General features: G+C 44.0%; 2 protein-coding genes across 3 annotated transcripts; both read left to right on the top strand.

The window, feature by feature from the left end:
* The first annotated feature begins 5,874 nt into the window (after positions 1-5,874).
* Positions 5,875-11,393, top strand: LOC132571945 (killer cell lectin-like receptor subfamily B member 1B allele C). Its single transcript, XM_060238737.1, has 3 exons — positions 5,875-5,993; positions 6,692-6,790; positions 11,215-11,393. Exons 1-3 carry the CDS (start codon positions 5,909-5,911, stop codon positions 11,391-11,393), a joined length of 363 nt encoding a protein of 120 aa, XP_060094720.1. The 5' UTR covers positions 5,875-5,908.
* Positions 11,394-28,029: 16,636 nt separating this feature from the next.
* LOC132571443 (C-type lectin domain family 2 member D-like) lies at positions 28,030-61,367 on the top strand. 2 transcript variants are annotated; one of them, XM_060238236.1, is made up of 7 exons: positions 28,060-28,125; positions 46,826-46,873; positions 52,231-52,311; positions 53,031-53,123; positions 54,272-54,456; positions 56,654-56,757; positions 60,335-61,367. In XM_060238236.1, exons 2-7 carry the CDS (start codon positions 46,855-46,857, stop codon positions 60,483-60,485), a joined length of 633 nt encoding a protein of 210 aa, XP_060094219.1. In that variant the 5' UTR covers positions 28,060-28,125; positions 46,826-46,854; the 3' UTR covers positions 60,486-61,367. The 2 variants fall into 2 exon arrangements, with proteins under 2 accessions (XP_060094220.1, XP_060094219.1); XM_060238237.1 differs by lacking the exon at positions 52,231-52,311 and having other exon boundaries at positions 28,030-28,125.
* The last annotated feature ends 10,501 nt before the right edge of the window (positions 61,368-71,868 follow it).

Below are 71,868 nucleotides of genomic sequence, written 5' to 3'. Positions count from 1 at the left end.
TGACATCAAGTTCCCATTATCACTGTCTGGCACCTTAGCCTTTCTTATGAGCTTGATTTCTGTGACCTTCTCGCTACTTTATGAAAAATAAGCACTGCATGAACAAGGTCTCAGTTTAAATATACCTTCACTGGCCCAACAAGTTATATTTCTGTAAGGGGGAAGCTTGTGCTAGAGTTGCCAGCCTCCAGGTAGGGCCTGGAGATCCCCTGGGATTTCAATTGATTTCCAGCCTACAGAGATCAGTTCTCCTGGAGAAAATTGTCACCTTAGTGCTATGAAATTATACCCTGCTGGGGGACATCCCCTCCCCAAACACTGCCCTCCTCCAAGCTTCAATCCTACATCTCCAGGAATTTTCCAACCCCGAAACAGCAACCATAGCTAGTGCAGTTCTTTAGTATGCAAAGACTGTTGCCCTACCAAATATATGAGTCATGCCTTAACTCGTCCCTTGAAATCAAGGTTGACTTAATCCTATAGTTGCCAACAGGCCTGGAGGAAAAAAATGCCTCGTTCTTTTTCACAAATTCCAAAACAGAATTATTCAAGGGTTTCTCTGCACAAGTCATAAGATTGTACTGTACAAAATGATTCACAGACTTACTTGGATAGATGATGTGTATAGCTTATTGTAAGCTGAATCCTATTATGTAATTGCTGTACTGCTTAATGGGTCATGTTAATACTCTGTGCTTCAGTCCTTTCTAGTGTTTCCAGACATCTAAAATCCTAATGCACAGGTTATTGAATGTCCCATTTTGTTAACTGTACTGACTCACTATGTGTAATCTGCCTTGAGTCCCTGTGAGAAAGGCTGGCAGTAAATACCATAAATGAATGAATGAACGAACGAACATTCAGAGGCTTTATTTAAGTAAATAAAATCACCCAGCAAATAATCTGTTACACATTTATACAGGACATTTTTTTCTCCAGGTATTTAGCAAACCTATGCAGATCTGCTTAACAACCTCTGTGAGAGCTATGGCTGACCCAAGGCCATTCCAGCAGGTGCAAGTGGAGGAGTGACACACCATGCTGAATGTATTTTATTTATTTGTTTGTTTAAGTAATTATACTCCTGCCTTTCATCTTAGCTCAAAGTAGAGTTGTCAATCTCCTGGTGATGGTAGGGAATCCCCCACCCCAGTAGAGGTGGGAGAAGAATAAACAAAATGGCAGGCCAGCCTATAGAGTAACTTCACTTCCAGGGTAAACCCAGAAATCACATCATGCCATTCTACAAATTGTTCTAAATGCTATGGTTAATGATAGAGTATCCACTAACTCCTAGAGAGGTGTGACATGACTTCTGGTTTCCCCTTGGAAATGATATCACACCATCACTGATGGCCACTGCCCCCCCCCCCCCCATGTCCCTGCCTGCCATTCTTCCATTAGTTGCCAGGCTGGGGCTTACCAGCCCAAGGTGGCTTACCAGTAATTATTACCATTGCAAAATAAAACCAAATAAAATAAGCAAACTCACATACCTCCACACACCCCGCCCCAAAAAAGAGATGCCTGCTATTCATGGTGATGGAAAATGCCATCAAGTTGCAGCTGACTTATGTTAACCCCATAGAGTTTTAAAGGCAAGAGACATTCAGAGGTGATTTATCATGACCTGCCTCTGTGTAATGACGCTAGGTTTCCTCAGTCGTCTTGTCGCCCATCCCAATAGCAGCCAGGGCTGACCTTGCTTTGCTTCTGAGATCTAATGAGATGTGGCTAGCCTGGACCATCAAGGTCAGGGCCATGCTGTTAACACCCCCTCAAAAGTCCTGGCAAACAAACAAGCCTTGCAGTGTCTCTCCAAAGAGGGGGCTCCCTTCCCCTCTTCAAGGAGGCCATTCTAAAGTGTGAGAGCCATGATGGAAAAGGTCTGGGTTCTGAGTGATGCCAAGTGGGCCACCCTTAGTGGAGGAACAGCTAACAGGTGGCATCTGAACACCTTAGTTGACACATGAGAAAATATCACCCAAGAAGGCCCTATCTTTGCTGACTGTGAAGAATTGCAACAATGGCCTCAGCTGCTGCTGCTGCTGCTCTCTCTCAGCCTTGCCTGACCTGCCTGGAGAAGAGAAGACATCTAAGGTAAGATAGTCTTGGGGTTCTTGTTTTTATTTTAGTTAGTAAAAGGAGTTTTTAAGACTCAGAGTCCCTTTACTTATCCAGATTTGGATGGGTGGGTACTGGGTAGCTTATTTGGGGTTAGGGGATTCTGTGGGGGTGGGGGCCTGGGGTGGGGTTTTTTTTTGCCAATTTGCCTATATTTTACTTTAGTGAGAGGACTTTTAAAAGTGCAGTGTCCTTTTACTTTTCCTGATTTGGGTGGCTTGGATTTCTTGGGGTTAGCGTGAAGGTTTTTGAGGGGGAGGGGTTGGTAAAGTTCTTGTATTGTTAAAAGTCCAGTTTTTTACTGTTTTAACAGGATTCTGTGTTTGATTTGTTGCTGCTGTGTTGTGCTGCTGTTGTTCCTTTTCTCTTCTGGTTCTGGTTCTTGGGGGGGCATGTTTGGTCTAATTTTCATTGTTAAAAAGGTCACTTTTTTAACAGTTGAGTTTGTTGGCCTTTTCTCAGTGATTTGGATCTGTTGTTGTTGGTTTTGCATTGTGTCCTGTTGTCCCTTTTCCTGGTTCTGTTTTTTTTTGGGGGGGGGGGTGTTTGGCTCTGATTGGTTTTTTCCCACCATTGGGAACAGTGTTCCTTTTGGGGTGCCCACAGATGGGTGCAGTTTTTTTGGGCCAGGGGGGTTGCATGTGGGGGAGTCCCCTGAAGCTGCCCTGCAGTTTTGGGGCCTCTCCCTCAAACCCCCCTGTGGTCAGAGCCACTTTCCCCACAGCAATTGGGGAATTGGGCTTTCCCCAGCATTGGTGGCAATGGGCCTTTTGGGGAGCCCAAAGACAGGGACTCCGGCCTAATCTTTTTGGGACTTGGGGGTTTTGTAGGGGAGAGTCCCCTGCGGGTTCTCTGCAGTTTTGGGGGCTCTCTCAACCCGCCCCCCCAGTAGCCTCTAATTATGCCCTACGTTGCCATTGATTTCAGTGGCCCATAGGGTATAATGTGGGATAGGGGCACCTTCTTTGGGTGCCCCTGGAACGGGACCCCCTGGCCCAATCTTTTTAGGACTTTGGGGGTTTGTAGGGGAGAGTCCCCTGCAGGTCCCCTGCAAATTTGGGGGCTCTCCCTCAAACCATCTGCACTCCAGGTGGCTTCCAATATACCCTACTTTGCCATTGATTTCAATGGCCATAGGGTATAATGGGGCCGTATATTTGGAAATAGCCATGAATCTACCGTATATATGGCTATTCTGAGTTCCGGTATTCGGAAATATACGGTATTCCGAATATTTTGGCCCTGTATATTTCCAAATCTGATTATTTCCGAATATTTTTTTTTTGCACTCCCCTACTCTGCTGCCACCTGATGATTTGCTGTTTCAGTTATTTTGCCAGTAGCACACCCAAGAAAGTGACCAGGGCACCTTCTTTCCTGAGCTTCAGAAAAGCTTCCAATGCAGTTCTGTTAAATATGATAATGGCATATCTTGGATTTATTAGGGCAGGTAAAAAATGTCTAAATGAATGAAAAAATAAATGGCTGTGAACTATTAAAATGTCCGTCTACAATAGAAGAATGTAACCTGGGCTTTTTTAAAAAGAGAAAGCCCAGTAGGCTCATTTGCATATTAGGCCACACCTCCTGGCATCACCATTGTTTCACACAGGGCTTATTAATAGAGAAAGCCCAGCAGGAACTCATTTGCATATTAGGCCACGCTCCCAATGCCAAGCCAGCTGGAACTGTGTTTTTTCCCTGCTCAAAAAAGCCTTGAATGTAACTCTCTTTAGGATTGCACTATAAATGCTCTCAGTCGCTACTTGATGCAGAGACACAGCAGACAACCTCCTCTGTAAGTGGGCTCACTGTGGCCTTGAATAATTTAATGGGTTCCTTTCTCACAGCTACACTAGCAGTTTCCTCATGGCATGTAGTACAGAAATTACAGCAGGAAAGAGCCTGGTGTATTGTCAATATCTGCTTCTCCCTCATGAGAATGAATGAGCATGTCACTTCCTTCTTTTGACTTCCCTCTTTCTGAATCACAACAACTTTCTAAATAAGCCATCTAAATGATTACCTACTTCTCCATGTGCCCTCTGACAGGATGGCCTGCACTCTAGGCTGGGAAACACACAGCCCTGGTGATTCATGATGTTGCCAAAGCAATCAGCTGCCAGAAAGGAGTTTTGAAAGAGCCAGCCAGTGATTCTAGGAAACTTGATGTGGGAGCCATAAAAACGCCCCCAACTTTCTGAATAACAAAACCTTAGTGCTTTTGAGATAGCAAGTAACACTACAGCAGCTTCTAATTATTTTTATTTTTAAATTTTATTGGAGGTTTTGCAGGTAAAACAAAAATAAACAAGCACAAAGAATGAATCCTTGAGACAGAGCTGCTCACAAAATCATGCATACAAACAGCAAGTGTATTAAAGTACCGCTAAAGAAATTAAATGTAAGCCTACATCATGCTCAGCATTTACTCTCCCCTCCCAGAAGCCTATGTCATGCTTGACCTTTACTCCTCTCCCCATCTCCACCCCGGCCCACCACAGCAACTGTCTGTACTGTCTTGAAAATGGAAACTTTTAAAAACATTGCTGAGTTTCGGAAGTGGCTTACCAGAGGGAACATAGGGCTACTGCTTTGTGTGGATTAGTTCAGAAAATGTATAACATAACGTGATCATTAAAGAGATTACAAAGCTTCCCCCCCCCCCCCAAAAAAAGCCCCTCAACTTCAGAAGCTGCTCTGCACATCTAGAGTCTGCTATTAAGGTCTCTGGGTTGAGGTCTGTAGTTTATAAAAAGAATATTTCATTTTCGTTGTGAACCTCAAAATCAATGTACTCTTGGAGAGCCTGCTAAACCCACCACAAACCCCACAAATTTATATGGTTGCCAACCTCCAGATGGTAACTGGAGATCCCCCACTTTGACAACTTATATCCAGTTGACAAAGATCAGTTCGTTTGGGGAAAATGGCTGATTTGGAAGGTGGACTCTATGGTATTATACTGCATTGAAGTATCTCTCCTCCCCCAAACCTCTACCTCCTCAGGCTCCTTCCCCAAAACCTCCAGGTACTTCCTAACCTGGAACTGGCAATCCTCACTGATTCACATAAGTCTATCAACCTTACTGGCCATGACCCACAAGTATATAAAATAAAAGAAGGGAGCCACCCAGGACTGGGAAGATGTTGGTCAAAATTTCTACTCTGCCATGAAATTCACCTTGGGCCAGTCACCCTCATACAAATTTACCAGGGTTGTTGGCAGGACAAACTAGGGTATGAGATAACCAGTGTTCCAGTTAACCAGTTAGCGTGATGAGCTAGTTCACAGTTTTGTAGCATCCATTTTTGTTTTAGCTCAGGAAGGATGGCCCCAGAGCAATCTAATTTATTCAGTAGCTCACTATTTTAATGCCAGTAGCTCACAAGGTAGAATTTTTTCTTACAAGACTCCACAGCTTAGAGGGAGCATTGGAGATAACCACACATCCCATCCTGAGCACTGTGCAAAAAGGTGGAATAAAGATGAAGGCAATATTAGGCCACACCTTTGTCTTCTCTTCTGGCCAAACCCAGCTCCCTGACCCAACTGTACTACAGTTTACATTACACCCACAAAGTCTTCGCTTCTTCCTGCTCTTTCTTTAAACAGATAAAGGCAACCACAACTGTATGCAGGGCAGGAGGAATGGGCTTTAGTTGCTGTGTGCATGAAGCTGAGGTGATAAATCACCAGGACACTGCAACAAGTGAGTCAGCTGTGGGTGTAGAGGGAGATTCTCACTTGCACAGAGTCGTGCTCCTTTAAGTAGCATTTGCCATGGATGAAGCAATAGTCTATGCAGACATCACCTTACCTGCAGAAGCATCCTCCACAAGAGACTTGCCTTCAGGGCAACATTCAGGTAAGTTACATTTATATCAGAGAGTTTTTTTTAATGTGTGGATAAAAGAGAGAGTAACTTTTCCAGCAACTTTCATTGATCCCAGCCATGCTGCATACATACTGAGGAAAAGGTGGGTACAAATCCACACTGATTTACTTAGTAAATTCTCCCCCTACCACACACACACACACACACCCCTCATTCTAGAAGTTCAGGGCAGTATACCAAGTTCTCCATCGTATCCTCACAACAATCCTCTGAGGTAGGACAGGCTGAGAGGAAATGGCTGGTCCAAGGTAACCCAGCAAATATCAGGGTAAGCCTGAATTCAAGCTAAATCGAGTCCTCAGTAACCATGCCAAATTTTAATCAAGGCGTGTGCTCACTGTTTCTCTTTGAAATGAAGCAGTAAATCCCTGTGTGAGTTCTGTTTTACACAGTTATTATGCTTGCTGTTATCTCATGCATCACATTCTGGGAACACAAAGATACTAAGCATCCTTACATGGTGGCTATTTCTGAATAAATGCCAGCTGGATTCTTCTGGAATATCTCCTACTCCAAGGAAGTGGGAGACAGCCAGGATGGGCTCATTGCTTTACAGAGGAGCTGCCTGTCCTGAAGAAGCAAATGGGAACTGGGAATCCCAGTGGCTCTTGGCTAATTGCTCTGTAGTTCCAAGTATCAAACTCAGTTTTTTCAATGATTTATTGTAGAACCCCGACCTTGCCCGCGCTGGCATTGGATTGTGCTGTGGGCTGGATTAGCTGGAAACATCATCCTGGTGGCTGCAGTGATAGCGATGGGAGTCTGGGGTGAGTAATTTAACAAGCTGAGGCAGGGTTGCATTAACAATTAGCCCAAGTAGGCACTGGCCTATGGGCCTCCAAGCCTTTAGGGGCCCGGGCCGGCTTTTCCCCCTGGTTCCCCCCCTCCATGCAGTCCTCCCATTCTGCACATCATGTGCAGCCAGCAATTGAGCAGCTTTTTGCCTGGTGTGGCTGCTGCTGGCATTGTTGCCAAGTTTGCCTCTCTCTGCCTCTCCCCTGCAGCTTTGTCAAAGGGACGAAAGGAATAACTTTCCATTGTCAATCAATAAAAGCAAATTACTTGAACATCATGAAACTCTTCCTAACAGTGAAATTAGATCCTCAGATCCAATTCAAGCTAGGGTTGCAAAAAGAGAGACTCTGTAGGATACATAAGCATTATTAAGAAAGCAGAAATGCAGGAATGCACTGACTGATCGCTCTCTAATTTTAAATTCTAGAGCAGTACAGTAAACCATTTAAAACCATTTAAACTAGATCATTCTAGATCAGCTTATCTGACCAACATTTCTAACCACATTTTGAGGGTGACTTTTACAGTTCTATCAGTATGAACTTTCACTTTGAGAGGGGCAGCTCCTGTTTTTCTTTAGCTAAATGCAGTTGGTGCATTTGATAGCAATCTAATAACTAAGACAGAAGACAAAAGAAGAAGGGGACGGCAAAAGATGAGATGGTTGGACAGCGTTACTGATGTAACAAACACAAATTTGAGCAGACTTCAGAGGATGGTGGAAGACAGGAGGGCCTGGCATGACTTTGTCTACAGGGTAGCAAAGAGTCGGACTCGACTGTGCGACTGAACAACAACAAAAATAACTGTTCTTAATACCTTGTATGACGAAGAACAGAACTCCAGATCTTAGAACAGTCATTGCAGGATTAATTTTGCATTTAACAGTTTCTGACTTGGCAGCATTTGCAAATTTCCACAGAGCTTTAGAATTTCATTTAGCTTGTATTTTTAAAGAATTTGGGTAAGGCTACCAGGCCCCAGAGCTGAAGGTTATGACTGGTTTTAATTTGTTCAGTGGGCTGATTGCTGATATACTATTTGTGAAAGTCTTTATAGCCAAAGTCTATGTTTAAGAAGTTATTGTGGCAGAACATCCACTTGAAGATGCCAACTTTGGAGCCACACTGACAAATAAGATAGCTCAGGGGTGGCCAAACTTGCTTAACATAAGAGTCACACATAAACGCCAGATTTTGGAGAGCCGCAAGACATGAATGCCAGATGTTTGAGAACCACAAGACAAGGAAGGGAGGAAGCAAGGAAGGAAGGAATTACTTTACTCTGCTCTGGAGTATTGTGTTCAGTTTTGGGCACCACATTTTAAGAAGGATATAGACAAGCTGGAACGAGGAGGGTGACAAAGATGGTGAGGGGTCTGGAGACCAAGTCCTATGAAGAAAGGTTGAAGGAGCTGAGGATGTTTAGCCTGGAGAGGAGGCGACTGAGAGGTGATATGATCACCATCTTCATGTACTTGAAGGGCTGTCATATAGAGGAGGGTGTGGAATTGTTTTCTGTGGCCCCGGAAGGTAGGACCAGAACTAATGGGTTGAAATTAAATCAAAAGAGTTTCCATCTCAACATTAGGAAGAACTTCCTGACTGTTAGAGAGGTTCCTCAGTGGAATAGGCCCCCTCAGGAGGTGGTGTAGGCTCTCCTTCCTTGGAGGTTTTTAAACAGAGGCTGGATGGCCATCTGACAGCAATGAAGATCCTGTGATCCGGCTGGCTTGGCTTGGAGAAGTGATTTAAAGAGACAAATGCCTTCTCCAAGCTGGCCAGTGGGGCAGTGGGGGCTTCGAGAGCCACACGATATGTGTGAAAGAGCCGCATGTGGCTACTGAGCTGCAGGTTGGCCACCCCTGAGATAGACAGACATTATCCATCAGTATAGGAATGCATGAATAGCTGTCTCTCACTGTTCAACACTGGAAAGTGAGGAGATAATTAAAATTTGTGCTGTATCAGTTAATGAAAGGCTGACAGGAAAAGATCTTATGTCTATCTGCAAACTTCTTTGCCATCACCAGACACCGAGATGCAGTTGAACAATCATATAATATTTAAACAATTAGAGTCTTGCTGACATAGTTCCTTTTGCGGGGTCAGGTGCTTAAGTGAGCAGTGACTGGACACTTTCCAAGCATAGGGATCATTTGAGACCCATTTTGATCAAGCATCAAGTCTGGTTTTGGAACTGAGTCTGCCCTAGTGGGCCAAGTAGATGACTTACTTCAGGAAAGAAACAGAAGGAGCATAGTCCACTGATTCTCCTGGAACTTTTTTTTTTGTATTTGTGTTTATGTGTGTATGTGTGCATCCCTGGAAGTTGTAGAAGCTGCTGGTGACCCCTACTGGGGTACAGAGGATGTTCAGAGATGTGGCTTGAAACAGCCTGCCTCTACCTCCTGTTCCTGGTGTTCCAAGGAGGTCTCCCATCCAAGTACTTGCTGCCAGGGTCAGCCCTGCATAGCTTCAGAGATCTGATTATCCAGGGCAGGGCTATTTTCCTAGAACTTTCATTGGTCTTTGATACATGCATGGTATCCTTCTGTATCTTATAGCAGGGATTCAGATCAGGGGAAGTACTCTGTGATGGTTAAGAACATAAGAGAAGCCATGTTAGATCAGGCCAATGGCCCATCCAGTCTAACATTCTGTGTCACACAGCGGCCAAATATATATATGGAGCTATTTGAGGTTGATGGAGCTATTTGAGGTTGATGGATACCAGAAGGTGGTGCTGGGGGCAGGGATAAACTGTAGTGTCTGTATTATGGAATCCTGCATGGTTCAATCTTATCTCCTATGCTTAACATCTAAATGAAGCCACACTGTGAGGTCATCCAGGGATCTTGTTTAAGCAACACACAGTCTATTTCTTTTTTCCATCTCAAATGAAGCATGGATGATCTTTGCTGTGACCTGGGAAGGTAGTGGGCTGTGTGAGAACTGATAAACTCAAGCACAGTCCATGTGAGATGGAAGCCCAAAGGTGTGTGTGTGGGGGGAAGCTAAAACAATTTGCTTATGACTTCCACAAAATAAGGATCTGCATGCCTCAGCTCCTGTATGTCCACCAGTATTCTTAGTATTTTCTTGACAGTTTTCTTTAAAAAGAGGAAATGATGTATTAGACTGTAAGATGACACCGAATCTCAACATGGTATAGTGATGTAATGGGACCCATCCCTAGCCATGATAAAGTAAGTATTATAGAAGCAGAAGATGACACACATAAGAAAGGGACGTGCCTAATTCTCAAGTCCTGATTAGTATTTTTGGGTTAAATTGCTGTAATGCTGATAGTTATAATGATGTTATATGTGTCAGATTGTAATGGCTGTGGGCCACAGACAATAAACTTTATTATATCATATTCCCCCACATTCCTGATCCAAATTAGCCACCCCCATGCCAATTGCCAAGACAAAAGCATCAAATAATTATTTATTATTTAAATGTATTATCATCATCATTATAATCATTATTATCACTATCAGTACTATTATTATTATTATTAATAATATTATAGCAGGATATTTTACACATATTAAAATATAAAAATTCTAACAATTAAACAATAAAAGTATCTGTAAAAAGATTTTAAAGATGCAGTCTAAACTTAGCAACAGATTGGCCTTGTCTTGTTTTTAATGGTTTCTTGTTCATTGACCTTTAAAAAAAAAGTTGCAAGCTGGTTTAAGCAGCCCTTGGAAAGGCAGCATATATATTTTTTCAAAATAAATAAGAAATAAGATCAAAACAAACTTAGAGCAGTTTATAAAAACTTCAACATTTTTGTGGCCAGGAAAAAACCCTCCAAAAGCAGACATTATAACATTTTGAAGCAAATGAATCTGATCAAATCACCACAGAAAAATAAAACACTGGCCATATCATCCAGACCTCAAGCCTACCTGATTAGACAAGGAAAGTGCTTGGTGGACAGTGATTAGACAGAGATCAATGATTGGTGCCAACACAGAAAAGGCCCTTTTCCTTGAAACACCTCACTTTCTCTGAGTGACAGGCAGGTGAAGCAAGGCCCTATGAAAGCCCCTTTCAAATAGAGCTGCCAGTTCTGGATTGGGAAAAACATTTAGGGGTTTTTTTGTGGGGGGGGGGAGCCTGGGGAGGGCAGAGTTTGGGGAGGGAAAGGACTGATCAGGGTATAATGCCATAGAGTCCATCCTGGAAAGCAACATTTTCTCCTAGGGAACTGCTCTTGATAATCTGAAGATCAATTGTAATGGTGAGAGATCTCCAGGTGCCACCTGGAAGCTGGCAACCCTATAAAGTCTCCCCCTTTTTTGTGAAATTTTGTTTGTTACAAAACATTTCTGAGTACTTTTTTTATGCAGCTTATGTTGTTCTTTCCTGCCAACTTGCAGCTAGAAATAAAAACAAACAGCTGGTTGGGGCATCCATATCATCCTCAGAGCATATCAAAGGATGTCAATATGGTCACAATGGAGGTGAAGAAAACAGAACACTGGAGGATTTCAAGTCTAGGTTGAAAGAGGAGTTGTGTGTGAATTCAGCATCAGCAGGTGAGAGCCAGCATGGTTAAAGTGTTGGACTAGGATTTGGGAGACCCCAATTCAACCCCCAACTTGTGCCATGGAAGCTTGCTGGGTGACCTTGGGCCAGTCACACATTCTCAGCCCAGCCTACCTCACAGGGTTGTTGTGAGGATAAAATGGAGAAGAGAACATTGTAGGCCACTTTGGATCCCTGTTGGGAAGAAAGGTGAGATACAAATAAATAATAAAAGACAAGTGAATTTGTACTCTCTGTACCAGGTTCCTTCATCTTATACTTATGGCCTTCACCTGCTTCTCATATAATTTCGGAATAGTTAATACAAGCAAAAATTCTCTTCCTGAACCTCTATTGACATCTAGTGGTCAGATCTAGAATTGGCAGGCCTAAAAGTAATTTTTATAGTCAAACTACTTTGTCTCTGCACACGAAAACTTATACCTTGAAGCCTGGCATTTAAGACAGGCTTACTGAAATTTGATTTCACATATCGCTTGCCCGGGGAATAAGAGACAGATTCACCGGCAGATGCATTTTTGGCCATTTATTTTATATCTCACCTTCAAAATGGATCATATATGGTTCATATTATCACTAAAAGATTCTGAATATTTTGAAGTTATAGTTCATGACCTGATATTTAGCTAAGGTTCCAGCTAAAGTTGACAGTACTGGAGATTCTGGAAGTAGAACCTGAGGAAGGCAGGGTCTGAGGGGAGGAACTTCAATGGGGTACACTGCTATAGAGTCCACCTTCCAAGGCAGCCATTTTATCCAGGGGAACTAATCTCTGCTTTGATATCAATTGTATTTCCAGGAGATCTCCAGTTACTACATGGAGGTTTGCAACCCTAGTTGCTGACTTCAGGCTGTGCCTGGAGATCTTCTGTAATTACAACTGATCTCCAGATGGTGGAGGTCAATTCCCCTGGAGAAAATGGCTGTTTTGAAGGGTAGACTGTATGGCGTGATATCCTGCTGAGGTTTCTCCCCTCCCCAAACCACCCCCTTCCTAAACTCCACCCCCTAATCTTGAGGAATCACATTGATACATATGTAAGTAAAATGAGAATCCAGAATACATCTATATCATTCCTTATCTATTTTAAGATAAAATTCAGTTTCAGCTATTCTCACTCATGTTATTTCAAAAACTCACACCTGAGAGATTCAGGGGTGTTTTGGGAGTGTAGCCATCTTAAGTTTAAGTTTATTAGATTTATATCCCACCCTCCCCACCGGAGCAGGCTCAGGGTGGCTCACAACCAGTAAAATTAGAACAGTTCACATACATTGCATTATAAGTTATATAGGCCCAGTTACGTGAAACTCACATGTCCATACCTCAGCCTTCCAGTTTTGCACTTCTGATAGAATGAGGTAAGTGCTTCTCTGAGCTAAGAAGGAAGTTTCCATAGAACTATATGTATCAAAACTAGTGTTGCCAACTCTGGGTTAGGAAATTCCTGGAGATTTGGTGGGTGGAGCCTAGGGAGAGCAGGGTTTGTGGGAGGGAATTTATAGAGTCAACCCTCCAAGGCACTGATTTTCTACAGGGGAACTGGTCTGGAGGTCAGTTATAATTCCAGAAGACCTCTAAGCCACACTTGGAGTTTGGCGACCCTCATCAGAACATTGTTTGCTCAATCAATACCATCCACAGACAAGGGTCTGTGACACTGCCCTCAACAAATTTTCCTCAGACTTCACTCTAGGAAGGGTTCTTGAACTTTCTAGATACTGAAGCAATTCTGAAAAGTAGCAAGGGATATAAATGCATTAAAAAAGAGTTGTTTTCCTTCTTAAGAGAGTGGAAGTTGCAGACTATGTCCCTTGATGTGGCAGAAGAATGGGGATAGGTGTTACTGGTTTTCTACCTCCACCCAGTCCTGGGAGAAGAGTAATGAAGACTGTACAGCAAAGAGATCTCAGCTATTAATGGACTCTGGTCAGGTAAAATATAACTATAGAGCTAGGATTTGCATTCTTGCTCTTTCTTTATCATTAATTTCTAGGAATATACAGAGATTGACTAATGAAGGCCATATGAACTTTTCTGCTAACATAGCATTTCCACAATGCCATCCTGCAGAGCTTTTCCAGGTTGTGAAAGCGCCAGAGGGTGTTGATCTCGTGTAATTCCTTTGCAATGCATTTTGCAGATAAAATCGCTCGCATTTGCCATGACTTAGACACCACAGTTGGACTGGTTCAATCTCAAGGTGTTACTGGAGTGCTGTCCAGTTTTAATTGTATGGATAATTTTCAGTTGGTGAAGTCTGATGAAGTAGACCAGGTGCTTTGAAGTGTGTGACCCACCATGTCCAGTCTTGCCTTTGCCTCTTATGGCTAAGAGTTTTATACCCAGAGCTGGGTTGGTAGACTGTGTCCAGGAAGTAATAAATGCCTCTCTGTGGGAGGGCATGGTTGCAACCAGTTTGAAAGAAATGGTTGTGAGACCTCTCCTGAAGAAGGTATCCCTGGAGCCATATGACCTAATAAACCACCACCATTTGCTAGTATTCCATTCTTGGGAAAGGTACTCATCAGGTGGTGGCTACGCAGCTTCAGATGGACTTGGAAGAGGCAGATTGACAGTGGTATCCTTCTGTAGAGGCTGGCAGGGCTGGGGGAGCCATGCTTTGGTGGTTCCACTCTTACTTGACCAGTTCCAGAAGGTGGTGCTGGCAGACTGCTACTTGGTCCCATGGCATTGATTCTGTATCAACAGAAGTATAGTGTCCAGATCACATGAAGTGATGGTATCACTTTGCTCTGGTAAGACCTCACCTGGAGTATTGTGTTCAGTTTTGGGCACCACATTTTAAGAAGGGTATAGATAAGCTGAAACGGGGCCAGAGGAGGGCAACAATGATGGTGAGGGGTCTGGAGACCAGATTTTATGAAGAAAGGTTGAAGGAGCTGGCCATGTTTAGCCTGGAGAGGAGGCAGCTGAGAGGTGATATGATCACCATCTTCAAGTATTTGAAGGGCTGTCATACAGAGGATGGTGTGGAATTGTTTTCTGTGACCTCAGACAGTAGGACCAGAATCAATGGGTTGAAATTAAATCAAAAGAGTTTCCAGCTCAACATTAGGAAGAACTTCCTGACCATTAGAGCAGTTTCTCAGTGGAACAGGCTTCCTCAGGAGGTGGTGAGCTCTCCTTCATTGGAGGTTTTTAAACAGGCTAGATTGCCATCTGACAGCAATGAAGATCCTGTGAATTTAGGGGGAGGTATTTGTGAGTTTCCTGCATTGTTCAGGGGGTTGGACTAGATGACCTTGGAGGTCCCTTCCAACTCTATGATTCTATGATGCAGTGGGGTCCCACAAGGTTCCATTTTGCCCCCCTTATTATTTAACATCTACATGAAACCACTGAGAGAGGTCATCCGGGAATTTGGAATAAGGGGCCACCAATATGCAGATGAGACTCAGCTTTGTTTTTCCTTAACAGTTAAGCTAGGTGAATCTGTAGAAGTCTTGAATTGCCTAGAGAAGATAATGGGATTGATGAGGACCAGTAAAGTGAAGCTCAGACCACACAAGAGTGAGGTACTGTTGGTCACTGGAGAAACTGGTTGGAGACTGATGAGCCAGTTTGTCCTGGAGGGGCTTACATTCCCTCCTGAAGGAGCAGGTTCATAGTTTATCCAATCTATTGGATTCTGGCCTACAGCTGGAAGGTCAAGTCTCCTTTGTTGCATATACTGCCTTTTATAAGCTCCAGCTGGCCTGCCAACTACAACCATTCTTTGAAAAGGACAATTTGGCGACAGTGATCCATGCCCTGATCACATCCAAGACAGATTACTGTAATTCACATTTTGTAGGGCTGCCTTTGAAGACAGTCCAGAAGCTTTAATTGGTCCAAAATTTGGAGGAGGGGGACTATTGTCAGGGGTTGGCTCCAGACAGGGACCATATCACCCCCTGTACTTTCTTTTAGGCTGCAAGGTAAAACACAATCTTTCAACCCAGGGTTTTGATTAGGGGTTTTACCTTATCAGCTTTTTAATGGTCTGCTTCTGTTTTATGGATTGTTTTTTTAAATGCTGCATATATCCACTGGCTTGTATTTTAACGACATGTTTTAATATTATGATTTTTAATTGTAAACCACCTTGAGTAGGACTCTGAAGAGGTGGCATAGAAATGTTATGAAACAATAAATCTGAGCCACTTTCCATTCAGAAATAGTGAGCATTTCTAATCCCACCTAAATAACTTTCAACATATGACGGCAGAAGCACTGGATGGTTATTTTGATACCCAGTGTATGTTTTCATTTTCTTGAGCACTGGCAAGGGCTGGGGCAAGGAGAGTAGAGAGTGACTGAGCATCAGCAGGTATCTGTGCAACAGTGATCTTGTCCAGTCAAAAGAGTTCCTACTGAAGCTTTACTTTGTATTATTGAAGCACTAGGAATAAGGTCCGTTGTGAAGAAAAATACAACAGGCTCTAGAAAGAGGCTCTGGGTGAGTGCCCCCCACCCTTGCTACCTTCCCATTCACCCAAGTAGCATTCACTCTCCCCACCCCCACCTCAACGGGAGCTGATCTCTGCCATCTGGAGAGCAGTTGTAATTCTGAGTGATTTCCAGCCCTCACCTGGAGATTGGCAACCATAGTTCATCAGGAGGAAATGGCTGATTTGGAAAGTGGAGTGTATGGCATTGTACCTGTCTGAGGTCCCACCAGTCCTCAAACCCTATCCTCTCCAGGCTCCACTCCTCAAATCTCCATGAATTTTCCGAACTTGGAGTTGGCAACTGTTAACTCACACTGGCTGTCATTGGGGGGCTGCTGCTGAACAGGAGCAAGCAGCCAGGCCTAGTTAAGTCATGCCAGTTAGAAGAATAATTGGGCACCCTTTACTGACAGAGGCAACCTTGATGGTCGAGCAACAGCCTCTGGCTAGCAGCTTCCCTAGTGGTCCAATCCTCATCTGTCTTGGGCGAGAGTGACAGGAAAGAGGTGGCAGCCATGGCCTCTGAGGAAATGCTCCCGGTGGGGCCAGGCCTTGCTACCTAGTCACATTATGTTGGCAGCTCCCTGGCTATTTCAGCAGCCTTTAGAGGCTGTGTGTGCTGGAAGGCCGTCTGTGTGGGTTGTTGATGAGGTGGCAGAGATGTGTTGCCAACAGTGGTCGTGACGCCTTTCATGAGGCCGCAGTAGAGAGGCAGCCCTTTGTGATGTTGTTTGACAGAGAGGATACAGAAAAGTATCAGGGATGTGTCTGTCTCTGAGGTAAGACTGTTTTGGCAGTTTGTTCAACATTCCTTGGCCTGCAATAGGCAGGGGCAGAGGATTCAGCCAATGAGAGCCAGAGGTACTGAGTGAGCTGTGATGGGCCAATTATTTGTCGAGCGCATGGAATGCACCTGCAAGCCAATGGGAGAGTTTCATTCGGTCACCACCATCGGGGAATTACATATATATAAATAGGGGACAGGATGGAACTTTGTGGGACCCCACAGGCCAGAGGCCAAGGAGCTGAGTAGCATTCCAGGGGTGCAAAAGCAGGGAGAAAGCCCCTGCCACCCGTGCCACTCAGGAGACTCTTGAGAGCCGAGGGGGGGGGGAGAGATCCTCCTGTGGGTGCAAAGGCAGCAAGAAAGCCCCTGCCACCTGCGCTTCTCGGAGAGGCTTGAGGGGGGGGGAATCCTCTCCTTGCTTTTGCATCCCAGGGGTGCAAAAGCAGGGAGAAAGCCCTTGGAGTCTCCAAGAAAGTCTTGGAGTCCTCCAAGAGGCATGGGGGAAGGGGAGGAAACTCAGAGGCAGCCGCTGGTCAGCTGCCTCACCGAGTCAGGTGGGGGGCACCCAATTCGGTGACCCCAGAAGGCTGCCGTCCTAGGCAGATGCCTAGTTTTCCTAGTGGCAGGGCTGGCCCTGGGTCTTATCTATGTCCTCAGGCTGAATATATTGAACAATTGGACAGGTCTAGAATTGCCAACCTCCAGGTGGTATAATCAACAAAAAGGGATCACAGTTAATAAGACAGGCAATGAGAGAAACAAATACTGTGATATACTGGCTAACAATACTTAATAAAACTATTAAAAACCTTTATAAATTATCTTTTTTTACTTCACTAGAAATACCCATTCACATAGCAATATTATCACAGAGGTCCATTCTCACATTACAACATTACAAGAAATGTCCAATGAGCACCCGGATGTAGGCTCGTTTCGTCAATGGATTTCCTCAAGAGTACTCCTTCCTATATTTCTTCCTGGGTTACCAGCCTCTTGGTAACCCTGAAAGAAATTGCCTTGGTAACCCAATGTAAATACTCTTCTGCAACATCTTCTGCCTCAGGTTCTCTCATCCACTCAATGACACAAGTGTATATATTTATATTAGGAGTTTAAGCCAGTTCAAACTTCTTCTTTTAATCAGATGCAAAAGCCTTCTGGCGTTTTCTGGCCAATCTCTCTCTGCAATATTTTTTATTAGAAGCAAGCTGTTCTTTTAGATGGCCAAATGCTCTTATACTCTCTATATTTATTTATTTATTTTTAACCTAGAGCAAATTCTTTTGACAGCAAATTAGCTCAAAGCCACTTGTGTATGATTTTAAGCAGGCCAGTCCTGTGCCTCTTCTATAACGGAATGCAAAAACCTCTTAGAGTCTACTAGCAATTGCTCTATGCCTAGAGCGTCACACTAGAAATGCTCTAGGATTCATGGTAAAACTCTATGATACCATAGAGTTTTTACAGCAAGTCCTAGAACATCCCTAGCACAGTGGCATCACTTCCAGGTGATGTCATCGTGCCAGGGACTGCACGCGCAAATGGGGCTCTTCGGGAGCAGGGATCCGCCTGGTGGCCTGCTCCCTGCCAATGGGTTGGGGTCCTCCAAGGCGAGGGATCCCCTGCCCCCGGTGGGAGCTTGGCAACCCTAAGGGTGAACACTATTGTACCACATACCTGCGGAGCTCCCTCCCCTCCCCCAGTTCAGCCCTCTCCAGGGCTCTACCTCCAAATATTCAGGGATTTCCCAACTGTTAATAACTCCACCCATGTAGGCCAATATGTATCTCTGGCTCTCCTTAGGATCTAGGAATACGATCATCCCAAAACACAACCATTCCTCCTTGGCTGGCAGGGTTGCCAGCATTTTGGTGGGCTTCTACTGCTGCCCAGGCTGATCTGCAGCATTAGTAGCAGAGGAAACCTTTTGTGACACGGAGATAAAATGTCTACAGCTCAAGCTGCAGAGTCTGGTCAAAATGTCCGCAGTCCTACACGATCAGTTTGGGCCTAGTTATTTCTTACTGTTTCCCTGGTTTGCTGTTATCATTTTTAATGTCTGTTATAGCTTCTTCTTTCTCAGCCAAATATATGAGCATATACGTTATTTTTTTCTTCGTGAGTGCCAGAAAATATAAACATCAAAATGGAAAGCTGAAATATGCCCAGAACTGACTGATTAGAAAAATAAACTGATTATATGACAATGGCAAAGCTAACATCTTACTTTCATAATATACCAGAGTCTGAATTTCAAGAAGAATGGAATGTATTTTTGCATATATTGATCAGAATTAGGCTGCAAAGCTTTAAAGACTATAATAAGAATAAAACTATGAAGTCCATAAGGATTAAGAGACAAAATTGTGTAATATGTGTTCAAAATGTTTATGCTTACAATGTCCTAACATCAGAAATGTTATGAATGTAAATGTATGTAGACCAAACCAAAACCAAAAATATATAAGTAATCTGCACTTGACAATGTAAGATCCAGGGCTTTTTTTGAGCAGGAACGCACAGGAATGTAGTTCTGGCTGGCTTGGCATCAGGGTGTGTGGCCTAATATGCAAATGAGTTCATGTTGGGCTTTTTCTAAAACACCGGTGTGAAACAATGGTGATGTCAGGGGGTGTGGCCTAATATGCAAATGAGTTCCTGCTGGGATTTTTTCCCTACAAAAAAAGCCCTGGTAAGATCTGTTTAACAATTTTATAGATAGAAAAATGTTATTAGTTACAATTTATTAGATAACATCGATGTCTTCTCTCATTAATTTTTATGCTCTTGTTGGCCAACGTATGATGGTTTATGTATAAAAAACCACTGTGATATTTCTATCTTATCTTACCTTTTTCTAATGTTTGTTTATATAAAATAAAAATATATATTAAAAATATTCTTGGACAATAAAAGAAGTCATAGTTCTATGCTAACTTGCATTTCACAGGAATTCATCCAAAAAAATTTAAAGGCGCCTGTGTGGATTGGACTTCATCTTGTACCAACAGAGAAGAAATGGGTCTGGGTGAATGGCTCCCCACTGAATCAGACGCAGTGAGTACTTTATGTAGCAGGGCCCCAGGTAGTTTGTCCCTTCAAACAAGATACAGTTTAGCTCCTTCAACAGCTTCTACACAGCATCTTATTTGGAGTGGGGGATCTCCTATGGCAACCCCATAAGGTTTTCAGAGCAAGAGACATTTCAGCGTGGTTTGCCATTGCCTGCCTCCGTGTAGTGACCCTGGTATTCCTTGGAGGTCTTCCATCCAAATACTAACCAGGGCTGACTTTGCTTAGCTTCCAAGATCTGACAAGATTCAGCTAGTCCCTTTAACAGAGGTTTAATGTGTGGAAATAGGCAGTTGATGCTTTCATGCCACAAAGGTATACACATCACCTAGTACATAATTTCCCATTCAGGCTTTGTTAAAGGAGCAAGTCCAGGTTGATGGCACCACTAGTTCATTAACACAGCTGAACAAACATTAACACAACTGATCAAAATTACAGTGTTGAATTCTCCATTGACAGATAGCCAGGGCTAATCATAAATAGTGACAATGGTTTATCCTTTACTCCAGGTATCCAGAACTTCCCCTTGAGGAGAACAACTGTGGTGCTTTAACAAAGAATAAGATTTATCATGAACAATGCAGACTACTTCTTCACTGGATCTGTCAAAAGAAAACTGTACTCATTTGAGCATCTCAATGCACATGTGCTATAAAATAACCATAAATATTAGCCAGGGCTTTCTTTCTGGAAAAACAGGTGCTGGAACTCTCAAGAGGGAAATGAAGGAGAAACAAACATGTGCCCCTCATGAACTTTTAAACATTTTTTGAGAATTTTTTTTCTATGGAGAGGTTCTAGAACTCTGTTCAGCTGCATTCCCCTAGAAAAAAAGCCCTGAATATTACTCAGATTTTGGACAACACAGCTGAGGGTGGCATAGCAATGTTTCCAAAGTCCGGAAAGTGGACAATGGGAGGAGGACAGTGTCCCAAAACAGCTGCTCCAGTCTGGGTGCAAAATATCCATACAGAAAGAACCTCGATTTCATCCTTGGCTCTCTAGTTGTTAAAACCCAGCCCATTTGAGTTATCAAAATTGATTGTGTATGCTAAACATAAGCAAATCTCTTCAAGTAATCTTTCTGAATGAATAAATCAGTATTCAGGTTTAGACCTAAATCATGCCATACAATCTATTTTATTTCTCAGCATCAATTTCCATCTCAGTCTTTCTCCCACTTGGCTTTTTCTAACACGATGTTACTTCTCAATCCCCCACCACAGGCTTTTAAAATCAGGACTGTCCAGCCCCACAACTGCTAATTTTCCAGGTTCTAAGCCACTCTAGTTAATGAACATATGTACAGTCTAACTGAGAAAAATCCCAGAATGCTGAATTCTCTGTGGAAAGATAGCCAGGACTTTGTGATGATGGTATCAAGCAATTCCCCTTGAAAAGAACCACTGTGGTACTTTGACAAAGAATAAGATTGATCATGAACAATACAGCCAATATTTGAATATCTTAATGTATGCCCATGGCTGTTAAAGTAATGAAAAATATTATTCAGATTTTGGATGATATAGCTGATGGTGACGTAGCTTGTGAGTCTCCTCCATGTTGTGAGTTAGAAGACAGTGTTCTGTTTTTTGAGCCTGGCTTTTCTCCTCCTCTCTACAAATGTATGAGGAGGGTTATGCTGAGAGAGAATGACTGACTGGCTCAGGATCACTGAATGATTTTCATGGCTGAGGGGGATCTGAACCTCAGTTTGCCACAGTTCAATTACAGCACATTGGCTCCAAAATAATGTGAATAATTTCTCCTGATGAATGTTGAGCTTGAGGACACATTGAAGGCCTGTAAGAATGGGTGGAAAGGGAATAAACAATCAGGAGAGTACATGTACACCGTGTAAATTGATGAGCTCCAAGTTTAGGCAAGCAATTCTCCATTCACCAAACGTGGATCCTCTAACAGCATAATCATAGAACATGGACACTCTTGAGATCTGGGGCCCAACGAATAGGAAGGTCATGCATGCCAAAACCTGAGCGGAATGGGGGTGGGGGGGTGGAGAGAGAGAACAGAATTCCACCAGCAGGACCATCAAGTTTGCTTTCAGAAGGAATGACATATGATTATTTGCCTCACCAGTTATAGAACAGGACTGCCATTTGGTGAATTTTATAGTCTTAGACATAGTCCAATTCAAGAAATATCTGAGGACTTTGGGGGTGGAGCCAGGAGACTTTGGGGGTGGGATCAGGAGACATTGGGGTAGAACCAGAAGCAAGGTTGTGACAAGCATAATTAAACTCAAAAGGGATTTCTGGCAATCACATTTAAAGGGACAGCACACCTTTTAAATGCCTTTCCTCCATTGGAAATAATGAAGGATAGGGGCACATTCTTTTAGGGCTCATAGAATTGGACCCCCTGGTCCAATTCTTTTGAAACTTGGTGGGTGTTTTGAGGAGATGCATCAAATACTATGCTGCAAATTTAGTGTCTCTACCTCAAAAAACTGCCTCCCCAGATACCCGCAGATCAATTCTCCATTATTCCTTATAGGAATTGGTCTCCATAAGGAATAATGGAGTGCTCAGCAGACACCCCACCCCAGCTTTCCAATGACCCTGAAGCGGGGGGAAGGCCTCCAAACCCCACCTGGGGATAGGCAACCCTACTAGGCAGAACTCTAAGGGTAACCTCAGCTTGTGGGTTCTGTGGGACAGAACTTGGAATGAATCTTGCAGTAATTCAAAGAGAATAAAACATTTTTACTTTTCACTTAATATCATACCTTGTAACAAAAACATAGAACAAAAACATAGAAGACAGCGGAACAGTTATCTTTTATAGTCCAAATAATTAACTTTCCCCTCCTTCACAGTCTCTTTCCCAGGACTGGCCCTAGGATGCATGGCACCCTAGACAGACTTGCGGCCCGCTGCCCCCCTCCACAGTGCCCTGCCAGTCCCCTCCACCATGCCTCCTCCTCCCTGTCTTCCCCACCAGGTCTATTTCAATGTCCGGGAAAGGCAGTCGAGCGCTGTGCTCCCGGGCTATTTAAAGGTGCTCCCCTGTCGATCAGCTGATCAGCAGGTAAAACCATGCCAGAGACTCCCAGCTCCTATGCTGGCCCTCTGGTGTGATCACTGTCATTGCTGGGTTGAGGGGGCAGGCCAGCACCAGCAGGAAAGACCAGCGAGCTGCTGAAAGAGTGGCCGCCACTACTGCCTCCTCCCTGGATCGTGTAGGAAGGAAAGGGGGAGGAGACAGCAGCAGCAGTGGCTCTTTCAGTGGCTCGTTCATCCTTCCCACTGCTTCTGGTCTGCCCCCTCAACCCAGCACTGGCAGTGAGCATACCGGAAGGCCAGCATAGGAGCCAGGAGCCTCTGGTGTGGTTTTACCTGCTGATCAGCTGATTGGTGTGTGGGGGTGCCTTTAAATAGCCCAGGAGCACAGAACTTGACTGCCCATTCCCGGATATTGAAATAGACCTGGTGGGGAAGGGAGGGAGGAGAAGGCTGGGGAGCAGGCAAACTAGGCATTTGCCTAGGAGGGAGAGGGGGAGGCCAAATTCGGTCCCCCGCCCTGCTGGCACCCTAGGCAAATGCCTAATTTGCCTAGTGGGTGAGCTGACCCTGCTCTTTCCTCTTGTTGGTGACCCAAGAAGTCTCCAGATAAACCCTCTGTGGCTTCCAGGATTAAGGTCCCAACTGAACTTCTTGCTAGATAACACAGCCCTGAGACAATACTTCTAAAATTTACAATTTAAGAACAAAAGTCTCCTTCCTTTAGCAGTTTCCATCCATAGATCACAGTTACCTTAAACAAGTTGTTAAGACCCTAAGATTAAGGTTCCGGCGCAGTGATAAAGCTGCAGTACTGCAGTCCAAGCTCTGCTGATGACCTGAGTTTGATCCCGGCAGAAGCTGGGTTCAAGTAGCCAGCTCATGGTTGACTCAGCCTTCCATCATCCTGAGGTCGGTAAAATGAGTACCTAGCTTGCTGGGGGTAAAATGTAAATGACTGGGGAAGGCAATGTCAAACCATCTCGTAAAAAGTCTACCATGAAAACGTTGTGAAAGCAATGTCACCCCAGAGTTGGAAACGACTGGTGTAAGGAAAGCCCCCTACTTTTCATACATATGGACATTGTGATCACCAGTATGGTTGCCAGGGTGCCTGGAGTTTTAACTCTCACACATCTGCTCTAAGAAGTGGACTTTGCTTACAGTTTCTAAGGCTTATGTGGATACTATCAGCCTCAGCTTTGCAGCAGCATTCTACAAATGAGCTGCCAGCTACTCCTTGTGTGCCCAGTCTTGGCCACTGCAGTGGCAGAAGCCACACCACCATGAACTGTACAGGCAAGCAGTTTCTAGCCTGTTTTCCATGAACCAAGGGCTAACACCACCAGAATCCATCTTGCTTTCCTGACTCCATATCCAACAGCTGCTTCAGCTTTTGCATAAGGCAATCAAGCATACCCTGCCAGACCACTCAAGCCTTTGTCTAACGAAACCCAGAACAAAGACTGGTGCCAGGAAGAAGATAGAAAAAGAGGAAGACCATCTCCTGTCAGAGTCAAGTCTTTTGTCTAACCCGGGTGATACCTAGGCCAGTATTTGATTCTCTATTGTCACCTTTTCAGATAAGTCCACCTAATCTTAAGTGTTCCCCACCTAGTAATCATTTCTATTCATTTTCCCAACTGTCACTTTGGAGCCACCCCATGGCCTGTTCTAATCAGGAAGATTCTTTCAGGTACCCAGGATCCAGGCAAGCTCATTGGTCAAGACAGGTACCCAATTAGGTGTCCCCAAGGAACTTTCTATTGGCTCTGCAATAGTCCAGCCCTCCTGGTCATTGCAGAGCCTCCCCTTTCTCCTCCCTCCCAGCCCCTGTAGGGTCTAAGGGAGCCTATTTAACCTCTGACCCAACTCCACTCATGTGTGCTTCTAGCAGTATCCCACCTTTCGCTACATAGATCCATCCCCAATTCCTGATCAGTTTCGGGTCCTTTACCCATTCCCTCACTTGTCGCCATTGGAGCCTTCCTCGAAGACTACAATAGGTAATATCACCCTGTATGTCTACCCTTATATGTTCCCCTATCGATCTATCTATATTTCCTAGGACTGTGTGAATGTGTGATTGTATATGTGTATTTTTATCTTGTATGGAAGACTATATTTTTCTCAATAAATTATAATTGGTTTTATTAAATTAGAGTCCGGTTATTGAGCATCACTCTCTGGCTGGTTAACCTTGTATACACAGGTAAAAAGATTCCTAGTGAGCCAGGTGCCCACCTAACTAATTCCCCAACCTCGTTTTGAGGGCATTTCGGCTTACACTGGTGCTTGATTAAAGATTTGGAATACTTTCCCTATGAAGAAAGGTTAAAATGCTTGGGGCTCTTTAGCTTGGAGAAACGTCGACTGTGGGGTGACATGATAGAGGTTTACAAGATTATGCATGGGATGAAGAAAGTAGAGAAAGAAGTACCTTTCTCCCTTTCTCACAATACAAGGTGCCTCTATCTCAAAAAACAGCTCCCCCAGAGCCCCCGAAACCTCCAGATCAACTCCCCATTATACCCTATGAGAATCTATCTCCACATAGGGAATAATGAAGTGCTCAGCAGACGTTTCCTCCCCTCCCCCCCACTCCCCGGTTTTTGGCGACTCTGAAGAGACGGATTGGCCTCTCTACTCACGAGTTGCTGCCAACTTCTTCGAAGTAGCACAGACACACCCTCCCAAGAGGAAGCCTTTCAATCGGAGACTGAAGCCTCCAAAGGCACATGGTCCTCTGGGGGCGGGGCTTCCCCCACCAGCCTGCTGACTTGGGGTGGGAAGCAGCCTGGGAAAGCTGAAGAACCCCCGCTGGGACCTGGGGAGTGGCAAATCTACATCCTACGCATATCTGGGTTGGAACCCCCCTCTCCAACTAGAATGATTAATTTCATAGTGCATCTGGCTGCATTGATGTGGTGGTAGTGGTGGAATGTGAAATCAAGTTGCAGCTGACCTATGGCATACTCGTCTGATTTTCAGAGCAGAAGACATTCAAATAATAGGTGAGAATAACACAATTTTCTTAAGATTTTGGCAGGTTGCTGCAAGCAGCTAGCACTCTGAGCGCCTCTGCCCAACTCCGTTAACTTTGATACTAAGAACATAAGAGAAGCCATGTTGGATCAGGCCAACGGCCCATCAAGTCCAACACTCTGTGTCACACAGTGGCAAAAAATGTTATATACACACATACACTGTGGCTAATAGCCACTGATGGACCTGTGCTCCATACACTGTGGCTAATAGCCACTGATGGACCTGTGCTCCATATTTTTATCTAAACCCCTCTTGAAGGTGGCTATACTTGTGGCCGCCACCACCTCCTGTGGCAGTGAATTCCACATGTTAATCACCCTTTGGGTGAAGAAGTACTTCCTTTTATCCGTCTTAACCTGTCTGCTCAGCAATTTCATCGAATGCCCACGAGTTCTTGTATTGTGAGAAAGGGAGAAAAGTACTTCTTTCTCTACTTTCTCCATTCCACGCATTATCTTGTAAACCTCTATCATGTCACCCCGCAGTCGACGTTTCTCCAAGCTAAAGAGTCCCAAGCGTTTCAACCTTTCTTCATAGGGAAAGTGCTCCAGCCCTTTAATCATTCTAGTTGCCCTTCTCTGCACCTTCTCTAAAGCTATAATATCCTTTTTGAGGTGCGGCGACCAGAACTGCACACAGTACTCCAAATGAGACCGCACCATCGATTTATACAGGGGCATTATGATACTGGCTGATTTGTTTTCAATTCCCTTCCTAATAATTCCCAGCATGGCATTGGCCTTTTTTATTGCAAACGCACACTGTCTTGACACTTTCAGTGAGTTATCTATCATGACCCCAAGATCTCTCTCTTGATCAGTCTCTGCCAGTTCACACCCCATCAACTTGTATTTGTAGCTGGGATTCTTAGCCCCAATGTGCATTACTTTGCACTTGGCCACATTGAACCGCATCTGCCACGTTGACGCCCACTCACCCAGCCTCAACAGATCCCTTTGGAGTTCCTCACAATCCTCTCTGGTTCTCACCACCCTGAACAATTTAGTGTCATCCGCAAACTTGGCCACTTCACTGCTCACTCCGAACTCTAAATCATTTATGAACAAGTTAAAAAGCATGGGACCCAGTACCGAGCCCTGCGGCACCCCACTGCTTACCGTCCTCCACTGCGAAGACTGCCCATTTATACTCACTCTCTGCTTCCTATTACTCAGCCAGTTTTTGATCCACAAGAGGACCTGTCCTTTTACTCCATGATTCTCAAGCTTTCTAAGGAGCCTTTGATGAGGAACTTTATCAAAAGCTTTCTGTTTTCTAGAATGTAAGAGACGCAAATGCTGAGCACAGCAGAACAGAGCGTGGGGAGTGAACAAACTGTCTTCTGTATATCTCAAATGAGAAAAGAAGTTTATCTGTTTGCTTGCTAACATGCAGACATTAGCCATGGGAACAGAACTAAATGCAGTTTGTGCTTGTGTAAAGAAAAGTTGCTTGGAAAAGGTATAAAAGCCCATTAGGGCTCCAGTCAAATGGGAACAGAAACTGGTGGATTTGTCTTTCTGTATCCCTCTTATTCCTGGAATAAAGTGTCCCCCCCTCAACAGAGTGCTTTGCCTGTGTTAATTGGAAGGGCATGGGCTCTGCATCCTGGACTTCCTTGGTGGTTCAAATCCAAATACTAACCAGAGCTGACCCTATGGATTTGAGCTAACCTGGGCTATTCAGGTCAGGGTGCGTTTATGTACAAACACCACCACTACCAAATCAGGTCACACGATTTTTAAACGAAGGAATATTAAAGCAAAGATAGCATTTAAAAAAAAAACCAGAATTTTTTAATCTTAGAAATATCTGATCCTAGACTTTTTATTACACTGTATGTATCTAGCAATTTCAAAGGTTTCTCTTTTAGCTATTGTGCACCACACAGTTCCTGGATACGGCCTACGTTTGAACAACAGCACAGTCAAGATGTCCCCCATTCATTTAATCCTCTCCGGGAGGCCTGCTGGAAGGGGGCTCAGAGGCGCTGTGGAAATTGTGAAAGCTCCAGGACGAACATGTTCGTAAAGGAATAAATAGTGCGTGCACCGGCACATTTGAAAGGCTCCCTCAAAAAGCAAGAAAACAAACAAAAAGAACACGGCCCAGCAAAGAAACAATGAGAAGACGGAGAGGCCTTGCGTACCGCTCAGCTGCAGCTCATGAAGTCTGACCTTCGAAAAACAAAGGGGCCTCAATAATTAAATTGCTGGAACCCAAAAAGCTTACCGTAGGAGGAGGAGCGAGCGGCCAATGGAAATGATGCGTATCTGGCTCCGGTCGCCTGCTTGCGCTTCAGAGACAAAAACGCTATCTGTTTCGCCAGCCCCCGGAGTGACTGAGACATGGTAAGGAGGTGGGTTGTGGTTTTGTTGTTGGGGTGGGGGGTGCTTTTCGAGAAGGCGTCGTTCCTAATCTAGGATTGCGTGACGAATTTCCCCAACCCCAGCAGCAGCGACGGGCTTTCCTAAACTGTGCTGAGAGATCCAAGTAGTCAGCCTTGTTGGTCTGAAGTAGTAGGACAAACTTGACTCCTATTTTGTGCTGAGAGGTTTGCTTCAGGAAAATCGTAGAGAGACCGTGGGGCAGGGCATATTTATCTTTTTTGTAAAAAAAATGCCAGTCTTGCTGCGCATTTAAGAACGGAGCCAATTGCCTGTAGATTTGGCAATCCAGCGGCGAGAATGAAGAGAGATGTGGAAGGAAAGGCGAAAGAAGGGCGGGGACGCGTCTGGGTGATCGCTGAGCTGCCGAAGAGAAAGAGAGCCGGGCCTGCTCCTTGGATTTTTTTTTTTTTTTTGCAGATATCCAGTAGGATCGAAAGTAGAATTACAGAGATTCCAGGCTTGTTTACTGTATTAGATTTGATACCCGCCGCTTTCAGGATGCTATATGCCAGTAGCAGTTCCTGACCGGCCACTGCTTGTGTTGGAAAGCGATGTGTGTTTGTGTGTGTCTTTTTCCTCGAGCAGACGTCTACAACTCTTGCCGCCATAGGGGTCCGACTCCAGGCCTCCGTCCCCCCACTGTTCAGTCAATTGTGGACTGCTCCTGTTCTTTCCCAGGAATGAAAAACGCGAAGGGGTTTTAGCACCAGAACCCATATTGCCAAAGTGATCAGAAAAGGATTTTTGAGGACGAGGTGCAGGGAGACTGTACATGTATAGTTGCATGTAAGTTTAGCAAAAAAAATTAACTATCTGAAAGTCAGCATATGCCCTTCTAAACAAACCAGTCTTTCCCTACGAGTGAAATGTTTCTCAGCAAAGCCGGGGCTTTTCTGTCTGTCTTCCAAAAGGGATAGGGGAGTCAAAGAAAATAATTTTGCTTTTGCCTATTTATTATAAACAGGGCATTTTAATAGATCAGGGCATCCTCTACCACGGGGGAAAATATGACATCTTGGACCATGCAATGATCATGTAGTGATCAAAATAACGGAAACTAGGACATACCCAGGAATGGCTGCCTTGAAAAGGTTGGGTGTGGTTTTAAGAATCCAGTGAACATGTACAATTAAATTAGGGGCTCTTCTTGGACAGTTTTTCAAATTTTAGTTGCTTTTAAATGGAGAAGGTTTTTTGTAGTGCTATGTTAAATTATTGTCTGTTTCAGAGAATATCCTGAATATTTTGTACCTCTCTTAATGTGCTTCTGGGTTGGAATCCCATTATTCTCTGTGTGAGGTGCTTTTTCCTCCACCTCTAGAAGATGAGGCAATCCTAAAAGAAATGAAGACTTAAATAAGATTTTAGGGTTTAAAAAAACCAGTTTCTTCATTGGAAGACACATTAAGGGAGCATTATGAAAGTGAGAATACTGCATGTCAAAGGCAAAACAGGCTTTGGCTTCTTTTTGCTGTGCAGGAGGGATTTGCTAGTATTTACTCAGCAACAGGAGCCAGTATATTGGGAATGTGAAGGGAGAGAGAAGAAATAGTTAATTTTGTATTATTTTAAATGTTGTAAGGATTGTTTGAGGATTTCAAAACATGGTATATAAATACACCCAGCCCTTGTTGCAACTTTCCATGCAATGCAATTGTGAGGATTCGTTTTCTTAATATTTAGGAATTGCTTTTCCGTGATGTTCTGTGTATACACTGAGCTTTCCCCTCCTATAGGGGGAAATAGTTAAATATGCTACACTTCCTCCTTACTCAGGTGTTCTGTCAAGGATTTCATGCTGCTGATGATAATGCAGATGATGCCACATCTGCACTCATTAAGGGTAGAGGGTTTTTGTAGAAAAATAAAATATAGAATTTGAAAGAGTAAGGCAGTATCAGAGGCAATATTGTTTCATTTTGTGGCCCTGAAGATCCCCCTGGTCATAAGGACAGTTTCCTAGTTTAGTAGAGGAGACAGCCAGGGAGCAGTGTTCCTCTAAGCTGAGTTAGTGTGAAATAGCTCACAGGTTTTTTTAGCTTCCGGCTCACACATTTTTGTCATAGCTCAGGAAAAATGGCTCTAGAATAAACTAAATGATGCAGTAGCTCACAACTTTAATGCCAGTAGTTCACGGAGTAGAATTTTTGCCCACAGGACACCACATTTTAGAGGGAGCATTGCCAGGGAATGCAGCTGAAGCATCCATTGGCTGTTGAAATCACAAGGTGCGGGGGAAGTCCCCCCCCCCCCCCCGCCTCAACAGCTGGTAAATTCTCTGCATATCTGGTGCATATCCGCCTTCTCCCATCCTGCCAGAAGGCGGGTGAGGCCTAAACATTTCTGTGTGGAGGAGTTTCACTTTACTGCAGATTTATTTTATCGCAGATACTAGGTTTTTATCTAGCCCACCAAGGCTTTCTTGTCACATACAGACTTGTGTCTCTGCTGTACAATGATAAGTCCGTGGGCAAGTTGTTTGCAGGATGGAACTGGCGTCTTGATACTCCAGCTGGGACTGCGTCTGTGGCATCACACATGGCGTCACCATATGTACCTCCATTTGCTCCACCAGCTGTTCCATGATAACCATGGCAGAGTTTGAGGGGATATATTTATGAGTTGTAACAGTAACTATTATGTTACAAAGACAAAGGGGGGGGGGGACAGAGAAGAGAGATCATTCGGATGCAGTTATCACAGTTAATATGACATCAGAACCAAGTTGTACCTATTAACAAACAGCTGTGTAAATACTTTTGTATTTCTGTTATGGAAATCCTTTTTAAATTTATTTGCTGTCTTGCCAGGCATAATGTGTTCATGAAGTCAACAAAATACTCTGCTAGCTGATTGGCTACGTAGTCTTTCTCATACCTGTAATCTGCCCAGCCTCTCTGGGTTATTTGGTTTTATTAGGAACCTCCACATTCATAGGCAACAGACCTCTGAATTTTGTGCTAGGAGGCAACGTCATGGCACGGAAGGTCTTGGCTTCTTTGCCCAGTTGTTGACCCTGCAGAGTGACTGTTTGGCTAATATGTAAAACAGGATACTGAACTCAATGGACCACTGGTCTGATCCATATTTATAATCTGCCTTAAGACCCAGTAAGAAAGACAGATTATAAAGGTAGCTAGGTAGGTGGATAGATGGATGATGGATGAAGGGCCACTACTGAAAAGACACCCAATCCAACATCCATCAACCGCACTTCCGAAACTAGGAATATCCCAAGATGCTCTGAGCTGAATGACTTCGGAATGTTGAAAGCTAACAAAATCAAATGTTCGGATTATTCTGAAGGGATATTGTAGAGGAAGTATTGAAGGGTTTAACAGGGGGGAGCCATATCTTGGAGTCATCCTAATTGGGTGGAAAGGCAGCACACGTGTGTTTTAAATAAATAAATGTTTGCATACAAAATGTCCCATGCAACTATTTAATTTATTTTATTTTATTCTATTTATATCCCGCCCTCCCCTGACAAGCTCAGGGCAGCTAACAGGAGTTAAAACAACATGAAATTAAATTGTTATAATCACATAAAATCATTAAAAGATCTCAAACATATACAGTTCTAATCCTCAGATGGCGTTATTATTAGTTCTTAATTAGCGCTGTTTCCCATTATGTTATTTAGCGCATTACATTCCTGGTTGGGTTGGGTTGGGTTAGGATATCAATGCTGTGGGGTGGTGAAGTACTGGTCACCTTCATTAGATGTTAAAAGCCTGTTTAAACAATTCCGTTTTACAGGCCCTGCGGAATTGTGGCATGTCCCACAGGGCCGTGGTGTTTTCAGGGAGAGTGTGTGACCAAGGCCACGTTGTATGTCTTCCCTTATAAGAGCATCCCTAGTGTATCACTGCCATACTGAGTGGTACTGTTTATTTGATGAATTTATACTCCACTTTCCAAACAATTGACCTACAAAGAGGTTCACAATTAAAATCAATTACATTTTAAAATTAAAGATGGTTGTGTGACACATGAATCCATTGGCGTTTTTTCCCCACATAAAATAAACAAATCTTCACTAAATACTGCAGGATCTGTCAGGAGCTCACTATATGTTCGTAGAGATGTGTGTGTGGGGGGGTGGAAATGTTAGTCCTGTGCTCAGTGGCAGACTGGCCAGGGTGTCTGCTTGCCCAATGGCAAGTGGACCCCTGATGAAGTGGGGCCCCCTTAAACATTAGACAATGTTAAAAATGTTAATGTTCTTTTAAGAGCTTGAAAATATAATTGAAAATATAATAGAAGTTCCAGTATTATTACTGTAATGCAATTAAAATTTACGTTGTATTTAGGGTTGCCAGCCTCCAGGTGGGGCCTGAGGATCTCCTGCTTTTATAACTGATCTCCAGCTGGCAGAGATCAACTCCCCTGGAGAAAATGCAGTAAGAACATAAGGGAAGCCATGTTGGATCAGGCCAAAGGGCCATCCAGTCCAACACTCTGTGTCACACAGTGGCCAAAATTTATATATATATATATATATATATATATATATATATATATATATATATATCGGCTTGACTTCGCGAACGAAGATTTAAGAAGGGTACAGTAGTCCACATCTGCTGCAGCCTCACTGGTGGCTGACAAGACCAATGCGGGACAGGCAGATCCGGCCACAGTGGCTGCAGGGAAAAGTCTGATTTGGGGTTGGTGCTGTAGCAGTGCGATTCTTCCTCAATCTCCTTTTGTCCTCAAGACCAGCTATGCGTGCGTTCTCAAAGGAAGAGACAGCCTGGTGGATGGTGTGCCTCCATGCTTTGCGATCTGAGGCTAGGTCAGACCGCTGGTGATGGTTGATGCGACAGGTGCCAAGGGATTTCTTCAAGGAGTCCTTGTACCTCTTCTTTGGTGCCCCTCTATTTCGATGGCCAGTGGAAAGTTCGCCATACAGAGCAATCTTGGGAAGGCGGTGGTTTTCCATCCTAGAAATATGCCCTGCCCAGCGTAGCTGCGTCTTCAACAGCAGTGCTTCGATGCTTGTAACCTCCGCCCTCTTGAGGACGTCAGTGTTGGTCACAAAGTCACTCCAGTGGATGTTGAGGATGGTGCGAAGGCAGCGCTGGTGAAAGCGCTCAAGGAGTCGCAGGTGATGACGGTATAAAACCCACGATTCGGAGCCGTAGATGAGGGTTGTCAACACAACCGCTTTGTAAACATTGATCTTTGTGCCTTTTTTCAGATGCTTGTTGCTCCATACTCTTTTGTGCAGTCGGCCAAATGCACGGTTTGCCTTTGCCAGCCTGTTGTCGATCTCCTTGTTGATCTTGGCATCTGAGGAGATGATGCACCCCAGGTAGCTGAACTGCTGGACTGTCTTCAGTACTGATACACCCACAGTGATGCAGGGAGGGTGATAATCTTCCTGGGGTGCAGGCTGGTGGAGAACTTCTGTCTTCTTCAGACTAACTTCTAGGCCAAATAGCTTGGCAGCCTCTGCAAAGCAGGTCGTCATATGCTGCAGAGCTGATACCGAGTGGGAGACGAGTGCAGCATCATCAGCAAATATATATATATATATATATATATATAAAATGTATATACACACAAATATACACACACGGTGCGACGGTCACCTCAAGACTGGACTACTGTAACGCTCTCTACATGGGGCTGCCTCTATACCGGACCCGGGAGCTACAGCTAGTGCAGAATGCGGCAGCCAGGCTACTACTTGGTCTTCCAAGATGGAGGCACATACGGCCTGGGCTGCGCGGACTGCACTGGCTGCCGATTGTATACCGGACCCGGTACAAAGTGCTGGTCATAACCTTTAAAGCCCTATATGGCCAAGGACCGACCTACCTGAGGGACCGTCTCTCCCCATATGAGCCCCAGAGAGCACTGAGGTCAGTAGGTAAAAACAAACTGAATATCCCTGGGCCAAAAGAAGTAAAACTGCAAAGCACCCGCACTCGGGCCTTTTCCGCCGCAGCCCCACAACTCTGGAACCAGCTCCCAGAGGAGGTGCGGGCCCTGCGGAACTTAGATCAGTTCCGCAGGGCCTGCAAGACCGCCCTCTTCAAACAGGCATTCGCTAATGATGGTACCAATGTTTACTGCTAAATTAATAATGCTTACCGCCACTGTTAGTCTAGGAATGTTTTAATCTCTGATTGGTTTTAATGTTTTATTATTGTATTGTTTATTTTAAATGTTGTAAGCCGCCCTGAGCCTGCTCCGGCAGGGGAGGGCGGGATATAAATAAAATTTTACATTACATTACATTACACTGCGGCTAATAGCCACTGATGGACCTCTGCTCCATATTTTTATCTAAACCCCTCTTGAAGCTGGCTATGCTTGTGGCCGCAACCATGCCCTGTGGCAGTGAATTCCACATGTTAATCACCCTTTGGGTGAAGAAGTACTTCCTCTTATCCGTTTTAACCTGTCTGCTCAGCAATTTCATTGAATGCCCACGAGTTCTTGTATTGTGAGAAAGGGAGAAAAGTACTTCTTTCTCTACTTTCTCCATCCCATGCATTATCTTGTAAACCTCTATCATGGCACCCCGCAGTCGACGTTTCTCCAAGCTAAAGAGTCCCAAGCGTTTCAACCTTTCTTCATAGGGAAAGTGTTCCAGCCCTTTAATCATTCTAGTTGCCCTTTTCTGGACTTTCTCCAATGCTATAATATTCTTTTTGAGGTGCGGCGACCAGAACTGCACACAGTACTCCAAATGAGACCGCAACATCGATTTATACAGGGCCATTATGATACTGGCTGATTTGTTTTCAATTCCCTTCCTAATAATTCCCAGCATGGCGTTGGCTTTTTTTATTGCAATCGCACACTGTCTTGACATTTTCAGTGAGTTATCTACCACGACCCCAAGATCTCTCTTGTTCAGTCTCTGCCAGTTCACACCCCATCAACTTATATTTGTAGCTGGGATTCTTGGCTCCAATGTGCATTACTTTGCACTTGGCCACATTGAACCGCATCTGCCACGTTGATGCCCACTCACCCAGCCTCAACAGATCCCTTTGGAGTGCCTCACAATTCTCTCTGGTTCTCACCACCCTGAACAATTTAGTGTTATCTGCAAACTTTGCCACTTCACTGCTCACTCCCAACTCTAAATCATTTATGAACAAGTTAAAGAGCATGGGACCCAGTACTGAGCCCTGCGGCACTCCACTGCTTACTGTCCTCCACTGCGAAGACTGCCCATTTATACTCACTCTCTGCTTCCTATTAATTAGCCAGTTTTTGATCCACAAGCGGACCTATCCTTTTACTCCATGGCTCTCGAGCTTACTAAGGAGCCTTTGATGAGGAACTTTATCAAAAGCTTTCTGGAAGTCAAGGTAAACAACATCTATCGGGTCTCCTTTGTCCAAATGTTTGTTCACCCCCTCAAAGAAATGTAACAGGTTAGTGAGGCAAGATTTTCCCTTGCAGAATCCATGCTGAGTCTTCCTCAATAACTCGTGTTCATCAATGTGCCTACTCATTCTGTCCTTGATAATGGTTTCTACCAGCTTTCCCGGTATTGAAGTCAAACTGACTGGCCTGTAATTTCCCGGATCTCCTCTGGAACCCTTTTTAAAGATGGGGGTGACATTTATTACCTTCCAGTCCTCAGGAACGGAGGCAGATTTCAATGAAAGATTACATATTTTTGTCAGAAGATCCACAAGTTCAACTTTGAGTTCTTTCAGAACTCTTGGATGTATGCCATCCGGACCTGGTGACATTAGTTTTTAATTCATCTATCAGTTGTAGGACCTCCTCTCTTGTCACCTCAATCTGACTCAGGTCCTTCAACACCCTTTCCTATATAAGTGGTTCTGGAGCAATCTGTATTTATATTTAATATCTACTGCATACTGCCAGTAAAATGTACAATATATGTACACTATAATTACATATATATAGATATAGAGAGAGATACACACACACACATTTATTTCGCAAATTGTACCTTTTTTCCACTTACGTATTTTTTGAAAATGTTATGTATTTCATATAAAAATTAAATGATGGCCTTATAGTTGTGGGTGGCCCCCTTTGTCTTCTGGCAACCAATATTTTTAGACCCATTCCACCATTGCCTGTGCTTTCACATTCCAGCTGCTGTTGCTTTTAATAATTCACTCTGTGGTGATCCTTCCTAATGGAAAAGTGGGGGTTTTTTCCTGGAAGTGCATCTCTTTAAAATTTACATGGGCAGGACAGATGTGACCCAGAAGCTAAAGACAAAGCTATAGGTTAAGAAAAACATGGAGTCACCCCTGATAATAGCAGTCCCCTGTCTCATGATTTCTTCATGTTATGGGATGTGAGGTGAGACCACACACAACAGGATGCCAGCAAGACATAGAAAGCCAGATGCAGCCTTTATTGCATTACCCAGGACAATGAGGGGAACTTGAGAAGGAGGTGTCATGGGAATGCAACCCTGTATGTCTCGGAATAGGCCATTCTGTCTTAACTGAGAAGCAATGACAGCATATGTCAGCAGTTGCCAGGCAACTAGCCAGTTTTTCCTACTTTCTTCCATGAAAGTCCCAGGCTTCATTTATCTGGATGGAATTAACCTCTTTGAGAGTGTATCTCCATGACTCCCATTCCATGCAAGTGTAAGCCATCTGCTATACAATGAATAATGTTAGCTGGGTTCTGTTTGAATATAGCATGTACTCCCAGTCCAAACCGTTACACTTTGTTTGTTCTATTGTACTTAAGCTTATACAAATATGTACCATGCTTTCATTGGAATAACCTTTCATACATTTAATGAACTGTTTTTGTAAATATATATAACAAGCTAAATGGGTGCTATAGGGCTCCATTTAAGGTACAAGTTTTCATCATTTTTCCCCAGTGACGTGAGTGGATGGAATCCTTAACAGAATTTAAAGGTGACGCAAAACTGGAAAAGATGACTAACACTCGAGAGGACAGAAATAAAGTTGAAAGTTACCTTGATAGACTGGAAACCTGGATCTAAGAGTAGCTGTTCGTCACAAGCTAAATATGAATTGGCAGCCCAATGCAGCTGCCCCCAAAGAGTAAATGCAGTTAATAGAAATGAAACACCTGTCAAGGGAACTTAGATCCACTGTGTTCTTGATATGGTGGTATAAAGTTCTGTCAAGTCGCAGCTGATTTATTGTGACTCCTGTGGGGTTTTCAAGGCAAGTGTCATTCAAAGGTGGTCTGTCATTGCCTGCCTCCCTGTCATGACCTTGGATTTCCTTAGTGATCTCCCATCCAAGTACTAATTAGAGTCAATTCTGCTTAACTTCTGAAATCTGACGAGATCAGCTAGTCTGGACCATCCAGCTCAGGGCATGTTCCTTGATAATCAAACAATCTGGAATACTGTGTCCAGTTTTGTGTTCTATTGTTTCAGAAGAATTAAGACCAGATGGAACACATTCAGAGAAGGGAAACAACTTTATCCTCCATGTTCAACCTCTATGTAAAGTCTTTTGGAGAAATCATTTGTAGCTTTGGAATTAGATTTCATCAATATATCAATGACACCCAGCCCTGTATCTCTGTATCCAAATCCCCTGGTGTTGCTGTAGAAGTCTTGAGCCATTCCCCAACTTCTGTGCTCAAAAGGTTGAAAGCAAATAAACTTAATGTGAACACAGCCAAGTTGGAAGTGGTGCTGGTTGGGAAGGTATGATCTTGAAGGACATTGTGCTTCCCACTTTCAAAGAGGTTCAGCTGACCCTTGCTGATTTTGTTAAGAGTTTTGGTTCTACAGGATCCAGTATTGCTGCTAGAGAAGCAAGTTAAAGCAGCTGCAAAAACAAAACAAAAACATTCCAGCTCACATTTGGAGGGAATTTAGCTCTTAAGGGGACTTTTTGCTTACGAGAGAAGGGTAACTAACATGATCTTCCACCAGAGTTTATGGGGATTTTTGCCTTAGAAAAACCATAAGGAATAAATCAGGCTGTAATTTAACCAAGAAAGGTTCTTGTTATTGAAAGAGGAAATAATAAGATAACACACAAACAGAAATAAATGCCCACAATAAAACATACAAGCTATTATAAATACAGAAAGGAGAAGGAATAAAAGGAGGCCTTTTAGGGAAGTTTAGTTATCAGTTCAGAAGAGGCAAAGTCTGGGGTGAAGGTGATGTAACGGCCAGTGCTCTGGGTATGAGGTACAATGCTGAACACACACCCACACCCCTGCAGTGGGGCTGCATTTTTCCAGTTATAGATCAAAATGCTACCTGAGGGCATGCTGATGTGACTGCTCTTGGGAAACAATGCTTGATGGAATTGGCTACATGTAAGCTAATGTGTTGGGGAAATACTGAATAGCGTTCCTGGGGATGAACAAAGACCTGGGGAAACCTGTACATGCGCGTAGCTAATGGAAAGAACCCTAGGTCCTAGCTGACCAAGGCTGCCCAAAAGCAAGTTTCAGAGGATGGTAGACAAGGGGATCAGTCTCCTCATGGGACAGACCACCCAGACAATCCAGATGATAGGGAGGAGGGAAAGTTCTCTACAGATGATGAGGACTCAGAGATCCTAGTCCCAGAGCCTGCAAAACGATTTTTTTAATATGGAGGATTATCAATATTTACTTTCAAAGACTTTAGCAGCCTTAGATCCCGATATTGAGGAAGATGCCAATGTAAAACATGTTAGCCCACAAAGATGGTAACAGGAAATTCTTTCCTATGCACAATGCCGCCGAAAAAGCCTTTCCATTTCCAGCTTATTTTGAGAGGAAAATGGGAGCTGAATGTAAGAAACTCTTCTCTAACAAGCAGTACCCAGGTTTCATCAAGAAGTTATACCCAGGTTACAATGGCTATCGCCCTTGTGGCAGCACTGCAAAGTTATATGTTGGTCTTTGAAGATGGTCAAGGAATGTTAAAGGATGCCTTAGATAGGAAAGCTGAATTCACTCTACGCAAGGCTCATGAAGAACATAAGAGAAGCCATGTTAGATCAGGCCAATGGCCCATCCAGTCCAACACTCTTTGTCACACAGTGGCAAAAAAATGTTTTATATATATATACACATACACACACCCTGTGGCTAATAGCCACTGATGGACCTCTGTTCCATATTTTTATCTAAACCCCTCTTGAAGGTGGCCGCAACCACCTCCTGTGGCAGTGAATTCTACATGTTAATCACCCTTTGGGTGAAGAAGGTTCAGCTGACCCTTGCTGTTTTATCCGTTTTAACCTGTCTGCTCAGCAATTTCATCGAATGCCCACGAGTTCTTGTATCGTGAGTATAGCAGCGCCCGCCTCACGGCCTCACTGGATCTCTATATTTCAGTCTCTTCGGGGTATTTTACTTGTTTTGTTTTGATGGGACCACAGCAGCTTTGTTTATTCTTCCCACAAAATATAGGCTCACGAGAACGTTAACTTAAACCATAGATTTATTGTAACAAAAAGTCTTAAACTGGGGATATGGGAGATATTTACATAGGCTAGTACGTTTGTTCTGTTGTTTCAGGCTTTACAATCACTTTTACTTTCTTGAGTCTTTCACAGTTACACGGTTCACAGTTTCCCTTCAACTCACTCTCCACCTCTAGCCAAGGTCTGGCCTCTTGGGATTGATGTGTCTAGTCTCACCCCTCGACTGAAGTCTCTCCTCTCAGCCCTTCTTGGTGTCTCAGACCCACATCCACTCCCTCAACCTCCTCACTAGATCTTCAGAGTGGTTTCCTGGTGTCTGTGACCATTCCGGTCTTAACTGACTCACACACACACAGCTCTCTTGGCTGGTTTTGTCCAGCTGGCAGTCTCTGGAAGACTTCCCCGTCTCCGTCTCCAGCTTCTTCACAGGATCAGCTGCCCTCTCAGCCCTTCTGGCCGGCACTAACTGACCCTCTCAGTCTCTGTCAGGTCCCCACTGACAGACTTCTCTGACAGGCCTCCACTCTGTCAGACATCAACTGACTGCACTCCTGCCTCAGCAGTTTCTCTCACTCAACTCCTTTTCCCTCCCTGAGAGCTCTCAGCACTTTGCCCCCACCCTCAGGTCACCTGACGCAGCCCTGTGCGTCTTCAGTTTATGGTTAACCCATTGCTTTCCGTCACAGTGAGAAAGGGAGAAAAGTACTTCTTTCTCTACTTTCTCCATCCCATGCATTATCTTGTAAACCTCTATCATGGCACCCCGCAGTCGAGGTTTCTCCAAGCTAAAGAGTCCCAAGCGTTTCAACCTTTCTTCATAGGGAAAGTGTTCCAGCCCTTTAATCATTCTAGTTGCCCTTTTCTGGACTTTCTCCAATGCTATAATATCCTTTTTGAGGTGCGGCGACCAGAACTGCACACAGTACTCCAAATGAGACCGCACCATCGATTTATACAGGGCCATTATTATACTGGCTGATTTGTTTTCAATTCCCTTCCTAATAATTCCCAGCATGACGTTGGCCTTTTTTATTGCAAACTTACGCTGTCTTGACATTTTCAGTGAGTTATCTACCACGACCCCAAGATCTCTGTCTTGGTCAGTCTCTGCCAGTTCACACCCCATCAACTTGTATTTGTAGCTGGGATTCTTGGCCCCAATGTGCATTACTTTGCACTTGGCCGCATTGAACCGCATCTGCCACGTTGACGCCCACTCACCCAGCCTCAACAGATCCCTTTGGAGTGCTTCACAATCCTCTCTGGTTCTCACCACCCTGAACAATTTCGTGTCATCCGCAAACTTGGCCACTTCACTGCTCACTCCCAACTCTAAATCATTTATGAACAAGTTAAAGAGCATGGGACCCAGTACCGAGCCCTGCAGCACCCCACTGCTTACCGTCCTCCACTGCGAAGACTGCCCATTTATACTCACTCTCTGCTTCCTATTACTCAGCCAGTTTTTGATCCACAAGAGGACCTGTCCTTTTACTCCATGACTCTCAAGCTTTCTAAGGAGCCTTTGATGAGGAACTTTATCAAAAGCTTTCCGGAAGTCAAGGTAAACAACATCTATCGGGTCTCCTTTGTCCACATGTTTGTTCACCCCCTCAAAGAAATGTAACAGGTTAGTGAGGCAAGATCTTCCCTTACAAACCCATGCTGAGTCTTCCTCAATAACCCGTGTTCATCAATGTGCCTTGATAATGGTTTCTACCAACTTTCCCGGTATTGAAGTCAGACTGACTGGCCTGTAATTTCCCGGATCTCCTCTGGAACCCTTTTTAAAGATGGGGGTGACATTTGCTACCTTCCAGTCCTCAGGAACGGAGGCAGATTTCAATGAAAGATTACATATTTTTGTTAGAAGATCCACAAGTTCAACTTTGAGTTCTTTCAGAACTCTCGGATGGATGCCATCCTCCATATCCCTTAAAGCCTCAGCAATAAGTTCTATGGTCACCAAGGCATCTATCGTTTGGCTAAGAAAATTACTAAAGATGCTTCCAGAGAATTCCAGAGTCATTGATGGAGCAAATAGACTACTAAAAGCGGCTTCTTTTCTAACAGATTCCACCCTAGACTCATTGGTTTTTGCTTCCTGAGCAATTGCATCCACTGCCGGAGCAAGACGTTCCCTCTGGCTCAGAGCTTGGTCCACAGACACCAGGTTAAAGAAGATAATAATGTCCTATCTCTTCCAAGGGGGGGGTGCCTCATCGGCAAACATCTAGACAAGATCCTGGTAGAAATGGGATAAAAATAAGGCTATGCCACGCTTCATTAGGCGCCAAGATGGTCGGCAGAATTTTTCCTCTTCCTTTCGTACCCACCACACCCTTCAAAAGTTTCGATAGGATTCAAAGAGAAACTCATGGTCATCGTCTAAGCAACCTTTTCGTAGACCCACCTTCCACAATAGTTTCAACAAACAAGACAAACAACCAGACAGAACCAACTGAGATCCAAAATCCAAGCAATGACTACCAGAGTCTACCTGTTGGTGCTCGTCTACTTCACTTTGCGCAGATCTGGCAGGACTCACAAATAGACAATTGGTGCAAGAAGGTGGTAGCAGACAGTTACAAAATCGAATTCCTCTGTTTCCCACCACATTGCTTCATTCGTTCTCCAGAGCACCGAAACACTCAAAAGAGGCTTCGAACTCTTCAGGCCATTCAACACCTGCTTTCAATACAAGCAATAGAAAGGGTACCAACGGAAGAACAACAATCTGGAGTCTAGTCCATATTTTTTACAGTGCCCAAATGATCAGGGGACTGGAGGGCGATTCTGGACTTAAAATTTGTCAACAAATTCATCGTGACCAAGCATTTCTGGATGGAGATGCTACGATTCATTGCAGAGTCCCTGAAACCTAAGGAATTGTTAACTTTCATAGACTTAACAGAAGCCTATCTGCACATTCCAATTTTTCCCGACCACAGAGAATTCCTCAGATTCTGTTATAATGGAGAACACTACCAGTTCAGAGCCCTTCCCTTTGGTCTGGTGTCTGCCCCTCGAGTCTTTACCAAGGTACTGGTCAATCCAGTAACTATTCTACAAGAGCAAGGGATGCACATGCATCCGTACCTAGACGACATGCTGATCTGTTCACCATCCATGACGAAAGACCATCCAGTGCCTGGAGGAGTTTGGCTTCGTCATCAACAGACAGAAAAGCTCTCTGGGTCCATCCCAGCGTCTGGAGCATCTAGGGGTTGTCATCAACACAAAGATGTCGTGGTTGTTCCTAACGCGAAAGAAGGCTCAAAATATCAAAGAATCGACAACGGTGGTCATCAAAAGCAAACAATCTTCCCTGAAGTGATTGGCTTCTCTCCAAGGTCTGATTGCATCTTTAGACTCAGTCCAATGGGGAAGATTCAACGCAAGACAGCTTCAGAGTTTTCTTCAGCCTTTTCAGCGCCAGATTTCCAGAAGAGCAGACCCTCAGAGTCCTTCTACAGGTGAAGATGAGCTTGAAATGGTGGACAAAGACACCAAACTTGCTACAGGGAAAATGTTTCTGGGTCCAAGAATGGCATCAAATCTTCACAGATGCCAGCCTGTCTGGCTGGGGGGCAACGTACCAACAGATGCCAGTACAGGGAACATGGTCCAGTCAGGAAACAAGACTTCCAATAAATGTTTTGGAGCTAAGAGCAATACGACTGGCACTGATTCATTTTGCTCCTTTTCTTCGACACAAGCACATCTTGATTCACACAGACAACATTGCGGCAAAAGCCTATATCAACAAGCGGGGGGGGGGGGGTCCAGGATGCTCCACAGGGAAGCTTGCAGCCTCTTCGCGTGGGCTCAGTCTCACATCAAGTCCATCAAGGTGGAACATGTTCAGGGGGTTGTCAATACCCAAGCGGATTGGCTAAGCAGGCAACAGCTAAGACAAGGGGAGTGGGCACTCAAACAGAGCTCATTTCAGGAAATAGTGTCACTTTTGGGGGAACTGAAAGTGGACCTATTTGCATCTCTGTTGAATCACAAACTCCCTCACTTTTACATACGGTACTATCACCGGCTAGCAGAGGACACAGACACGCTGACAGCTCCCTGGCCAAAGGAACTGCTGTATTCATTCCCCCCAATCCCTCTTCTTCTGAGACTTCTTCGGCGAATACGTCAACTCAGAGCAGAGGTCATTGTAGTGGCCCCATATTGGAGACCCTGGTTGGCAGGGTCCCTGGTTGGCAGATCTGCAGGAACTGGCAGTCTCAAAACCAGTGACGCTACAGGTGACAGAAGGTTTGCTTCACCGGGGCCATTTGCACATCCCAGTCCAGAGTGGTTTCGCTTGACCGCCTGGAGGTTGAAAGGCAAGGTTTGACAAAACTGCGTTATTCAGATCAGGTTACCAAAACTATATTGGCGGCCAGGAAAGTTTCCACACAGAGAATTTATAATTATACATGGAAGGTATTCGTTAGATGGTGCCGTAGAAAGCAAATGGACCCACTTTGCCCAATAGTTAACTCTATTCTGAACTTCCTACAGGATGGACTAGATTCGGGGTTAAAAGCAGCTACTTTACGACGTCAGGTCGCAGCATTATTGTCAGTCATACCAAAGGTTCAAAAAATGTCCATTTCAAAATACCCTCATATTCTCCGTTTCCTGAGGGGTGCTTCTCTATCTCAACCCCCTCAGGTACATAGGTTCCCCACTTGGAATCTAAACACAGTGCTTAGGGCACTTACAAGGGCTCCTTTCAATCCGATCAAGAAGATTTCTTTAGCTTACCTTCGGATGAAAGTCTTGTTTTTGGTGGCTGTCACTTCTGCCAGAAGAGTTTCAGAGCTAGGCGCACTGTCTGTTAGATCAAATTTTTGCATTATCCATAAGGACAAGGTAGTTCTACGTACTGTTCCATCTTTTCAGCCCAAGGTAGACTCATCCTTCCACAGATCCCAGGAGATTTTACTTACCTACGTTCTGTCCTCATCCGGTTCACCCGAAGGAGAAGAGATGGCACTGTCTCTATGTTCGAAGAGCCTTAAAACAGTATATAGATAGAACAAAGGACATGAGGGCCACAGACTCTCTTTTCATTAACATTGCGCCTCCACATACAGGCAAGAAGATGTCTCCTGTTGCCATTAGCAAAGTAATAAGACTTTGTATAGCGGAAGCGTACAGAAGCCAAAATCTACAGTTTCCCCAGGGCATCACTGCTCACTAAGTACGAAGTGCTGCAACTAGCACAGCATTAGCCAATAGGGTCTCAGTAGAGGAGATTTGCAGAGCTGCAAATGGTCCTCCTTATCCACGTTCATATGTCATTACAAAATCAATTTGTATGCATCAGCAGATGCAGCCTTTGGGCAGAAGGTCCAACAACATATTTTGGATGGCTGAGCTGGCAGAGACCCTCCCAGTCTTTTGGGACACTGCTTTTAAGATGTCCCACAAGATGTCCTATATCTCAGAGGGAGAACGACCATTGGATACTCATCGTAAAGGGCTCTTCTCCTCTGAGGACAAGAGGACATCTTGGCCTGCCCAGCTCGCCATCTCTGTGTTCCAAAAAAGTTCTAAAGTACCCTGACCAGATATTGACGGATAAGAAGTAGGGTTAGTTACAGGCCTATACTCTGCATGTTTCTATCTAAGCCTGTGTTTCAAGCTATGCAGTCCTTCGACTTGCTCCTTTTCATGTTTGTTCGTTGAGCTGTTATGTTTTTACATTTTGTTCCAGTTCTCTTAGGTCTACTGCTGTCAGGAGTTCCCGGGTGACTCCCACAGGAAGCAGGAAGTTTTAAATAAATAAATTATCCTGCCTCCCTACAAGTAGGATGGGAAATCACCCACAAGATGTTCTCTGGTCCTCAGAGGAGAAGGACCCTTCACGGTACTGTTGGCCGTGTCAGCATATAAAAATGCTCGATAAGGCATTAGGCTAGTGACTACTGAGATCATGCTGACCTAACTGACAGTCAGTGTCAAAATAATGACTTCAGTGCTTACCAGGTCTCAACAAGATGAAACCAGTTCTGACTGGCATTTGGTAACGAGTGCAAAGCTTGAATGTCCAGTGCACAATGACGCAGCACTTGTAACCCATTGGTGCATATACTATGTAATTTGTATATAAGCTGTGCTGTGCAATGTATCCTTCTACTCTAGATGGTTTGCTTGGCGAAGCACTTTACTGGTGAGTGTAAATATTGTAAATAAATTGTATATTGTTAAGCACAGAGTGTCGTTGGACTGTTGCTTGCTATATTGACTCACCTACCAGGGCTAGCGATAATAACGATAAAACGATAGGCCACCCCTGGGCTAGATAGATGTTCTGGCTCAGCGTGAAGCACCTTCATAAGGCACTTTATTGTGGACTAGGGATGCCAGCCTCCAAGTGGGACCTGGGGATCCCCTGGAATTACAGCTCATCTCCAAACTACAGAGATCAGTTCTCATGTAGAAAATGGAAGCTTTGGAGGGTGGACTCAAGGCACTGTACCTGTAAGGTTTTGCCCAGGTTCAATCACGAGACTTCTTGAGTAGGAGCAAAAGAAGTTTAATGATGGTACTCAAAGCAACCGTCACATGGCAAGTGGATACTAATCTAGGTCTTGCCAGAATGGAGTACAATGAAAAATTACCCACTATTATAAAAAAAGGGGAGCAACGGCTCCTCATGTTCCATGCCCGCCAAAAATCTTTTGAAAGTCCTTTAGAATAAGATGTTGTTTACTTTCAGGCTGTGGTGGTCAAGGTCAAATTCTCTCTTCAGTTGGAGCCTATCATCATTGCCCAGGGAGACCAGATTAGACCTGTCTCCCTGCAGTCTCTTTCCACCTGCAAGCCCAAAGCATCCTACATTACATACAGTACCAGACATTCAAAAAGAAGCTAATGGTTGTTGGTAACTGAAAATGAGTTTATATAAGGGGCTAAGTGTCATAGATTACATTCACTGTGGGCTAATTAATAAGCAAGGAAAATACTGTCAAGATAAAACTGTTAGCAACCCAAACATTAGTCAGAGAACAGCAACCATAAAATCATTATCAGGGTCCTGTTCTTGACAGTACCCCACTGAGAGGTCCCTGCCTTCCCTAGCCTCTGTCCTCAAATTTCCAAAAATTTCTTAATCCGGATTTGGCAACCCTTGTGGTTTTAGGGGACACAGTCTTCTCTACAGTAAGAAATCACAACGATTTTTACATGTAGCAATGAGTACTATTTTTTGTTTCTTATTTTTAAGAATATTATTTAAGTAATGTTTCTTTTTGGTTTCTATACAGGTTGAGGCCTGTTACTCTAAGCTCAGAGGATGGCACAAGAAGTCTCAGGTAAGTGGTAGAAGCTTATTTATTTCTCCTAATGCTAGGGTTGTAGTCTCCACATTGTGTCTGGAGATCTCCTGGAATTTCTAGGGAAATAACTGCATGACACAGAGAGCGATTAAAATGTGGAATTCTCTGTGTGAGGATGTAGTGATACACAGGAATAAACAGTTTTAAAGGGTGATTAGATTGATTCTAGGACTGTCAACAACAAAAAAATTGGTAATATCCGGATTTGGAAATATTTGGTAATTTTTTCGGTATTCCGGATATTACCGAATAGGGTATTCAGATATATCCAAATATACAGGTATATTCGGATACATTCGGTATTTGGCTCCCATTATACCCTATGGGCCATTGAAGTCAATGGCAAAATAAGGGTATATTGGAAGCCTCCTGGAGGGGGTTTGAGGGAGAGCCCCCAAACTTGCAGGGAACCTGCAGGGGACTTTCCCCTACAAAACCCCCAGGTTTCAAAAAGTTTGGGCCGGGGGTCCCTTTCCACAGGCACCCAAAGTGGGTGCCCCTATCCCACCATTATACCCTATGGGCCATTGAAGTCAATGGCAAAATAGGGTATATTGGAAGCTTCCTGGAGGGGAGGGGGTTTGAGGGAGAGCCCCTGAAACTGCAGGGCAGCTTCAGGGGACTCTCCCCTACAAAACTCCCAAGTCCCCAAAAGATTGGACCATGGGGTCCAATTCCTGGGGCACCCAAAGCCAAGCCTAACTTCAAATCAGAGAATCCTATAGGTCCCCAATCTATCTATCTACCTACTCTATATGCACCCTGGCACCAATATAAACCCAGTTGCCAACTTCAGTGCCACACAAAATACAATCTGCTCCAGGTCTGCCCTGCAGCAAACCCAGATGCCAGCTCTCCAGGCCAGCCCCAAACAACACTGGGAGAGTTGCCCAAGTGCACCAACCATGCTGCTTCTGGGTTTCTCACCCAGATGCCAACCTCCCTGCCACAGAACACACCATCTAAGGATGCCAGCTCTCCAGGCCAGCCCCAAACAACACTGGGAGAGTTGCCCAAGCGCACCAACCATGCTGCTTCTGGGTTTCTCACCCAGATGCCAACCTCCCTGCCACAGAACACACCATCTAAGGATGCCAGCTCTCCAGGCAAGCTTCAAACAACACCAGGAGAGTTGCCCAAGTGCACCAACCATGCCGCTTCTGGGTTTCTCACCCAGATGCCCACAGGAAAATGACAGGGAACAGTGACCTTGGCCAAGGGACCAGAGCAGGCTACCCGAGGCCCAGAGCAGCAGAGCACAGCAAACCAGGAAAGCTTACCAGGCCCCCACCACCAAACCCAGCCACAAGCACAACAACCAGACCAGGGAGGCACTCAGCCCACAGGAAAATGGCCTGTGCCACCAAGGAACCAAAGTAGACCAGAGGCCTAAAACAGCAGAGCAGAGCAAAAATAATTTTTAACAAACTAGACAATGTAATAAAATTATGAAGTGATTAAAACAAACAATCCCGGCCAGGCCAGAGCCACCCCCAATCCCCCCCATCAACCCCCTCCCAACACAAAACCATGCAGACACCTACCCAAAGCACAACAGAAGGTTTTCTAAAATATAGAAACAAAAACCTACTTTAAAAATTCCCCAATCCCCTACCCCACAATAAGGAGAAAAAGGAAGGATCTCACCCAGTCAGATGCTGAAGTCCCGGTCCAGGATCAGGATCCACACCAGGCCACAGAGAGCAGAGCAGCAGAGCACTGTGCCAAAGCAGCAGAGGCTCAACACCAGCTCACAGTCTCTCTATGGCAGCAGGAACAGCAATGGAGTCCAGGGGGCAAGAGATGGTAAATAAATACCCTCTCTCTGCCCATGAACAGAACAGAACAGTTTGGAAATAAACTGTTCTGTTCTCTGATTGGCTTGAGGGGGGCGGGAATGCAATTCCATTGGAGAATTGCAGTTTCTCCCTTCCCCCTACTTTGCACAACAAAAAAAGCCCTGCAGGGTCCTGCAGAGCCATGTATTTCCAGTTCGCAGAAATGCATGCCTCTGATTGGTCAGAGGCCTCTTCTCCCCCTCCCCCTCCCCCCAGCCAGAAGCGAGAAAAGGCCAGGGAAAGGCAATTACAGACTGCCTTTTCCTATTGTTTTCTATGGGAGGAATACCTTTACCGAATATTCCTGAATAATACCATAATTATTCGGAAATCAGGTATTCGGAACTCAAAATAGGCTCAGATGCCTATTCGGAATACCTGTTCCCAAATATTTACCGAAAAGGCTATATTCGGTAAATATTTGGTAAACCTTTATCTGAATTGACAGCCCTAATTGATTCACTAAGAATAAATCTGTCAGTGGCTACTAGTCATGATAAATGAGCAGAACTTCCACATTCAGAGGCACTAAGCTTCTGAATCCCAGAACTGGGAGGCAACATCAGGGGAAGGCCTCGGCCTCTATGTTCTGTTCTTGGCTATCCAGAGGGACTGGCTGACCTTTGTGCGAGGCAGGATGCTAGACTAGATGGTCCATTGATCTGATTCAGCAGGGCTCTTCTTATGTTCTTAACTGCTCTTCTAGTTACAGAGATCAGTTCTCCTGGACAAAATGGCTGCTTTGGGAGATGGAATCTAGGGTATTATATTCCACTGAAGTCCCTCCCCTTCCCAGATCTCCAAGAATTTTCCAACCTAGAGCTGGCAACCTTGCCTACTGCAGAATGAAAGATGGAGGAACCAACTCTCATTGGTTCTGTACATTCCTTGAATCAATCAGTTTTAGCAGGAGAGAGAACATTTTCCACCTTTGATGGAAACAATTTTTCCTTTCCTTACAGATACGTTGTTGATCCCTTGGCTCCATATAAATCAGGCCTGGTTCCAAGATTACTGTGCAATCAGGACGAATTAGCTTGCTCATCAGGAAGCAGCTAATATGTTTACTGGCCATCTCATATTGATTGTGACCGTCTGAAAGCACAATATACATAAGACAAGTGCCTCCTTGCCCTTGGTAATTTAGGCTTACCGGGGCCAGCTTCTAAGCTGCCTTTCCCATTTGCTGGTCACAGATCCTCTGTTACCAAGCTACTGATCCATGTCTGAGCAACTAAGAGTTTCTTGGAAACGTTTGTGCTTTTCAGGGGGAGAGGTCAGACATAGTTCCCATGGGTCATCAGGACGACACACATACTTAATAGTCTGTGTAAATAAGACTGGCTTTCCCCTGGCTGCTGCAGATTCACTCTGCGGAAGCGGAGCAGAAGAGACGTTTTGCCACTTCACACAGTTATTGTTAAAGGAGCTGCAGGCTTAGGTTTCATACCTGGCCTATGGGGGAATGATGCATTACAGATTGTTTTTGACCAAGTAACAAAGCTCCTAGGCTAAGCAGAAAGAATGCCTACTCAAGGATGGGAGCAGGAAGGGAAAGAGGAAACATCTGTTACTGTTGAGCTCGAGTGAAGATTCTGCTGGGAGATTCCCAAATGTTTAAGAAGCCAGTAATCCAAAAAGAAATCTGGAAACAACCAGAGGGCTGATGGCTGGAGTTAGAGGTGGAGATCTGAGGAGTAATATTCCAAGGGGAATGGAGAACAAAAAAGTACATGGAATCTACCATGCAGTGTAGAGCTTAGTGTGGTATGGTAAGCAGAGCACAGCTCATTTAGAGAAGAATTCTGATGTTAGTGATAGGATTTGTCATTGAATAGGATATAACGCCTTTGCTTTTTTGGCTGCACACCCCTGATGTAGCCAATCCTCCTGGAGCTTACAGTAGGCCCTGTACTAAGAGTCCTGTCATCTCTTGGAGGATTAGCTACATCAGGGGTATGTGGCTTAATATGCAGAGGAGTTCCTACTACAAAAAAAGGCCTGGATATAAGAGATTCAGTTTTCCTAGGGGAGAGATTCCTGATTAATGGGAAGTGTGGTGGAGAAGTTCCTGGGCTCTAAGAGAAATACTGGGGCAGTATCGGGATGGTCTTGGCTGCATAACTGCAAAGTGGAGATAGATCTAAACTCTTATGTGAGAAGAAAACCTTATTAGTTAAAAGTGCTGATGTAACTGGAATTTAAGATTAATGAGGGATGCTAATGTAATAAAAATATTTGTGCCAAGATGCACTTCAATCATTTGCCAGAAATGCCTGATTAATAGCCTGAAACCTTACTCCATATGTCTTTGGGCTATCAGTTTTTCCATATGTTCTCACAGAATTTGAGTGGGTGTTCCTCAAGTCATAGAGTTCAGAAGGGATCTCCAGGGTCATATATTCCAACTCCCAGGACAATGCAGGAAATTCACTAATAACCTCCCCTACACACATCCAGTAAGCAATGTTCCCTCTTAAGCTGTGGAGTCTTGTGAGCAAAAATTCTAGTACTTCGTGAGCTTCTGGCATTACAGTTGTGAGCTACTACATGAATTAGGTTGCTCTGGGGCCATTTTTCCTGAGCTAGTGCAGAAATGTGTAAGCTGGAGGCTAACAAACTGTGAGCTAGCTCACATGCAGCTTAGAAGGAACATTGCCAGTGAGCCTTGTTCCATGCCTAGAAGATGGCAAAAAACCCTCCAGGATCCCTGGCCAAACTGGCCTGGAGGAAAATTGCTTCCTGACCCCAAAGTGGCAATCAGTATTTCCCTGGGCATATAAGAAAGGGCCGTGAGAACTAAGCACTGATGCAACCTCTCCTGTCCTCCCTCTCATCATCTGTGTAAGTTCACAGAATCAGCATTGCTGTCAGATGGCCATCTAGCCTCTGTTTAAAAACCTCCAAAGGAGAGCCCACCACTTCCCAAGGAAGCCTGTTCCACTGAGGAACTGCTTTGTCAGGAAGTTCTTCCTAATATTTAGTTGAAAACTCTTCTGATTTAATTTCAACCCTTTGGTTCTGGTCCGCCCTTCTGGGGCAACAGAAAACAACTCCGCACAATCCTGTATACGAGTACTTGAAGTACTTGAAAATGGTGAGCATATCACCTCTCAGTCATCTCCTCTCTTGTAGTTCTTGCTTTTTCTGATGAAAATGGGCCAGCACTGTGTATTGGGCACTATACGACTGGCAGAGATCAGCAGGTCACACAGCTAAAGTGGGGGAGAAAAGAGAAAGGCCAACCAAAATGGAGACCTGATGGAAACAGCCTCCTTCCGTTCTGAAAAAACTGTTGATCATATTTCATGGAGGTATTTACTTATTATTATTGAATTATTGAATTCTCCCACCTTAACTGTGTTAGCAGCTCATCTCTGCCACTCTTATGGGGCATGCAATACACAGTACTGACCCATTTTCATATGGCTACACTTTATCCTTTAGGATCTGGGCTAATCATAATAATTCTCAGTCATTTTTGCTTCTGGACAGAGGCAGCAAGAGAAACCGTAGACTCCGAACTGATTGTCCAGCATCCCAAGACAATTAAGGCGGGGCAATCAGGACATGCTGGTAAAACTAATAATTTATTTTGTTGCATTTATAATGAGATCTTCCAAAAATGCCAGACCTAGTTAGCTTAAAGAGCAGAACAACATTGTGTGCTATTAGAGCCTTGTTTATGGCCATTTGAGGTGTCTGTTTATATGACTTTATAGATTCTAGATGGGATGCCAGCTTTGTTTTCCCTTGGGAAGGGGCCTTGTACTTTGGGCAGCTGTGTTGCAGGAATTATGAGGCTGATCAGTTCTGAGGTAAGACAGAAAACCAATTTCAGAGAGGCTGGATTCTTTGCAGGTTGAACGGCCTGTTCAGATCCCTGCCTAGCTACCCCTGGTCTCAGATTGTTCCAGAGAGAGATGAGGAACAGGCCTCAAGATTCCCCAGTGTCTGGGGGAATCTGGCGTTGAATAATAGGTCAGATGCCCCCGTTCTGTCATTTGGTTCTCTTCACAATGAGATGGACAAGGGAAAGGTAGAAGAAAGACTGTGGTGTTGTGTCCAGTCCTGCTCCTGATTTCTTTCCTCAGGGCCAATTTTTGAGGAAAAATTATATCCAGAGATGTAGTAACAATGGCATTGTGCATGCCTTCATGATGTCTCTCATGAAAAACAGCTCAATGAGGCCTATCTTGCCTTTTGAGAAACAAACTTGGATAAGTTCTTTAAAGAGGGGCTTGTGTGTTTCATTCTTGTGACCACTATATTCTCATTCTCATGTTGTTTTTCAGCTTTCATCCCAAAGTGCATTACAGATAAAAAATACCCCTTGGCAGTCACCCTTGTGGTTACAGTTCTGCTCATTGTCATCATTGCATTGGCTGGTGAGTGCATAACAATCTTATCCTTTGTCTTTTTTAGTACTTAAATTAAGATATGCTGCACAGTTTGAAAGATAGGTGAATGGGTTAAGGGTTCTCTGTTCCTCATTTTTTTATTCCCTTGGTTCTCAGTTCCTCATTTTTTTCTCACAAGAGGTTAGTTAGGCTGAGAGAGAGTGACTGGTGCCCAGTGAGGCTAAGAAGGAATTTGAATCGTGATTTTCCAGATCCTGGTCCAACATTATGACCATTACACCACACTGGGTGCTTTCACACAGTAGCGATTTGCAAGATTTTTTCCATTTTACACAGTGAAATATAATAGCAAATTTCATTGAAACAAATTATTTAGTGTGTGTGAAAGCACCCACTGTCTGTCGTGATGTACTAGCTGAAGACAAGGTAGTAATCAGCTTACTCAGTTTAGTTTAATATCTGAATACAGGTAACTGAACAGATTTCAGGTCAGTTGTCATAACTGGAATTCTTAACTTTGGTTAAAAATCTGAATACTAAGGAGGAACCAAACTTCCTGTTGCTGGGCAGGAAATTAGTGATAGGGCACAATGCTTAGCAAATTTAAGGTCCTGGCTTCAGTCCTACACATGAACACACATGGCGTGAGACTGCCTTGATCAGAATCAGACCCTTGACCCATCAGAGGCTGTATTGTCTACTTGGATTAGCAGCAACTATCTAGAGTTTCAGGTCGAGGTCTTTCCCATCACCTAATACCAGATCCTTTTAACTGGAGATGCTGTGCATTGAACCTGGGACCTTCTAGATGCCGAGCAAATGCTCTGCACTGTGTCATGGCCCCTTCTTGGCATCTCCAGCTAACCTCAGGTCTGACAGGGCTTTTTTTTTAGCAGGAACTCCTTTGCATATTAGGCTACGCCCCCCTGATGTAGCCAATCCTTCAAGAGCTTACAGTAGGCCCTGTAAGAAGAGCCCTTAACTTCTTGGAGGATTGGCTACATCAGGGGTGTGTGGCCTAATATGCAAAAGAGTTCCTGCTACAAAAAAAGCCCAGTCTTTTCTGAGCTCCTGGATAACCACCGCCAAACTGTTGAACTAGATGGACCAATGGCCAGATAGTATAAAAGACTTCATGTGCTGCCTGAAATCTGATCACTCTGTTTTTCTTTTAGTTCGAAAACCACAGCCTTGTTCACCGTGTCCTCCTCTTGCTGACGCTGCCTGCCCACAACACTGGATTGGGTACCATGGAAAATGCTACTATAAATCTGAAGATGATGGGGATTGGAATAGCAGTGAAACAAAATGTTCCACATTTGGTGCTACCTTGGCACTGATTGATTCGCAGTGGGATCTGGTAAGGAATATGTATGTATCAATAACTGGCAGGTTGAGCATCTGAAGCAAGCATGTGTATAGTCACTATTGTGTGCTGCTGTTCTTCCTTCATCCTGACATGCCACGGGGAAACATTCTTGGTCCAGAAAAAAGGGAATTTCCAGGGGAATTGAAATGTTCTCAAAAAGCCTGCCCCAAATCTTCCATTTTTCACCCCCTTTCACTCCTCCTTTGGAAGTGACTTGACAGCACATAGCACACATACCTTTGATTTGATGTCATCTGTTGCTAAAAAAATACTAAAATTAAAAATAGGAGGGTTCTTTTTTCAGGCTACTATTAAGTCAATCAAGGATCACTTGTTCAGTGTGATGACAGTGTGGTGCTACATAGCCAATCAGGTCTGAGATCATGAAGCCAACCAGAATAAGACTTCAGAATAAGGGCACAGGGACAAGGCATGCAAATGCCATCTCTGTATGCCTCAGTTTTGCTTGCAGGTGCTTGTACAGGAGTTGTTTTTCCCACCCCGAGTGATAGCAGTGAAGAATGGAAACCATTGCAATAGACCCATCCTCCCTCGTTGAATTTCTGGCAAAGTCCGGACTTTGACAAGCATCATAGTCCAAACTTGCAACTCTGGCCCAAGGAAACAAGCAAAAGAAGAGCAGTGGCAAAGTACTCAGCAGTGGCAAAACAGCCAGTACTTTTCCAGATGCTTGATCAGTTTTAAAAGGGAGAGGATACCACTTGGAGGACCAAGCTACAGGAGTGGAATGGCTGCAACTGGGGCTGTCAAGCAGGCCCTCAGGACTTGAGCAGCATCAAGAAACTTCAGGCAGCCCGACTGATTGACAAGTGATGGTGAGCAGATGCTGGCAGGAGGGCTGCACATTTAAAAGGAGATGTGTGAGTGAGTTTCTTGGGAAGGGCAAGAGAAGACTGCATTACTCATGAAAAGCAATGGAGTTCAAGCAGATAACGCAATGCTGGCATAGGCAGCTTGGGGGACTGTGGTCTAAGGTGAGAAGGCTTGGGAGGGAAGCACAGTTGAATGGCCAATGAGGACACCCTGGGGAGTGGAACTCAAGTTTAAAGGGACAGCTCTTGGTCTGAGGCCACAGCAACATTTGTCAGAACAACTTTTTCCATCTGGGAGGGTCATAGTGAATAGCAGCTTCTTTCCAGGGTCAGAGAGGGACTGCACTTGGGTGTGGTGGGCAGAGCTTCATTTGAAGAAAATGTGCAAGTGCATACGACACTTTTTAACTTTTCATTTTACTTTGGGTGAATTTAACCATTTCGGGTTTTTTTTTTTGCAAACCTGGGGAGTACACCAGGTTTGCAGAAAAATTTCTTCAGCATCTGTGCAGCCTTGATCTATGGATTTAGGTATCTGAAGGTAGGGGCCCCATGTCACTGTTAATGTATAGATGCAAACATTAAAGGCTCTTGTTGGAGAGAATCCATTGACAGCAGAGGCAGGTGTAATGAAAGTTGAGCCCTTCCTCCTACAAAATGTTAGCAGCCAAAAATATTAAGAAGGGGGTAATATTGTTGTTTTGTATATGAACTTGCCGAATTAAGTACCTGATACCTTTCTCTTTCTAAAACTTTTAAAAGGAACTGCTTTCCAAATTGTGATTGTTGTAAAAAAAATAATTAGAACCCAAAATGGGGGTGGGGGGTAGATATGTTATTAAGTTAATTTTCTCCCAGTCTGCTCTCTCACTGTGTACCAAATTTATGAAGGAATATGTATAGCCTTGCAGTATCTGATTTCAGTGCACAAGTTTACAGAGGTAGAATATACAGCAGCAGTTTCCAAAAGGGCTCCTGCCAATGCATTTCCTGATACCCATTTGCTTCTTCATCAAAGCATTTCTTCTCTAAAGCAAAAGCCAATCCTGATTTTCCTCCATCTCAGTGGAACAGGAGGCACTTCAGAAGAACCCAGGAGGCCTTTGTATCTCCAGGGAACATCCATAAAAACCACCTGCCTTCATTGAAGGGTGATACTTTGCTCACACAGCATTTTTTTGTTGGCCCAAGAACCCTGTAGCAATCATTTTCTGATTGCCTCTTTTGGGTGGTGGCACCCATTCCCCATTTTCAAAATTCTAAAAATGCCTACAGGCTCAACAAGACTAGGGACCTTGATGTAGAGAGAGTTCTAACACAGAGGTATATTAATCATTCCTTTATTTATCTTCTAGAGTTTTTTAGTGAACATGACTCGCCCTGTTCATCATTGGATTGGCCTCTCAAGGCAAACAGGCCTGGTATGGAAATGGCAGAATGGCACAGAGTTTGAAGATCAGTGAGTATTTTTTTTTCTTGAACCTCTCTCCATTTGTCTTTCAGTATTTGCATGTTGTAAAGGGAATTTCTAACACAAGCTTCTGGAGCTAATGCACATTACCCACTGTTCTCCAGGTGGATCATTAGCTAAACACACCTGAAAAGTGAAAAAAACACATTCAGGGCTGCTACCCAAGTTACTGGGAACAAGGTGGGGGTTTGGCTTAGTGGTGAATTACATTCATTGTATGCAAAGGGTTTGGATTCAGAGGAAGAGGCTATAACTGACAGTTGAGCACTTGCTTTGTATGTAGATGGTCCCTGGTTCAGTCATTGACAGGAATTCTCAAATGCCTGCTACTTTGGCTTGATTCCCTTTCACAAGTGGTGATCAGGCAGTCAATTAATGGATGACCTGTTTGGCTGTTCACAACTGTTCATGTGAATTTGCAGGAACAGGCTACTTGCAGAGATCACCTGAGGGTTTTTTGATCTCTTGCTGGGGAAATTCTGCTCTTCTCACTTTTGCAATGAGGAGCTCATAAAAATAGTTTGCTTTTCCAATGCGGAGCTCAGGAAAATGTCCCCGTCCAGCTTGAGAGGGAAAGAGAAATGAGCTCTTTCTCTGCTTCCTTTTGCAATGCAGAGGCCAAAAGCCTTGTTTCTGACCCAGCCCAGCCTGTAGGAAAGGGAGCTCTTCTTCCTTTCACATATTCACTATGTAGTTATTTTGCTAAGAGGGAATGTGGTTCAGAGACAACTCACAGCTGATTTGCTGGATCAACTGTGAAGGGGCTTATAACAACTGAACAAGCTCCCTGAGAAAATTGCAGCACCCCTAGTTATTGGAATATTCACAGAAAGGGGTTGATACTACCAGAAGGTTTCTGTGACTGGAAGGGATTTCGGTCTGCAGCATATGATTTCCCTACTTCATGCTGTAGTCCAAGATGCCGTCTGAAACACTGCTTCTGGGAGACGGGGACCTCCAGGAATAGCAAAAATCATCCCACTGTGTGCACGGAGGTTCTCTGATGGATCCATGACTAAGAACTGGAAGTGCTCAGAAACATGGTCTTTTTGACACCTGCTGCCCATCAGCACTGACAAAACCTGAGACAGATATGTAGACAGATGGCCCAAGTGGTATAAAACAGCTTCATCATTCATCTCCTAGAAGCTAAATGAAACTAACAGATTGGCCAAGCCAGGTTTTATTTTGGGCTAAAATGAATCTTCCCAGTTGTTTGAGATTTGTCTTAAGCTTTCAGTTTCCTATTTAAATTACGAATTTAAATTTATTCTTTGTGAAACTTTTATCTCAAATCTCAAATGTTTTGTTCTGTGGTTCCATTGGCAATTCTTGGTTATATTAGTGAGAATCAAGCGTGAAAATTTATAAGCAGTCAGCTCTGAAAATAGTGTGAAATACATACTGAAGGTCATTGTGACTTATCAGTTTTAATATCAGTGACATTGCGTTATTAAAAAGTATAGTATTAAATGCCAACTTTCAAATTCTGTCAAATATAAAATGCTGAAGCCAAGTGTCATAGCCATATGCAGGGCTTCTTTTTTTTTGTAGCAGGAACTCCTTTGCATATTCGGCCACACACCCCTGATGTAGCCAATCCTCCAGGAGCTTTCAGGGCTCTTAGTACAGGACCTACTGTAAGCTCCAGGAGGATTAGCTACATCAAGGGTGTGTGGCCTAATATGCAAAGGAGTTCCTGCTACAAAAAAATGCCCTGGCCAGATGTCAAGTATATGGAACATATTTTAGCATTTAGAGAATATCTGGATCATATTCAACATCAAAGTATCTGGAATATGCTCAGCATTTTATGGAAAACTCTGAATGCCATCTCTGGAAGGACATTTTTGTTTCAGTTTCCTTTAGGCAACAGATTTCCAGGATTCAGATGTCTAGGGGTGGGTCACAGGGGGATCTGAAAGGTCACAGGATATGGTAGAATGGGATAGGCTCCCAGAACATAATGAAAAAACATTATGCTTATGCCAAGCAGGCTGGAAGATTTTTGCATTTCCTGCAAACAAAAAACCACCACATCCTTGTTGTGTGATATTGCACACAGCTCTCTGCTATCCGGTGACCATTGTTTTTGCATATTTCTTGATATTGTTGATTCTTTGTCTTTTTACCTCAGGAACCCACCTCTGTAAATGCTGTAATAATTTGCATGCCAAATTTTTCCTATACTAATGTGATATTTACATTATGTTCACATAGGCTATGACTTTGTCTTAACCATATCTCAGTCAAGAACAGTTTTTATGACTGCCCAACAAAATGGAAATGCTGTAGCTTTCTATGCTTTCTAAGGTTGTATTCAGGGCATTGCTTTGTAGAAAAAGCCCAGTATGAACTCATTTGCATATTATGCAAACCCCCTGAAGCCAAGCCAGCCAGAACTGTGTTCCTGTGTGTTCTCCCTCCCTCCCCCCCCCCCGGGTTGTATTTGAACATGTGCAAAAAGTTTCTCTCGCTCTGGGAGGGTGTTTTTGTGCTTCACAGAGCAAATAAATTTTCGTTGCCAAACTTTCTTTTTACACAAGAAAGTTCTAGTTTAATAAGAGTCGACATGTTAGATGAGGGCAAACAGCTTCAATTACAACTTCTACTGGAATAATAGTAGAGATAATTTTGGGAAGGGGCTTTGTAGCATCATGTGAGAACAGATTAAAAAATTGTCTCTGCACAATATCATCTACAACTTACTACATGTGGGGAAACTACACATGCTATTCATTGTATATAAAAGAAAACTTGGTAGCATTTAGAACAAAGTCCTGTCTTGGTCTGAATGTAAAGTTAAAGATTTGCTGCTCTAAACTAGCAAGTTCCTAGGGAGCATTAACCCATCCCAGTTTAACTGGATGAATTCTTGCTGCTATGTTTATTCCACCCCAGCAGATGGCACTGCAATATAGACCATAATGTCTGTCAAGAGTAGGCTTGTTTCAATGGGGAGTGGTGCTGATCTGCAGTGGAAGTAGCAGTTCGATTTTAGTCCAGTAGTAACACCTTAAACAGGAGTTTCAGAAGTATGAGTTTCAAGAGTCAAAGCTCCCTTCATCAGAAGCAAATAGAAACAGAAATCTCTGAGCTCTTTTATTCCAGTCACAAGTTGAGAGGGAGGTTGTAAATAATTTTTTTAAATGGAAAGGAAAGTTCCCCTGTGCAAGCACCAGTCGTTTCTGACTCTGGGGTGATGTTGCTTTCACGTTTTCATGGCAGACTTTTTACGGGGTGCCATTGCCTTCCCCAGTGATCTACACTTCCCCCCAGCAAGCTGGGTACTCATTTTACCGACCTGACCTCGGAAGGATGGAAGGCTGAGTCAACCTCAAGCTGGCTACCTGATTTTTAAAGTGACAGTACTCAGAAAAAGAAATCTCCGGGGGAAACTACTACACTGTTGAACTTAAGTTAATTCAGAAATTCAGAACAATAGACACCCTCACAGCTAAATATGCCTGTAGCTATGAGAGAATCCTGTTCGCTGCTCTGAACAACTCTGAGGAAACGTGGAATAAAGAAGTCCTGTTTAATCATTTAAAAATGCTTATTTCAGGTTTCTTGTGCGAGGAGACAATGTGTGTGCCTACCTGGACAACACTGGGGTGAGTAGTACCAGGTGCTCCCTGGAGAAGAACTTCCTCTGCAGCCAGCCAGATGCCTGCTCCAGGAAGAGAAAAACAAACCTCGCCGGAAAGGATATGTGACTTACTTGGTGTGGAAGAGGACCAAAGCCACCTCTGAAGTGATGCAAGAGTCAGTAGTGGTGGAACCAGCCACTCTTCGTGGCTAGTACAGTGCCTGGGCCCATCGTTAATATTATTGTGCTCTTTTTCATCTGGTCTTTTTCTACAACCGAGTTGAGGCAGTATAATATTTATAAAACTGAGATAGGAATCTGGACTTGAATCTCCCCTCTGCCGTGAGGCAGCCTTTCCAATCTACTGTCCTACAACCTCTGTTTCTCTCCATACACGCGCGCACACACACACACACAAAAGACACATACAGGAATAATAATCCTAAGGATTGAGAGATAATGCACATGAAGTCCTTTGAACCTTCTAAATTCTGTCAGCGGGTACCTGCTGTAGAGATAATGCAGTATGCACCATGAAATGCAAGCCAATGAGAATCAGGTGTATTTGCATCCCAGTTTGAAGTGATTAGCATACCAGTGCCTCCACACAAGTTGAGTGCCTCTGGAAAGGGGAAAGGAAAAAGGGGTTACAGCCCTAAAACATACCACTGCCATTGGGAGAGGAGACATTTTCTGCTTCTTCCTCTTGCTCCTCTCCTAGGTCTAGTTGTAAACACACACACCTTTCACATTCTGTCTGGCACCTCTGTGGACACCTATTTGTCACAGTAGGCTGGGGATGGGGTAGGAAGAATAGCACATATCCAAGCAAGGTTGGAGTAAGCCATGGCTGCTTTATGTCTCGATATTTCACAGTATTTAAGGGTCCAATGGAACTCTTTTGAGTTATTATTGTCAGGTTTGCCAAAGAGTAGGGGGAAGTAGAAGCACTTGCCCAGAGAATCCATGTGTATTTCTCTTCTGGAAGAGAAACAGGTCTGAAAAGAAATATTTAAAGAAATAGAAGAGCTGTAGTAAATGGCATGGGAGAGGGCAGGATTTAATTCCTTTCACTATTTTCTGTCATGTATCCTCTCTCATGTGTAACAACCCTCCTCCCCATACACACTTTACACAGGAAATCCCAAATCACCCAAAGCTGAAGGTGAAGACAACAAAAAATAGAAGACATTACCCAGGTACAGGAAACAGAGTGTAAATACCTCAAGTTCCTTGACACTCCTGACATTTCCAGTAACCAATATTGGGTAGCAGCGATTCATCTTCATTTCAGGTTACAGCTGGCAAATCAGTTCTTTCCTCCAGGGCTTTTTTTTGTAGCAGGAACTTCTTTGCATATTAGGCCACACACCCCTGATGTAGCCAATCCCCCAAGAGCTTACAGGGCTTACTGTAAGCTCCAGGAGGATTAGCTACATCAGGGGTGTGTGGCCTAATATGCAAGGGAGTTCCTGCTACAAAAAAAAGTGCCCTGATTTCCACTCTAGTTCATCTATGACACTCCTGAATTTTTACATTAATTATAAATGTTGTGTGTCTGGTTCGTGTTACTGAATTTAGATTTGAGGGTAGTGACTTAATATTCTACTTTTGTCTGTCACTGCTTGTACACTAAAGTGAGTGTCAGGGTATGTGCAGGCGACTGCCTTACCTAATGTGAGAAGAGCCATGCTGGATCAGACCAGTGGTCCCATCTAGTCCAGCATCCTGTTTCACACTGTGGCCAACCAGATGTTCTGGAAGGCCAACAAATTGGGAACAGATTTTCCCTCCTAGCACGACATTCATAGAATTGCTGCCTCTAAATATGGAGACTGCCTTTAGTCACCATGGCTAGTAGCTACTGAAGGATCTGTCCTCATGAATCTATCTAATACCCTTTTTGTTTGGCTACCAGTAACTCAGGAACTATACACATTCCTATCTCTTGGTGATAAGTATGTCACACAGATGTCTAACAAACGGATTTATAAATGTAATGTTTATTTTTTAAAAAAACCGCTCATCACCAATGGATTCCAGAGAAACCAAAAAATGTTATTTAAAAATCCAGACCCGGGAGCTTGGATTTGGATGGGTGACTTGGAGAACAGAAGCATAATAATAATAATAAGAAGAAGACATTGGATTTATATCCCGCCCTCCACTCCGAAGAGTCTCAGAGCGGCTCACAATCTCCTTTACCTTCCTCCCCCACAACAGACACCCTGTGAGGTGGGTGGGGTTGGAGAGGGCTCTCACAGCAGCTGCCCTTTCAAGGACAACCTCTGCCAGAGCTATGGCTGACCCAAGGCCATTTCAGCAGGTGCAAGTGGAGGAGTGGGGAATCAAACCCGGTTCTCCCAGATAAGAGTCCGCACACTTAACCACTACACCAAACTGGCTCTCCTAATAATAGTGAGACTTAAAGTGGGTGGAAAGGCATTTTTCCTGACAGCGAACTCTGTGTGCGTAAACAGCTGCCCAATTTGCAGAAATAAACCATGGCTATCATCTTGCTGAGAAAAAAGCTACACCTACTGAATATCTGCATATCATGATGCGTGTCATTTTATACGCCTCGGACAGGAAACGAGTTGGCATCTCTGGCTTGTTCACTGGCCCTCCAAGGCCACTATATGAAACAGGAAGCGGGACTTGATTGATCACTGGTCTTATCTAGCAGGGCTTATATTTAGCTGCAGTAATAAATATAGCATTAACCATGGCTATAAGAGTGCCAGATCCCAATCTGGGGGGACTCGGGTTTAACAGCAAATTCAGACTTGTGTGACTAGCATGTAAAGACAAAATCCTAGTGTTTGTGGCTTCTTTTATCACCAAAAGCTACACCTAAAGAAATGTTTCGCTTTTCCAAACCTTTTCATGGTTTGAATTTGGCATGATGCTAAGCAGGGCGTTTTAAAAAAAAAAATAACAGGAACTCCTTTGCAAATTAGGCCACACACCCCTGATGTAGCCAATCCTCCTGGAGCTTACAATAGGTCCTGTATTAAGAGCCCCGTAAGCTCTTGGAGGATTGGCTACATCAGGGGTGTGTGGCCTAATATGCAAAGGAGCTCCTGCTACAAAAAACCCCTGATGCTAAGAGTGTGTTTTTTTAAAATCAGTAAATCAAGTTCATGGGAGCTTGATTATGATAGGACAGGGTTTAGTACACATCTTTCTTAACCACCAAAGGCAGAAAGCTGGTCTTCTAGTATCTGTACTAAGTCTAGCTGCAAGGTTGCATGGATCCAACCAGCCATGGTCACAAAGATCACATATCTTTCCCTTGCTTTCCTTCCCTCAGCTGTTCTGCAGAACTCAGGTAAACAAATAATCCAGTGGGTTGTACAGAGGAGACCAAAGTGGGCAGTGCTTTGCTGAGGTAAGGGACAGGGAGATTTCATCCTCTTACCTCACCACATTGCAGTCACCCTACCCACATGGCTGTTAGTCCACATGTGGTCACACAAGCCCAGGATTCAACTTACCCATCTGTTGTGGGAGGTGGAGGAGAAAAGCAAGGCAGACACCCACATCCTTTATCTCCTTCCATCGATAGATCATTAGGTCAAGCCCACTTCTTGCCAATCAGAGGCTGCTGTCCCATGCTGCTATTCTGTTGTTTATAATTTTTGGCACCCAAGCATGTACACTCTAGATAAATCACTTGTCGTAATCCCCAGCTTCTAGCTATGAAGTTCCTGGGTCAAGTCTTGGAAAGCTGGATTTTTCCTTTATTTTGCTCAAGTCCCTCAACTGCTCTACAGCAATAACCAAGAAGCAGTGGAGTTGCCAGGAGTTATATGGAAAAGAGAAATTTGTGTGATGTGGCTTTTCCCCTCACAGTGCTGTTGTAGTGGGAAGAAACTGTACCACCATGAATTTTCTGTTCCATATTACTCTCAAGTGCACAGAAGCTTAAAGATATATAACAAAGGTAAAACAGGCTCTGCTGCTGCTATTATTTACAACAGGAAATTAGAAGATGCTTCCTGAACTACTTTACACTGTTCTTATTTAGTATACTACAAGATCCTGGCTTTGGGTGATGCTAGAAAGTCTTTGTAGCCATCCTACTTTTAAAAAACCCTGGAAGTTTAATATTTATGTAACTAAACTGCATATGTTACTATGCATTTCAATAGTGTGGTAAAGAGAATGACCTGTTAAGAAAAATGAGACAAGTTTTGGTTTTACCTGGTGTAATATAGAATGTTTGGTCATTAGGATGTTGACGACTGTTGTGTATGTTGTAGATGGAGAACTGAGCTCATCACAGTGAAGGCAAAATCATGACTGAATAGTTATTTGTATAATATTTATTAAAATATTTTTGTATACTATTTAGATTAGGACAGTTAAGTGCTCTAGAGAGGTTGGGGCTTCGTCTATTACATGAAGTGCAGAAGATGGAATTTTTCCAAAAAGAGTCTCCAGAGGTTGCTCCTCTTAAGTTGGCTTGGGAATCTCCTCCTTTTGAAGATTCTCTTAGAACACACCCCTTGAAGTCACCATAGAAATCTGTTTCCATTGTACATGGGCTGTCTGGCCTGTTTCCCAGTCTGGTACTGCCCAAGCTGAGGCCTTCCTCATGTCATGGATGAAACTGCATGAAGTGCCTTTAAGACCATTCTCCAGCTGGCTGAGAATAAGACATGAACAAGGCTTACTCAAAGCTGAAGGGACCTTGTCAGGTGACGGCTGCCTTTTTTGCCTGTGTCCGGTTTTGCACACTACTTTGTCACTCTCACATCAAGGCCCTGTGAAAAAATGACCCCTCGTGTCAGAGAGGGTGTGTCTTGAGGCTCCTGAGCTCAATCAGTCATCACATAGTCTCTGCCTTTTTGGAAACTTTCACAAGAATGTGCTTTATGTAATATGTACATATGCTTTATGTAATATATTTATAACTTAATATATAATACAAATGTGTAAAAACTAATCTGTTGTATGGTTCTCTGCCACAGCTGAAACGTATTTTAGGTAGGGAGGCACCTTACCTACCTTAATTCACATTTTCTTGCAACAATCTGAAATTGAACTTGTAACATTAAAAAAGCACATTTAGACTGGTTGCTAGGATGGTCATGTTAGCCAAATTGCCTCTGAGATCAAATTAGGGAATTAAAAATAATAGGCAAATAGCAAGAGCAGGATCAACAACCTATGTCTACAGGAGACAGACTTCCCAGAGATCCAATGAAATATGAGATTGATTAACTAAAATTCAATGTGTTTTATTGGAAATTAAAGTTCATACAATCATATAGTTTCACTAGCATCCACACAATCATTAAAGAACTAAGAATATACAGAGATAAAAATTGGATAGGGACATTTGCATTAGCAGCACTGAAGCGATGATCACGGGCAATACAATTATCTGTCCGAAGGGAAGAGAAGATCTCAACAGCAATGGCAGGAGGGAAGGGGGTAGCAAGAACTGACCAGGGAACCTTACAATAATGGACCCAAACTTGATCAAGGTATGGGAGTTATCACTGCTGGCAATAAAAGGGGAGTACCATCAGGAGAACAATGAACACCTACTTACCTGACCATAAATAGTGAGATTCATAACTGGAGCAAAGGGGCAGTGGCCATTTGGGCAGTAACTCTGATTGGAGTGGACACTTGATCTTTGCCCTACTAATTGGTTCCCAGGGAGGACCAATGAAGTCCAGGATTCTGTTACCATGTGAGAATTTGGAGTCCAGATGCTAACTACCTGTGACACCTCTAAGAAACTTTAGCAAGACCAAAGGAGGAAAGGAAAACAATGGATGTGACCTGTTGGCTGCAGAGTCTTGATGGTGGGTATTGATTTGCTGATGAGTAACTGCCTTTCATCGGAACCAGAAGTTCTCCATATGCAGAAATGTGATTGCAGCTGTGGACGTGATGTGGCTGCTTTACACATCATGGAAAGAAGATGTGTTGTCCTTTTTCCACCCTCCCTCTGGAAAATGGCTTTTCCTTGGCATCCTGGCTTTTTCCTCAGTATGGTGAAGCCTAGTCAGAGATGAGGGATGACTGGGACAGTGGTCTTGTTTTTGTGTGTGTTGATATGTACATCTTGAGCCTTGGTATGGCTCTCTAGGATAAAACTTCCCACTCCTGGCAGCATTTGGTTAACTGCTTGGAGTCGGAACACAGACCATTGCAGATGATTATCCATACGGTACAGTCCTTAGTGGGTAGTCATGGGGGATCTTTGGGAGACCATGGCCTCTGGTGTACAGTCAGATTACTGACAAGCACAAAGAAAACTTTGTCAGAATTTCTACCACTTCCTCTTACCTTCCTCTTATGCACCTCACAAGAACACTTTAATCTCTTTTTATCACCTTCACAACAAACAAGCCATTGCAGAACCCAGATCGTCCCTAGGGCTGCCAAAAGTCTTTTGAAAATATTTTGAAATAATACACAGTTCTTTCTCAGACCTCAGTAATTCATCACTTCAAGGCCAAATTCCCTCTTCAGTTGATTCATATCAGTGTTGCCCAGAGAGACCAGATTAGCATTGTCTCCCACTAGCCTCTTTCCTCCTGCAAGCCTGGAGCATCCCATAACACGGGTCCTCAACCCCCGAGCCAGGGACCTGTACCAGGCCACGGCCTGTTTGAAATGGGCTGAGCAGCCTCGCCCCCCTGCCCCCTGTGCAACCTCGCCACTGCCTCCTCCCCTGTTTCCTCCTCGCTGCTTTGCTCCCCCCTGTGCAGTCTCGCCTCCTCCCCCATTTCCCCCCTCCCCCGTGCAGCCTTGCTGCCACAAGTAGGAGTCAGGTTGCACCTTCAAGAGGCGACGAGGCTGCGCGGGGGGGGGGGGGAGGGAAGGAAATTTGTTCTACTGCTTCAGACCAACATGGCTGCCCACTTGGATCTATCCTCCCCCGTTTCCTCCTCCCTCCTTCACCCCCCCCCCCGCGCAGCCTCGCTGCCTCACGGCCCCTTCTCTGGCCTTAAAATGGTGAAAACGGGGGGGGGGGGGAGGCGAGGCTGCGTGGGGAGGCAAAGGAGGAAACGGGAGGAAAATGGGGGGAGGAGGATAGATCTAGGTGGGCAGCCATGTTGTTCTAAAGCAGTAGAACAAAGTAGGAGTCAAGTGGCACCTTTAAGAGGCGGCAAGGCTGTGCAGGGGGAGCAAAGGAGGGACAAGGAAATGGGGGAGGAGGAGGTGGCGGCGAGGCTGTGTGTGGGGGCGAAGGATGGAGGAGGAAAATGGGGGAGTAGGAGGCGCCATGGGGGAAAGGCCGAATTGGGTACCCCCACCGTGCCGGCCCTGGGGCCAAAAAGGTTGGGGACCTCTGCCATAACATACAAAATACTGAATGCCCAAAAGAAAACTGTGAGCAAAGCTATATTGTGAGGTTAGTGTTACATAGCATGATTACCACATTGAGTTAGTATTACATGAAATTCAAAACATGCTACAATAACAATGAACCTATTAAAAACTAGGATAATAATATCAATATAATAAGGATGATAATACCAGGATAATAACATCAGTAATCCAAACAGCAGTCAAAGAACAGCAATCATGAAGTTAAGTACTGTTGTTAGCCTTGGATCCCCTCTTCCACTATTTAGGACTATAGTTCTCTGGCTCTGATGCCAGGCCCCATGGACTTTCAGTTATAAAGGACTCTGACCACTGGCAGTCATGTGCCAACTGTATTATGGACATTGAGCATCACTGAACTGTAAGCAGTGGCCCTTGTGTCAGCCCCAACATGGACGTTTTTCCTGCATGAACTATGCAGCAGTGTTTCCAGCCAGGTTCCAGCCAGCTTCCTGTTCGTGCCTGCTACTGCATGACTATTGGTGCCTGCCCCGCAAAGAGGACTCCAGAATGAGCTTCCCAGAGGAACTGCCCAGTACTGTCATCCGGGAGACAGTGCCAGAAAGCAGCTGTGAGGAACCGGTCAGGGCCAGCTTGGGAGGGTGACCACTATAATTTTTTCCCCAGTCACCTTCCCTCAGTCCCTCAGACACACACACAGAAATCCTGTCAGAACTAAAGTGTTTAGGAGACTGGTTGACTTTGATGGCCTTAGCAGTAATTAAAGGAAAATAGAAACTTTGTTAAAAATCAGAAATGTGAGATCAGTTTACAGGTATACCACACATTCACAACAAGATGAGCACTTAGCCTTTAACCTTTGTGTTTCTGCTGTCTTGCCCTGAGGAATAACAGAACGTATATATACAAGCCATTTATTTGTGTTGCAGGGTCCCTGGCAACTCTTATTTCTTTATGCTTTGATAACAGGACTCAAAGAGGTTGCCAAATAAGTGAATGAACTTTTTTTTTTACAGCTCTGCCCACCATTTGTCCCTCTCTGGGCCTGGAATTCTTCATTTCCAGGAGCAGAAAGATGGATGCGTCTTAAACTTTCAGCATTGGCCATCATGTCTGTCCAGCCTGTGAAGCAGACTTGACATCAATTCAGCCTGCCTGAGGCCCAAGAAGGAATTGGATTTTTCTCCCTTATGTGCAAGAAAGACCATTCCAATTCAAAGTGGCATTGCTGTGTCATATTAATATTCTAGGGTTACATTGCAATATCACATTCCAGGGGTGCATGGCTTGGAAATCAGTACAGGGATGCGGTCACACTCACCATTAAATCCATCTGCAACGCGCCTCTATTATAATCTGCACAACCCATTTCCTGACCAGACAACAGCCAGGCTCCTGTTCTATCCCATGTGGGTCCCGTCGCTGATCGATCAGAGTGCTCTACCAGACCTTGTTTCATGAGATGTCAATCTGCATTAGCACAGGCGCAGTGATGCCCGCTATCTGCACTATCAAGCAGATCCAGCATCTCCTCCCTTCTCCATGAGAGACCTCGCACACCCACCATGACCTCGTTCTCGAGGGCGGGGATGCGCGTCGCTTTTAAAAGGGTCGGATCACTAACAGTTTTGCTAGTCTGTTGGCACTACTTTTCCAGCACGAGCACTACGCATGCAGGAAAAACCCCAGGAATTCAAATCAGTTCACATCTAATTTACATCTAGTTTCAAAAGTGAGTTTTGTTTCCGGACATAGGGGCAGGTAAACGATTTATCGAGCCAACATTCACTCGCTCATTCACTGGCACAGTGATATCATTTGCAGGGGGCTTTGGGCAGGAAGCAGTGGTGCGCTTCTGACGAGTCGCCAATGATGGAGCGTTCAAACAGAGAAATTCCGCTCAGGAACCGTCAGAAGAATTTTGTGGCTGATTTAAAGCAGTATCAAATTAGTCCGCGTCCCAGTCGTCTCAACGCGGGACTCGAATGAGCTAACCACCATTCGCAGATGCTGACGTTTGGACAACCGCTTAAAATCCGACATGCTTCCGGACTCCACTCATGCCCGTAGCAGGATTTCCTGAACGTCTGACCTCACCCCAGGGGTGTCTTCCTGGATATCTGTCCCCCCCCCTTGAAAATGGAGGCAAACTCTCAGTGAGACTTCTTTTTCACACCAAGGTACAACCATTCACACAGATATAGAAAGATAAAGATAAATGTCAGGCCATCAAATATAAAATAATTGAGAAAAAAAGTTAGGGAAGCTTTAAAATCTTGCAGCCAATTCAAAAAAAGTTGCAGGTCGGTTCAAAAATTAAATGGAATCATTTGTGGGTTAAGCTGAATTCATGGTGTGTGGATATATGTCTTGATAATGAACACTGAGCCTGAGGTTGCATGTATAAAGAACATGGAGTTATAAATTGGCCAACCCATCTTTGGATAGGTACGTAGGGGGAAAACAGTTTTTGTGTTATAAATGTGAGAGTATACATTTTTCTGATAACAAAACCAATCCTCCTCCTATACTAGGTATACATATTCATATATAAGGTCACTTATAATATCTAATATAAATGAAGTACAAAACAGTAACTAAACTTATATTGCTAATTAACAAGATATCAAAAGTTGCATTGTTACACACAAAGCAAAATATATGCTCAATGTTTCTAAGCTACCAAATACTCAGGTAGTTATTAACTCATGGCTAAAATATTCTTATCAATAAAACATCGGAGAAGGCGATCATCTGGCAATTACTTCATCCTGTCACGTAGTCCATAGCCATTGTGTTAGCTAAGGTGTTACAACAGATAATAATTTGGCTCTAGACTGAATGCTCAAATTTCTTTGCTTTAAGATGGTTTGCATTAGATCCTTTTGTTAAGCTCCTTGGAGCCATCTCCAAGATGATGTCAGGCAACACATTACATAGCTTTAGGACATAAATTTGGCTATAAGAAGGCCAGGTTTTTGGCCAGTCTGGTGTGTCTCTGACCCCCAGACTGAGCCACCCTCAATTACCTGATCAGTGTTGGGCCCATTATTGCAAGTGATGCTGGTTGTCACTCCCACTTCCCTTATCATCTTCGCTATTGGACTGTTCTTCTGGATTCTTCAAGAGGTAAAGTATTGCCCTGTCTGTGTTTTATCACTTATATGTTTCTCTATCCAATTTCCCGCTCTGTATTTTCCCAGGACTATGTGATTATTGAGTGATTTATTTTTCTTGTATGCTTCTGTGTTTTTCTTAATAAAATCCCATTTTAGTATATCTAGTCTCCTTGTTATTGAGAGGTCTCCTGGTAGATTTACTCCTGTATACACAGGTTACTGACCTCACTCATTTGCCATCTTTGCCCACCTAAAATTAATTCCCCTATACCTCATTTTGAGGTCAATTTGGCTAACACTGTCAGGGACTTGTGCCTGACAGATACACCCCAAGACTGCATTAGCCTTTTTTGTTACTGCATCACACACTGGCTGCTCATATTTAATTTACAGTTCACCTGTATCACAAGATCTTGTTCACACACACTGCTACTCAGAAGTGTATCCACCATCCAGTATGCATGTTCCTCATTTTTGTTACCCAGATGAAGACCATGGCACATATCCTTGTAAAATTGCATCTTGTTCACATACACGCACTTTTCCAGCATGTTCAGATCTCATTGGATTCTATTTCTATCTTCTGGTGTGTTTGCTGCTCTTCTTAATTTGGTGTCATCTCCAAAGTTAATGAGTAGCCTCTCCACACCCTTGTCCAGATCATAGATAAAAATATTAAAAAGTACCAGGCCCAGAACCAAACCCTGTGGCACCCCACTGGACACCTCCTTCGATTCAGATAGAATGCCATTGACTCCTACTCTTTGAGTGCAGTTCACCAACCAGCTCCCTGCCTATCTAACTATCCCAGAATCCACTCCACAGTCCCCTAGTTTACCCATCAGAACATTATGCGGAACCCTATCGAAATCTTTTCTGAAATACAGGTGAACATCATCAGCATTCCCTCAATCCAGTAAACTTGTCACTCGATCAAAGAAGAAAATAAGATTGGTCTGGCAGGACCTGTTGGAGACATAACCGCTCTGACTTCCCTGGATCACCAAGTTGTCCTTTAGATGCTCACAGACTGATCCTTTTAAAATCTGCTCCAGTATCTTTCCTGGGGACAGA

Source organism: Heteronotia binoei, chromosome 5 (assembly GCF_032191835.1).
Source record: "Heteronotia binoei isolate CCM8104 ecotype False Entrance Well chromosome 5, APGP_CSIRO_Hbin_v1, whole genome shotgun sequence".
Taxonomy (NCBI): domain Eukaryota; kingdom Metazoa; phylum Chordata; class Lepidosauria; order Squamata; family Gekkonidae; genus Heteronotia; species Heteronotia binoei.
This window is presented reverse-complemented; position numbering and strand designations above follow the sequence as displayed.

Excerpts from the sequence above, each read along its gene's own strand:
- LOC132571945 (XM_060238737.1), top strand. The coding sequence starts at position 5,909 with ATGGATGAAGCAATAGTCTATGCAGACATCACCTTACCTGCAGAAGCA. Across the intron at positions 5,994-6,691 it reads GCCTTCAGGGCAACATTCAG|AACCCCGACCTTGCCCGCGC; the intron begins GTAAGTTACATT and ends GATTTATTGTAG. Across the intron at positions 6,791-11,214 it reads GATAGCGATGGGAGTCTGGG|CTAGAAATAAAAACAAACAG; the intron begins GTGAGTAATTTA and ends GCCAACTTGCAG.
- LOC132571443 (XM_060238236.1), top strand. Across the intron at positions 54,457-56,653 it reads TTGATTCGCAGTGGGATCTG|AGTTTTTTAGTGAACATGAC; the intron begins GTAAGGAATATG and ends TTTATCTTCTAG. Across the intron at positions 56,758-60,334 it reads GGCACAGAGTTTGAAGATCA|GTTTCTTGTGCGAGGAGACA; the intron begins GTGAGTATTTTT and ends TGCTTATTTCAG.